This window comes from Bubalus kerabau, chromosome X, assembly GCF_029407905.1.
Source record: "Bubalus kerabau isolate K-KA32 ecotype Philippines breed swamp buffalo chromosome X, PCC_UOA_SB_1v2, whole genome shotgun sequence".
In the NCBI taxonomy this organism is placed as follows: Eukaryota; Metazoa; Chordata; class Mammalia; order Artiodactyla; family Bovidae; genus Bubalus; species Bubalus kerabau.
The window spans coordinates 67,474,207-67,531,728 of record NC_073647.1 but is presented as its reverse complement, the minus strand read 5'-3'; the positions used below and the strand labels follow the sequence as shown (position 1 = coordinate 67,531,728).

Below are 57,522 nucleotides of genomic sequence, written 5' to 3'. Positions count from 1 at the left end.
ATTTACTGTTAATTTGGTAATACTCTTTTTTATTAATGTAAAGAGTTTCTCTTTTATTCTTCTTTTTAAAATTTAAGTGTAGTTGATTAAGAATATTGTGTTAGTGAGAACAATGTGATTGAATATGTCTCATTAATTTTGTAATGATGGTTGAACATTTTGGAATATAGCAGTTTAGGGCTTGGTTCCAATGAATGTCATAGCTGGAATTAAGAATATTGTGTACAGCAAAGTGATTCAGTTACACATATGCACATATATCTACATTTTTTCAGATTTCTTTCCATTATGGGTTATTAAAATATATTGAATATAGCTATACAGTAGGCCCTTGTTATTTACCTACTTTATATATAGTAATGTGTACTTGTTAATCCCAACTCCTGATTTATCTCTCCCTCCCCTTTTTCCCCTTTGGTAACCATAAGCTTGTTTTATATGTTTGTGAGTCTGTTTCTGTTTTGTAAGTTCACTTGTATCATTTTTTTTTAGATTTCATTTATAAGCTATATTATTTGATGTTTCTCTTTCTCTGTCTGACTTATTTCACTCAGTCTGACAATCTCTAGGTCCATCCATATTGCTGCAAATGTCTATTTCATTCTTTTTCCTGGTTGAGTAATATTCCTCTCTGTGTGTGTGTGTGTGTGTGTGTGTGTGTGTGTGTGTGTGTACACACCACATCTTCTTTATCCAGTCACCCGTTGATGGACATTGAACATTTAGATTGCTTCCATGTCTTGGCTATCGTAAATAGTGCTGCTACGAACATTGGAGTGCATATATCTTTTTGAATTACAGTTTTTGTCTTTTCTGGATATATGGTCAGAGTGGGATTGCTGGATCATATGGTAACTCTAGTTTTTTAAGGAAACTCCATATTGAATAACACTCTTTTAAAACATTTTCTTATAGAAAATTTCCAATATACACAAAAGTAGAGAATCAATTTCATGTATTATTTACTCAACTTCAACAATCAACATTCAATAGCACTTTAAAGTGAGTTTCTATTTTATCGCTGTCCACATACATGAGGATATTCATTGATTTATTATAGTGGCAATCCTTGGTGTTCAGCTGGATGTGGTGACTCCTTGCAGAAATGCTGCCATTTTCTACCCTACATGCATGTGGACAGATGAACAAAGCTTAGAGAACTGTGTCACTCTAGAGTCTAAAATCTTTGTGAGTTAAACTAGGCCAGGAGGTGACAATATACTTGAATCATTTCATATTGGCCCCCACAGAATCACTTTTAGTAAACTGCTCTGCTTTGTGATATTAGGGACCTATACTAAGGAGTGTTTCTAAAAAGCAGTCTTATGCAACAGTGACTATGTTTACTATGGGTATGTTTTTGTGGGTGTCATTCACTATACTATACTATATTTACCTAGAAAGCAACAGTGGAGACATTCCACAATCTCTGAATCAAAAATAGCTGAGCCTTATTTGAATGGTGGGGTAATGCAAATTCATTATGATTACTGATGTTGCTGTGTTTTGGATGCTTTTTTTCTGGAGCACATTCAAGCACTTTAGTAATTTAATCAATTTTTGAGTTGTTGAAACCATTCCAGAGCAACCTCTTGCTTCGTTGGGTTCTCTTTCTTTCTCTCTTTCCCCTCTGGAGCTGGCTGCACAGGGTGGTCGGGATTGAAAGACGAAGAAAAAAACAGTTCTAGGTCTGTTTTTTTTTTTTTTTTAATTTTTTTCTCCAGCCTCAATTTCAAACTCCAGAATACAGAAATAAAAGACTGGGCTCAGATGTGGTTTTGGAGTGAGTTAATACATGGATTCAAGTATGGTGAATTAACATCTCTCAACCAGACCTTGGCAGATATGATATTCCAACCCTGAGATGAACTCCAGGTGTTTTTTTTTGTTTTGTTTTGTTTTGTTTTTGCCGTTTTTAATATATCATCCTTGAAGGTACTCTATCTGGAAAACACTTCAAAAAATAGATATAAATTTGAATTAAAATGGCTTCATGCCCAGAGTTTTTATTTTCACAGTTTGGGAAGGCTTTTACATTGTTCATTACTCTCTTTCCCATAATAAGAGCTAAGGGGAGCTAATTCCCAGGGCTGTTCTCCACATTCTGGGGTCTGCAATTGTTTCAAGGAGTATAAAAAATATTAAAAAGATTTTAATGCAATTAAAATTTTAAAGGCATATGCCATACATTTTAAGGAAAACATGAGATAAACTAAAATAAAAGAAGCAATAATTTTCGGTTCTAAAATATCTGGAAATTACTGCTTTAAACAGTTACCAAAGGCGTGGATTCTGCCCCATTTCCTCCGCTTCTGCCTTCCTGGGCTTATGGATGGGTACACTGATGTCCCCAGGAATAGGTTTTGCTCTGACCCCCTATGTTGATAGTCATGGCCCCTCCTCCATAATGTTTCTGCACCCCATTCTCACAGCCTGAGTATTCACCTTGTACCCCAGATATAATAGGACTGTCCCAATTTTGGATCACTACAACAGCAACTTATAACCCTGGTTCCCTCCTAGGAGTATGGCTCAGAATTGCTGTTACCAGTTGGTTCACCATTCCTGTTCAATGGTGACAGGCCTAGCAACCACTGGCAAATCTGCCTAAACCTCTCTAGATTCTATTTCTGCACTCTGTTCACCCTACTGGCTTAAAAAGAAATCCCCTGCCCCACCAGATAATCTGGTAACATGAATAACAACCTGGAACTATAATAACAGCAAGCACATAGAACTTCTACTGTGGGTCAGCATTATTCTTAGTGCTCTGCAGCTTATGAACTCATGCAAGCTTCATAACAACCCAAAGGTCAGTACTATTAATATAAATGATAAAGATGAAGAAACTGAAGCATGGTACAGGTTAAGTACATTGCCCAAAGTTATAAGCTGATAAATGGTGGAACTAAAACTTTTTGAACCACTTTATTGAGGGATGATTGACATACAAAAAGCAGTAGATATTTAATATATTACAACTTGATGTGTTTGGAAATAAGTATACCTTGTGAAACCATCATCACTCTCAAAGCCATAAACTTAGCCATCACATCCAAAAGTTTCCTCTGCCCATTGTGTTTTGCTTTGTTTTTCCTTTTGCCATAAGTGAAAGTGAACGTTGCTCAGTTGTGTCTGACTCTATACAGTCCATGGAATTCTCCAAGCCAGAATACTGGAGTAGGTAGCTATTCTCTTCTCCAGGGGATCTTCCCAGCCCAGGGATCAAACCCAGGTATCCTGCACTGCAGGCAGATTCTCTACCAGCTGAGCCACTAGAGAAGCTTTGCCATAAGAACACAACTTAGGAAAATTTTAGCTACACAATCCAGTTAAAAGGTCCTGTTAATCACAGGCCCTGTGTTGAAAGTAGGTCTCCAGAACCTATTTATTTTGCATAACTGAAACAGTGACAGACTTTATTTTCTTGGGCTCCAAAATCACTGCAGATGGTGACTGCAACCATGAAATTAAAAGACACTTGCTCCTTGGAAGGAAAGCTATGACCAACCTGGACAGCATATTAAAAAGCAGAGATATTACTTTGCTGACAAAGGTCTGTATAGTCAAAGCTATGGTTTTTCTAGTAGTCATGTATGAATGTGAGAGTTGGACTATAAAGAAAGCCAAGAGCCAAAGAATTGCCACTTTTGAACTGTGGTGTTGGAGAAGATTCTTGAGAATTCCTTGGACTGCAAGGAGAGCAAGCCAGTCAATCCTCAAGGAAATCAGTCTTGAATATTCATTGGAAGGACTGATGCTAAAGCTGAAGCTCCAATACTTTGGCCACCTGATGTGAAGAACTGACTCATTGGAAAAGACCCTGATGCTGGGAAAGATTGAAAGCAGGAGGAGAAGGGGACGACAGAGGATGAGATGGTTGGATGGCATCACTGACTCAATGGACATTAGTTTGAGCAGGCTCCAGGAGTTGGTGATGGACAGAGAAGCCTGGCGTGCTGCAGTCTATAGGGTCACAAAGAGTCGGACAGGACTGAGTGACTGAACTGAACTGAAACTCTGTAGCCTTGACCAATGCCTCCCCATTTCTCTTCCCCACCCCCAGCCCCTGGCAAGACTTAAACCTAGGCAGTCAGATTCCAGACTCTTTGTACTTAACCACTGCTCTGTGGCTCTCCCAGCACAAGGACATATCCTGTCATAGGGGATCAGGGCTTTGAAATTAAGAAAAACATTATATATATATATATATATATAAGCACATACATGTGGAATCTAGAGAAATGGCATGTGCATGAATGTGTGCTCAGTGACTTCACTCGTGTCTGACTCTTTGTGACCCTATGGACTATAGCCATGGCTCCTCGGTCCATGGGATTCTCCAGGCAAGAACACTGGAGTGGGTTGCCATGCCCTTTTCCTGGGGATCTTCCTGACTCAGGGATCAAAACCAAGTCTCCTGTGTCTCCTGCATTGCAGGTGGATTCTTTACCACTGAGCCAACTGGGAAGAAAAATGTTATAGGTGATCTTATTTGCAAAGCAAAAATAGAGACACAGACATAGAGAACAAATATAAGGATACCAAGGGAGGGGTGTGGGATGGATTTTGGGATATATATATATATATATATATATATATATACACACACACACACTATTGATACTATGTATAAAATAGATAACCAATGACAACATACTATATACCACAGGGAACTCTACTCAGTGCTCTGTGGTGACCTAAAGGGGAAAGGAATCTAAAAAAGAGGGGATAGGTGCATACATATAGCTGATACACTTTTCTGTACAGCGAGAAATAAAGCGACTATACTCCAATAAAAATTAATTTAAAATAAATAAATGGATCAGTTCAGTTCAGTTGCTCAGTCATGTCTGACTCTTTGCGACCCCATGAATCGCAGCACGCCAGGCCTCCCTGTCCATCACCAACTCCCGGAGTTCACTCAGACTCACGTCCATCGAGTCAGTGATGCCATCCAGCCATCTCATCCTCTGTCAGCCTCCTCTCCTCCATAGGTATATTAAGAAACATTTTATAAAACAAAATTGTCCTGTTTGTCCTGAGGAGAAAGTGAGATTAGTGAGAACAGGATGTGAGGGTCCAAAAAGGCTCATCAGAACTTGGAACACCCAGTTCTCACTATGAGGAAGAACCTCAAGGCATAAATGTCACTGTGCAAATTATGTAGCCAGTAAGTGCAAAACAAGTTTTATAAAAAAATAAACAGCTAAAAAATATGTACTATGTAGAACACTAGCACACGATTTAAGGGGATACCAATATGTTTCAGTTCAGTTCAGTCCGTCAGTCACGTCTGACTCTCCACGACCCCATGAATCGCAGCACTCTAGGCCTCCCTGTCCGTCACCATGTTTAAAGACTATTAAATACATTAGGGTGGATGCCTGGGGTGGGAGGGGGATCTGGGAGTAGAAATCATGGAAGAAGGAAAAAAAAAAAAAAAGAAAGACAGGGAGAGAGAGAGAGAGGCCTTGCCTGGAATGATGACAAAAATTTACTAAGAACTGAGGACTATGATCAACTCAATTCTCAGCCACCTGAGGTCCAATTAAACAAATAAATAGTTGCCCTGCAATAGAATCCTTTACTTTTGAAGATGCTTGTCATTTTTCTGGTTGTCTATATAGAGTGTCTGATACATGTCAAGGGTAAGTAAAATCTAGTCGGTGACTGTATAGGAATGAACTTTAGTGTAGCCTTTGCTTTACTGGGAAATTACTAGGCTGTTCTTTGTTTCTTCTTTTCTTTGGAGTTTGACTTGAAAATAAACTCATACCCCAGGCTGTCAGTGTACAAGAGGTTACTCTTCAACAATTTATGGAGATGTAATTCACAAGCAACTGACCCATTTAAAGTGTACAATTCAATTAGTGATTAGTGTGTTGGCAGGGCTGTGCAATCATCACCATAATTTTAGAACATTGGCATCACTCCCAAAAGAAACCCGATATCCATTAGCAGTCACTTTCTATTCTTTCATCCTCACCCTTCCAGCCTCAGGCAACCACTAATCTACTTTCTGTCTCTAAGAATTTGTCTATTCTGGATAGTTCACATAAATAGTAACCTACAATATGTGATCGTTCATGATTGGGTTCTTTCCCTTAGCATAATATTTTTGAGGTTCATCTGTGTTATAGCATATATCAGTACTTTGTTCTTATTTGGCCAATAACATATCTTCCAATTGTTGAGTAATATATCCAATTACCAAATATATATTCCATTGTATGGATATACCACATTTTATTTATTCTTCAGTTAATGGATATTTGGGTTTATTTCCACTTTTGGGTAAGTATGCTGCAATAAACATTACTGTACAAGTTTTTGTGAGAAAATATGTTTTTAATTCTTAGGAGTATATACCTACCAGTAGAATTGCTGAATCATGTGCTAATTCTATGTTTAACTTTTTGAAAGACTGCCAGATTGTTTTCTGCAGTGGCTGCAATATTCTATATACCCAACAGCAAGGTATCAAAGTTCTAATTTCTCCACATCTTTGCCACAAAGTGTTATAATTTGATTTGTTGATTATAGCTATCTTAGTGGGTATGAAATGGTATCTCATTTTGGTTTGATTTGCATTTCCCTGATGACTAATGATGAGCATTTTTAATATGCTTATTGTATATTTATCAGCCATTTTCACATCTTTGAAAAAATAGCTATTCAATCCTTTGCCCTTTTTAAAATTGGGGAGTTGTCTTTTTATTATGGAGTTTTAAGAGTATTATATAAAGTATAGGAGCTACAAATCCTTTATCACATACATAGTTTTCAAATATTTTCTTCCATCCTGAGTTGTGTTTTCACTTTCTTGATGGTAGTTTTGAAGGAAAAATTCTTTGATTTTGAAGAGTCTAATTTATTTTTCCTTTGAGGCTCTTGATTTTGTTATTATTATCTAAGAAATCCTTGCATAACCCAAGTCTCAGATTTTCACCTGTGTTTCCTCCTAAGAATTTTATCACTTTTAAAATTAATTTTTATTGGGAAATATTGGCTTCACAATGTTGTTAGTTTGTGTTGTAAAGCAAAATGAATCAGCTCTACATATCTATATATCTATATCTATATATCCCCTCTTTTTTGGATTTCCTTCCCAATTAGGTCATCACAGAGCATTGAGTAGAGTTCCCTGTACTATAAAGTAGGTTCTTATTAGTTATTTATTTTATATATAGTAGTGAATATACATCAATTCCAATCTACCAGTTCATCACCCCTCCCCCTCCTTCAGTATCCATCCGTGCATTCTCTATGTCAGTGTTGTTTTAACTCTTATGTTTAGGTCTATGAACTATATTGAATAACATTAAGTCCCCTATATACGAATCTTCAAGTTGCAAACTTTCAAAGATGCAAACATGCGCTCCATCACCATCAGGCATGAGTAAAATTGGAGCTGGCCTTCCATCTCCTATTGATGATCCTCCACCTCTACCACCTCCCAACCTCTTCTACCTGCTCTAGTCAGTAACTTTTTCTGCCTGTTCACTTGATGCAAGCTAGTCCCTGTTTGCCAGCTGTTGTTCTGTACCACTATACTTGCAAGGAACTATACTGTAAGATTAAAAGGTTTTCTTTATTTTTTGTGTGTTTGTTTATATGTATTATTTGTGTGGAAGTATTGCAAACTTTTCAAAATGTGGTGCTGGAGGAGACTCTTGAGAGTCCCTTGGGCTACAAGGAGATCAAGCCAGTCAATCCTAAAGAAAATCAACCCTGAATATTCATTGGAAGGACTGATGCTGAAGCTGAAGCTCCAATACTTTGGCCACCTGATGTGAAGAGCTGACTCATTGGAAAAGACCCTGATGCTGGGAAATATTGCAGGCAAGAGGAGAAGTGGGTGACAGAGGATGAGATAGTTGGATGGCATCATCAACTCAATGAACATGAGTTTGAGCAAGCTCCCAGGAAAAGTGAAGGACAGGGAAGCCTGGAGTGCTGCAGTCCAGGGGGTCACAAAGAGTCAGACACAGCTGAGCAAATGAACAACATGGTAAACCTATTACAGTACAGTACCATATAGCCGATTATGTTAGTTGAGTACCTGGGCTAACACTGTTGGACTTAATGAACAAATTGGACTTTTGAATGTGCTCTCAGAATGGAACTCATTCATATGTACAGGACTTACTGTAATTTTTGCATATTGTGTGAGGCACAACTCCATTCTTTTCTATGTGGATATCCAGTTGTCTTTTGTTGACTATGATGGCTACTCCATTTCTCCTAAGGGATTCCTGTCCACAGTAGTAGATATAATGGTCATCTGAGTTAAATTCACCCATTCCATTCCATCTTAGTTTGATGATTCCTGGAATGTAGATGTTCACTCTTGCCATCTCCTGTTTGACCACTTCCAATTTGCCTTGATTCATGGACCTAACATTCCAGGTTCCTATGCAATATTGCTCTTTACAGCATCAAACCTTGCTTCCATCACCAGTCCCATCCACAACTGGGTGTTGTTTTTGCTTTGGCTCCATCCCTTCATTCTTTCTGGAGTTATTTCTCCACTGATCTCCAGTAGCATATTGGGCACCTACTGACCTGGGGAGTTCATCTTTCAGTGTCCTATCTTTTTGCTTTTTCATACTGTTCATGGGGGACAGCATATTAAGACATTACTCTGTCAACAAAGGTCCGTCTAGTCAAGGCTATGGTTTTTCCAGTGGTCATGTATGGGTGTGAGAGTTGGACTATAAAGAAAGCTGAGAGCTGAAGAATTGATGCTTTTGAACTGTGATGTTGGAGAAGACTCTTGAGAGTCCCTTGGACTGCAAAGAGATCCAACCAGTCCATCCGAAAGGAGATCAGTCCTGGGTGTTCATCTGTAGGACTGATGTTGAAGCTGAAACTCCAATACTTTGGCCACCTGATGCAAAGAGCTGACTCATTAGAAAAGACCCTGATGCTGGGAAAGATTGAGGGCAGGAGGAGAAGGGGATGACAGAGGATGAGATGGTTGAATGGCATCACCAACTCAATGGACATGGGTTTGGGTGGACTCTGGGAGTTGGTGATGGACAGGGAGGCCTGGCGTGCAGCAGTTCATGGGGTTGCAAAGAGTTGGACATGACTGAGCAACTGAACTGAATTGATCCAGTTGTCACAGCACTATTTGTTGGAAAGACCATTTTTCCCCCTTGAATTATCCTGACACCTCTGCTGAAAGCCAACTGACTGAAAATGTAAGGATTTATTTCTGGGCTTTTAATTCTATGCCATTGATCTATATATCTATTGTTATGTCATTACCACACTGTCCTGATTACTATAGCTTTGTAATAAATTTTGAATTTTGGAAGTGTGAGTCATCAAAATTTTTTCTCCTTTTCCAAGACTGTTTTAGTTGTTCTGCATCCTGTGTGCTTCCATATCAATTGCAGCATCAACTTGACAATTTTTGCAAAGAAGCCAGCTGGGACTTTGCTGGGGATTGTGTTGATTCTGTAGATCACTTTGGGAGTATTGCTATCTTTGCAATATTAAGTCTTTCAATTCATGAATACAGGATGTCTTTAATTTCTTCCAATGATGTTATGTATTTTTCAGTGTACAAATCTTGGACTTTTTAAAATCTAATTTGTTTCTGAGCATTTTTTTTGATATTATTATAAATAAAATTATCTTCATTTCCTTTTTTGATTGTTCACTGCTAGTATACAGAAATACAACTGATTTTTGTGTGTTGATCTTGTAACTTGGAACTTTGTTGGACTTTATTAATTCATAATTTTGGGGGGTTTCCTTAAAATTTTAAATAGTAACAGTATGTCATCTGTGAATAGAGATAATATTAATTCTTCTTTTCCAATGTAGAAGACTTTTATTTCTTGTTCTTGCCTAATTGCCTTGGTTAGAACTTCCATCACCATAAAATAAAAGTGGAGAGTGGACATCTTGTCTTGTTTCTGATCACAGGGGCAAAGCGTTCGGTCATTCCCCTACAGGCATGATGCTAACTGTAAATATTTCACAGGTGCCTTTTATCAGGTTGAGGAAGCTCCCTGATATTCTGAGTTTGCTAAGTGTTGTGTCTGTGTGTATTTTATCACAAGAGAGTGCTCCATTTTGTCATCTATTAAAGTGATCATGTGTTTTTACTTTATTCTATTAACATATTACAATGTTTTATGTATGTTACCATCCTAGTATTTCTGAGATAAATCCCAATTGGTCATGGCATATAATCGTTTTTACATGCTGCTTGATTCAGTTTGCTGGTGTTTGTTTCTATATTTATAAGGGTTAAATGGTCTGTATTTTCTTTTCTCATAATGTCTTTATCTGACTTTGGTATTGAGGTAATAATACTGACTTCATAGAATGAGTTGGGAAGTGTCCATTCCTCCTCTATTTTGTGGATTGTTTGTGAATGATTGTGTAAATCTTTTTTTAAAGTTTAGTGGAATTCATTACTACAGCCATCTGGTCTTGGGCTTTTCTTTGTGGAAAGCTTTTTTAAAATTACTAATTCAATCTCTTTACCTGTTATAGATTTACTCAGATTTTCTATTTCTTCTTGAGTCAGTTTTAGCACTGTGTGCCTTTCTAGAAATGTGTCCATCACATCTAAGTTATTCACCAGGAGTTGTTCATAATTTCCTCCGTAATTTTTTTAAAAATTTCTATAAGATTATGCTTTGTTCTTGATTTTAATGAATTGAGCCTTTGCTCTTTTATTCTTGGTCAGTTCATCTAAAGTTTGGTAAGCTTTTTTGATCTTTTCAAAGAACAAGCTTTTTTGTTTCATTGATTTTGCTCTTTTTCTATTCTCAATTTAACTTATTTGCACTCTAGTCTGGGTTATTTCCTTCTTTCTCCTTGTTTTGTTTTTTATTTACTCTTTCTTGTTTCTTAAGGTGAAAGCTAAGCTATTGATTTGAGACCTTTCTTCTTTTAATGTAGGTGTTCCCTCTAAGCACTGCTTTTATTGCATTCCCAAGTTTAGGCATGTTGTACTTTCATTTTTCACTCATCTTCAAGTATTTCTTAATTTTCCTGTGATATTTCCGTTTATCTATTGATTATTAGGGTGAGTAGTGTTTAATTTCCACATCTTTGTGAATTTCTCAAATTTCCTTCTGTTGTTAATTTCTAATTTCATTCTGCTGTGGTCAGAGAATATTCTTTAGATAATTTCAACCCTTCTAAATTTATTGAGACTTGTGCAACTGTGTGACATATGATCTATCCTGAAAAATGTTCCTTGTGCACTGGAGAAGAATACATTTTGGTTTGAATCATTAGAGATGCTTTGTTAGGTCTACTTGGTCTATAGTGTCATTCTAGTTTTCTTTTTCCTTATTGATAATTTGTCTAGTAGTTCTATTGTTGAAAGTCAAGTATTGAAGTCTCCTGTGATTATTGTTCAATTGTTTATGTCTTCCTTCAATTCTGTCAGTTTTTTGCATCATGTATTTTGGGGTTCTGTTGTTAGATGCATATTTGTGATAAATTCTTGAAGGTTGCTCAGCTCCTATCTATACCAAAGTAATAAAAGAATATATCCAGACTTCAAGAAGAAATTTAACTGGGACTCCTCACAACAGTTTTGCAGATAACATGGAAAACATATTGATTATTGGATGATATAATTAGGTGGGTTTGTAACAAGTTGAGTGATTGTACCATAATAATGCTAATTAGTGGGGGTTTATGTCAACCTGAAAGGCTCTGTCCTTCAGCATGTCCTGTTCGAAATTTTGATTAATGACTAAAGTTAAAAAAAATAAGACTTGCATATTAAATATGTCAATGACAAGAATTGAGAGTGAAAGCAAATATAGTGGCTGCTAGAATTAGGTTAAGAAATCATCTTGACAAATTGTGACCATGGGATGAGTCTAACAAGATGCAATTTAGCAGGGGTAAATGTATTCCCACAGTGTTAAGCACCCTATCTCCTCCAGTGAATTGCATTAATACAAGATAGCAGTACAAGATTGATTAGTACCACATGAGAAAGCCATTTAGGGAGTATAATTAATAATGAGTAGCTACTTGCGCCTAGCCCAGTGCCTGGCAGTAACTGCTTGAGGAAAGGAAAAGGAAAGAAAAGAAGGGAGGAAGGGAAGGAGAAAAAGAAAGCTTGGTACAAATACAAAGAAATATAATGTGATTTTAGGTTGAATTAGCAGCAGTTGGTTATCTCAAGAAAATCCCACTACAATGATATTCCTAGGGGAGGAATAGTTGGAAGGTGGAGGATGCCTTGCCACCCAAATCTTGCCCCATCTTCCCTCTATGTGCCAGGACATAGGCTATCACTAGATCCTGTGCTGGTGAGGAAAGTAGCTGATGGTTGAAATTTACTCTGTGGTGCACCAAGGCACCCAAAATGACACATTTTAAGAGAGGAACAAATTAGAGTTTGCTCTGAGGTCAGAGCTCAGGAACCGAAGGATCACCCTAGTCTCTGCCTTCATGACCCACACCTCCTATCCAGTCTACCTTTTTCCTTTCATTACAACGGAAACTTGAATGATTGCAATAGCTTCCTCTATGCTCTTCCTGTCTCTATTGTAGCCCCCATTCACATTCACCCTCTCACTGGAGTCAGAGGACTCTTTAAAAAGGCAATTCTGGTCTTCAGTAACTTTTATGTTTAAAATTCTACTGAAAGCCTGCACTGTTAGTGATTCCTATACAGTCTTCTTTCTCCTCCTCCTCCTCTCTTGTACGGCTGTCACCCCACCCGCATCCCTCCCAGAATAAGATGCTGTCCTTCTCTGCCTCTCCTACTGTCAAAGTACTCTTCTCTGGAAGAATATTTCTTGAGCTTCCTTCACTGAATTATTTATCTATGCTTCCTGAAGCATGACAAAACATCTCATTAAAAGCCCTTGGGTGGGGATGACACACCCTGGCCCCAACCCACACAGCTAACAGGAGAAAGAGCCAAGAGGAGGAAGAGACATGGTGGCTGGGGTGACAGTTCCCCCCCAAAGGGCTTGTAGACAGAGTCCATGAGACCCGGGGACTCAGGAGGGTGATGGACACAGGCAGGCTCCTGACTCCAGGGTGACCAGCGCGCTAGTCTGGGCCATTATCCTTCTTGAAAGCTTTGGACAAACACAGAAGGCCTGAGCCCACCATGCCTCTCAGCCTAAGACTATCCAAGTGCTGAGCAGTCAAAGAAATAGTCATGACACTGAGGAGAACTCACCCCTGTCTCTGCCATCAGGACTCAGTAAAGTAGGACAAGTTATCCATCCCGATTGTACCTAGAGGGACAGCGCCATGCAGGGAAGAGAGTGGAGTGGGGACAGGAGACCTAATTTCTGGTTCCAGCTCTGCCATTAGCCAGCTGTGTGACCCTGGGCACACCACTTGGCTTTTCTGTGTCTGAGTTTTCACTTGTACAAGGGAGGCAGCACACACGGTGTGGTGATTCAGGGCGTGGGCTCTGGAGCCAGGCTGCCCGGGTTCACATCTCAGCTCTGTACGTGACAGTGACAAACCCATTTAGCCTGACAAAGCCTCAGTCCTCTTGCTTGTAAAATGGGGACAACAAATAGTGCCCGCCTCAAAAGATTGCTGCAAACTGTACAGCAGCCAGCACACAGCCTTGAGAGACACCCAGAGATGGTTGCTACGTGCATCTCATCAGAGATCCTCGTTCTCCAGAGTCTGATCTGTTCAAGTCACTGGGGCCTGGCTCTTTGTTCCAGAGGAAACATGCCATTCTGGTGGTGAGGAGACGTGGTTTGCAGGTGGCCTGGGCCAGTCCTTCAGAGAAAGATGGAGGCACATCACATGTGATGTTCTGCAAACCTTCGTGTGGCCCTCTTCATTTTGAGGAATCCTGGGGAACCCTGCGGTGGAGACCAGCGCTCCCAGGCTTCCAGGACATTTGCCCATGACTCTGCATAGGATAGAGTAAGGACTGTGAAGGAGGAAAAATAATTTCCTCTCTATCCTTCTAGGTTCTTGACTGAGGCCCCTCAGTTCACTTCAGTTCAGTCACTCAGTCATGTCCGACTCTTTGTGATCCCATGGGCTGCAGCATGCCAGGCTTCCCTGTCCATCACCATCTCCCGGAGCTTGCTCAAACTCATGTCTATCAAGTCAGTGATGCCATCCAACCATCTCATCCTCTGTCATTCCCTTCTCCTGCCTTCAATCTTCCCCAGCATCAGGGTGTTTTCCAATGAGTTGGTTCTTCACATCAGGTTCCCTGAGGCCTTTGGCCCTGTAATAAAAGACAGATTAACAGGAGAAAAACATACAGACTCTTAGTAACCTATGTACCTCCTGCATTTACGGGAGAGACCCAGGAAAATTGAGTGACTCCCCAAAATGGTCTAAGCCTCCAACTTATATACCATCGCCAGCTAAAAACAAAAGAAGATGATAAGGGAGTGGGGGAGAGCCAGTGATGTGAGGTTTTCAGGAAAAGCTCAGGGAACAAGGGTAAGATTATCATGCATATTTAACAATTGCTGTCTTCTCCACTGATAAGAGTTTCTTGAGATTAAGCCATCCTTCTCTTCCTGATCCTGGAAGGGAGACTCCCTTACAAATGGAGATTTCCCTTATAAATGTAAATGTTTCTTACAATATAGTAACTTCTACTAGGTTTCCAGAGCTTTCCTAGCTCTGCTGTTCCTTAAAAATAACCAGCCTAAAATAATTCTTATGCCAAAGAGATATATTTTGAGGTCGGTGAATTCTGCCCTTGCTCTGTGCCCACCCCCGGGGAGCCACAGCCAGGGAGGCCAGGGCCAGGGCAAGAGGTCAGCAAATCCAGGCCTCTCCTGCCCTGGCCTCTGGGTACTCAGACAACCAACCAGAAATGTGCAGCTTCCCTTGACTTCTTACCCCAGACCAGGCTGCCTTGGCTTTGGTTTGCTTTCCATTTGGGGAGTCACCTATGATTCTGCCAAGATTTGGGAACCTACAGAGAAAGGGCCTGTGCTTCAAGCCATTAATGGTGACATGAGCAACCTGGGCAATAGAGCAGCCAGGACTGGCCCCACAGAGGTTTGCCACTCAGCACTGTTGTCCAAGCTGGGGCTGCCACCAGTGCCTCCCCATTCATCCACCCATCCATCCATCCTTCCACCCACCCATCCATGCACCCACCCATCCTTCCATCCACCCAACCATCCATCCATGTACTCATTCATCCTTCTATCCACCCACCCCTCATCCACCCACCCACCCATTCACCCATCTATCCATCTAGGTACCCATATATCCTTCCATCCACCTTCCCACCCACCCACCTATCCACCCATCCATCCACCCATCTATCCATCCATCTCTAAATATTTAGCTGCCATTTATCCTGTGCCTGGCCCTGTACCAGGTGCTGTGGGAACTCAGCAATGAGAACAACACAGGCCTGGACCTAAGGGAGCTTACAGTCTATTCAGGGGAGGGGAGGGGCTTTATGAGGAGCCACACACATGGATGTGAGATTACAGATTGTGAGAAACAGAAAGAAATAGACAGGTGTTCTGAATGCCTGTAAGAGTAGGAAGCCAGGGAAAAAGCCCAAAGAGGTGATGCTTAGGCCTGACTCCAAGGGAGAGAAGGCACCAGGCAGGCAATGATTGAGGGGAGAGGATGAAGGAGGGCCGAGTTGTGTCCCTGCCCTGGGCCAGGGTGTTTCCAAGTCCTTTGCCTTGGTGGGTCAGGCTCTGGGTTCTGGACGCCTACTGGCTTTCATTTGACAAACAAACTCTTCGACTGCCATCACTGAGGCTTTTCAACAATGAGCCCTCAGACCATGGGCCTCAGAGTCCGAGAGAAAACTTGATATAGGTACGGGCCTGGGCTGCACAGCCCACAGAGACCTGAATTTAGCGGGTCATGGTGAGTTCAAGTATTTGCATTTTCAATAAGGTCTTTAGGTGGTTCTGTTATAGGTGGTCTGCTGTTCTGTGGGCCATTCTTGGCCATTCTCTGTCTATAAATGTAATTGGCATGTCTATAACACAAATTTGAGTTTTGCATCTGTTTGTTTAAAAACCTTTCATTTGTTGCCTATTACTTTCAAAACGCATCCACATTCCTTAGTAAGGATAAATGGCTTTTTGTTCTTTTGCTTCTGCCTCAACTTCTGCTCCTGCTGCTTCCCATTTACCCTCCTCATCCCCACACCTTTAATAGTGCCTGGTACAGGGGAGACACAGGACAAAAATTTACTCATTACCATGAAGATGAGGAATTTAAAACATATCATATCTTGCTTAGGGACCTGGGGATATTTCAAGTAAAAAAAAAAATAGAGCTGTTTTCAAATACTGGAAGTCTATTCCAAGTAAAACACTTGTTTCCTTTTTTTTTAATTTAGAGAAGAGACATTTTTATTTTGGACTACTGTATTTCAGATTTGGAATATGCAAGTCGAATTCTCTTCCTGTACACTGCATGTATGTGGGATATATACACAAAGACCTGTAAAATACTTGTTTTGAATAGCCCTAGGACCAATCAATAGGAGAAGGCAATGGCACCCCACTCCAGTACTCTTGCCTGGAAAATCCCATGGACGGAGGAGCCTGGAAGGCTGCAGTCCACGGGGTCGCTGAGGGTCGGACACGACTGAGCGACTTCACTTTCACTTTTCACTTTCATGCATTGGAGAAGTAAATGGCAACCCACTCCAGTGCTCTTGCCTGGAGAATCCCAGGGACCGGGGAGCCTGGTGGCCTGCCATCTATGGGGTCACACAGAGTCAGACATGACTGAAGTGACTTAGCCGTAGCAGCAGCAGGACCAATCAGTGGAAGTCATAAGAAGTCAGATTTTGACTCCATGTAAGGAAGCTTGCACCATCTTTGCAAAGATTAATCACCTGCATTGTAAAAAGGTTACATTTCCTGCCCCCTGCAGTTTTCCTGCATTGATTCTATGGCCACTTGGCAGGTATTTGGTGAAATTAAGAAAAAATAACCTACCACTCTTGAAATAGGATTCTATGGGGTAATAAAGCTAAACAGGAGAAGGAAAGAAAATAAACTCCCCATTTCAGGTAAGTAGAGCATTATGGTTTACATTACAATACACACCATACCCATATACATTATATATGGAGTACCTGTTTTTCATACTACAGAATAGACCAAACGAAATTAATATCTCTTATTTTTTTATTTGTTGTTCCAATAAATAATTTAGCCTCTTACAATGTCTATGGGTCACCATTACAAACATTAGTTCTCATAATATTGAAGTGTGGAAATGCCAGGTAACAAAAATCTCTGCCAAAATGTAAGATATTCAGCTTTTGTTATTGTAACAAAAGAAATATTCTAGAAAAAACAGTAAAGACATGCATCATGAAGAGACAATAATTCTTCAGCTCAATTTATTATGTTCCAATTTTTTTTTATTGTGACAAACTAAAAAATAACACTACAAATCAGAAAGCTAGATCAGAAAGCTCACTTGGCTGCTGCTGCTGCTGCTGCTAAGTCACTTCAGTCGTGTCCAACTCTGTGCAACCCCATAGATGGCAGCCCACCAGGCTCCCCCGTCCCTGGGATTCTCCAGGCAAGAACACTGGAGTGGGTTGTCACTTGGCTGAGATACAGCTAATAACAAAAGCTAACACCGGTACACAATTAACAGCAGTTTTTACGATTGATTGTCCATAACTTTTTCTTATTGTACCTACATAAAATAAAGGAGGAGAACGTGGGACTGAAGGACAGGATTTTCTTTTTAAACTCTCCATCAGGTATCTCTTTCCTTGCTCTGTTTATTAGGAACTTCGATTTTAGTCATTTGTGTAATTTTTAGTCAGACTTTAAAAGACTTGGGATGCTAACAAAACCCAACAGCTCTGATTTCAACAACAATTTTCAGCAGCTTTTGTTTGTTCAGTAAGGCAGACACTGTGGGGAGGCACACCTTCTCAGTAGTTCCTAGGGTTGCTTCCTTGGGAGGAAGAGTAAGGCATGACTGACTCAATATTTCTTCCAGAAAAGAGCTGCTTGCTATTTTTTTGACTTCTTCTTCCACTATCTGAAGACTGAATCTTGCTCTGCTTAGAAACTTACCTTCGTTTCCTTGAAACGTACCTACCTTTCCTTTCTTTGCCCCTCTGGCTTCATTTCCTCCCTGTCTCTATCTCTTCTGCATCTTTCAAACTACATCAGATGAATAAGTTCGGGGGATCTACTGTGTGTCGTGGTCATGCTCAGTCGCTTCAGTCATGTCCAACTCTTTGTGACCCCAGGGACTGTAGCCTGCCAGACTCCAGACCAGTAATGCTGAAGAAGCTGAAGTTGAATGGTTCTATGAAGACCTACAAGACCTTCTAGAACTAACACCCAAAAAAGATGTCCTTTTCATTACAGGGGACTGAAATGCAATAGTAGGAAGTCAAGAGATACCTGGAGTAACAGGCAAATTTGGCCTTAAAGTGCAGCATGAAGCAGGGCAAAGGCTAACAGAGTTTTGCAAAGAGACTGCACTGGTCATAGCAAACACCCTCTTCCAACAACACAAGAGAAGACCCTATACATGGAAATCACCAGATGGTCAACACCAAAACAAATTGATTATATTCTTTGCAGCCAAAGATGGAGAAGCTCTATACAGTCTGCAAAATCAAGACCAGGAGCTGACTGTGGCTCAGCTCATGAACTCCTTATTGCCAAATTAAGACTTATGTGGAAGAAAGAAGGGAAAACCATTAGTCCATTCAGGTATGACCTAAATCAAATCCCTTACAATGATATGGTGGAAGTGACAAATAGATTCAAGGGATTAGATCTGATAGACAAAAAGCCTGAAGAACTATGGACAGGGGTTCATGACATTGTACAGGAGACAGGGATCAAGACCATCCCCAAGAAAAAGAAATGCAAAAAAGCAAAATGGCTATCTGAGGAAGCCTTGCAAATAGCTGTGAAAAGAAGAGAAGCAGAAAGCAAAGGAGAAAAGGAAAGATATACCCATTTGAATGCAGAGTTCCAAAGAATAGCAAGGAGATATAAGAAAGCCTTCCTCAGAAATCAATGCAAAGAAATAGAGGAAAACAACAGAATGGGAAAGACTAGAGATCTCTTCCAGAAAATTAGAGATACCAAGGGAACATTTCATGCAAAGATGGGCTCGATAAAGGACAGAAATGGTAGGGACCTAACAGAAGCAGAAGATATTAAGAAGAGGTGGCAAGAATACACAGAAGAACTGTACAAAAAAGATGTTCATGACCCAGATAATCATGATGGTGTGATCACTCACCTAGAGCCAGACATCCTGGAATGTGAAGTCAAGTTGGCCTTAGGCAGCATCACTACGAACAAAGCTAGTGGAGGTGATGGAATTCCAGTTGAGCTATTTCAAATCCTGAAAGATGATGCTGTGAAAGTGCTGCACTCAATATGCCAGCAAATTTGGAAAACTCAGCAGTGGCCACAGGACTGGAAAAGGTCAGTTTTCATTCCAATCCCAAAGAAAGGCAATGCCAAAGAATGCTCAAACTACCACACAATTGCACTCATCTCACACGCTAGTAAAGTAATGCTCAAAATTCTCCAAGCCAGGCTTCAGCAATACATGAACCGTGAACTTCCAGATGTTCAAACTGGTTTTAGAAAAGGCAGAGGAACCAGAGATCAAATTGCCAACATCCACTGGATCATGGAAAAAGCAAGGGAGTTCCAGAAAAGCATCTATTTCTGCTGTATTGACTATGCCAAAGCCTTTGACTGTGTGGATCACAATAAACTGTGGAAAATCCTGAAAGAGATGGGAATACCAGACCACCTGACCTGCCTCTTATGAAACCTATATGCAGGTCAGGAAGCAACATTTAGAACTGGACATGGAACAACAGACTGGTTCCAAATAGGAAAAGGAACCAGTATGTCAAGGCTGTATGTTGTCACCCTGGTTTATTAACTTATATGCAGAGTACATCATGACAAATGCTGGGTTGGATGAAGCACAAGCTGGAATCAAGATTGCCAGGAGAAATATCAATAACCTCAGATATGCAGATGACATCATCCTTATGGCAGAAAGTGAAGAAGAACTAAAGAGCCTCTTGATGAAAGTGAAAGAGGAGAGTGAAAAAGTTGCCTTAAAGCTCAACATTCAGAAAACTAAGATCATGGCATCCAGTCCCATCACTTCATGGCAAATAGATGGGGAAACAGTGGAAACAGTGACAGACTTTATTTTTCTGGGCTCCAAAATCACTGCAGATGGTGACTGCAGCCATGAAATTAAAAGACGCTTACTCCTTGGAAGGAAGGTTATGACCAATCTAGACAGCATATTAAAAAGCAGAGACATTACTTTGCCAACAAAGGTCCATCTAATCAAGGCTATGGTTTTTCCAGTGGTCATGAATGGATGTGAGAGTTGGACTGTGAAGAAAGCTAAGTGCTGAAGAATTGATGTTTTTGAACTGTGGTGTTGCAGAAGACTCTTGAGAATCCCTCGGACTGCAAGATCCAACCAGTCCATCCTAAAAGAGATCAGTCCTGAGTGCTCATTGGAAGGACTGATATTGAAGCTGAAACTCCAATACTTTGGCCACCTGATGCAAAGAGCTGACTCATGTGAAAAGACCCTGATGCTGGGAAAGATTAAGGACAGGAGGAGAAGGGGACGACAGAGAATGAGATGGTTGGATGGCATCACCGACTCGATGAACATGGGTTTGGGTCGACTCTGGGAGTTGGTGATGGACAGGGAGGCCTGGCATGCTTCGGTTCATGGGGTCACAAAGAGTTAGACACAACTGAGTGACTGAACTGAACTGAACTAGGAAGCTTGTTTGTCTTAAAGAGCGTCTTTACGTCTATTGAATACTGCAATCCTTTGCCAATTCTATCAGAAGAACCCATGTTGTGATGTTTTTTAAAAACCATTTTTAACCTCTGAGCACATTTAAAATTCATTGTAAATACTGCAGTAATAGTCATGAGAAGAGAAAAAAATCTACTCTGGAATGTGTTTCTGTTCTTAATATGAAATAAATATAGATGGGGGAATTGTTGATTAATATCTTCAAGGAAAGAAAGAATTTCTCATCTACTCTGTGCCAAGAACATTGCTAGGTCCTTGTGAATATTGTTTCTGGTAATCCTCAAAACAACATGGTAAGGAAGACATTTTCTTGCTACATAAGCTGAAGAAAATGAAGATCAGCAAGTTTACAGGAAGTGGCAGGACTGGGATTTGAATTCAGAAGATCAAAACCTATGTGATTGCAACACTGTGAATGACTAAATGCTCCTGAATTTTACACTTTAACATGGTTTATTTTATGTGATTCTTACCTGAAAAGACAAAAACAAATTTAAAATCAGAAAAAAATATATATGTTTAGAGTTTGTATCAATGTAACTAAATCACAATATGGTCAACTGGAAAATGCTTAGCACTCAGCTCTGACTGGCCAGCTCTGTGACCACGAGCAAGTTATTTCACCACTCCAGGTTCCAGTTTTCCTCATCTATAAAATAAAGAGAAGGTGGACTAGCTGGATGATTTCTAGGCGTCCCTTCGGCTCTTAACAGTCTGCAGTCTTGTGGGTCATCTACGGCTGAATACTGGTCTTTATTGCCCCCTTGTGGGTGAAAGCTGAACTGTCACTGTTTCTGTATTCGTATAAGATTTCAGAATAATATTCATTTAAATAACAGCAAAAAACACAAATGGAACCAGCCTCTGACATCATGCAGATAAAGAAGTTGAATATTTTGCTATCAATTTTTTGTCATTATGACACAAGATTAGACTCATAATCTTTCTAAACAAAAATAAGTGCATAGTTTTAAATGTGGTCAAGAACAAAGAACAGATCAAGTAGCATTTCTCTCTCCTCCACCACCCTGCTAACCCTTTCAATAATCTTTCAACATTTAAAAAGATATTATAAACAAAATTAAAAAGGAAGAGGTATGGGAGAGGACTGCCGAAAACCAGTAATACAGATATGATGAAAGGTTAATGCATATAATATATATATAAAGAGATTCTAGAAATCAATAAGAAACAAAAATGACTGTTCCCCAAATGTTCTAAGGATTAGAATGGGCTGTTCACTCGAGAAAAAATAAAAATAGTCAATAAATACATGAACAACTATTTATTCTCAAAGATTGAAAGAAATGCAAATCAAAACATGAGATTATTTTTCATTCATCAAATTAGGCATATGTGGTTCGCAAAGATAATATTCCATGAAAAAATTGAGTGTTTATAGAAATAGGCCTTCTTTTATTTTACTGTTATTGATGTAATTTGGGACAACTTTTCTTCTAGATGACAATTTGATAATGCATATTAAAAATCATAAAAATATTCATTCTCATTGACCTAGAATTTTACTTATAGGAAATAATAGAAATGTGAATTGATTAATATTAGGGACATGCACTGCTGCTTTACTTTGTAAAAAGGAGACCACTGGAAAACAACCTAAATGTCTAGCAATAAGTGTCTGAAATATCGTTTGTTTTTTTTTTTTTTTTCAGAAGCAAAGGAAAACTTTATTCTTCAGTCAAAGAATGGAGAGAAATAAGCTCCAGGTTTAGAGAACCAACTCTTTCCTGATTACATGTATTATGGCAAATCCTTCAATAGACTATTATGCAAGCATTAAATATAATCCCTAGAAGAATATATAATGACCTAGTGAAAAATGTCACGTTAGGTAAGTGAAAAACATTACAATCAGCTTGTGCAGTATAATATCAATTTTCTTTATTACATAAATATATTAAAACACACACATACACACTAAAAAGTAATATTTAAAAATCTGATTACCTCAGAGTAATAAGATGAAAGGAAACTTTCATTTTCTTTATCTTGCTTTTCGGTTTCTTTTTTCCTTCAGGTTTTTTTGGTTGCTGTTTGTTTTTTACCATGGGTGTGTATGACTTTCATAATCAGAAAAAAAATAAAAACAAATTTTTAGTGTCAGCTGGTGACACTGTTTTCCTGTTGGAAACAAATGAAAAAAGAGACAATTCAAAGGATACCAACACTCATTCTTCCAACTCTATGCTGAACAATATATTACAGGACACACCCTTGGCCATGATGTTTCTAAGTCAGCCAAGAACAATGAAAGAGAAAAGAGAAGAGATGAGCCTCCTTCTTGCTTCCTCATGAATGAACCACAGGAAGGCATGATTTATATTTTAACTGTAATCAATACAGCTAGCATTTCTTTCATCAAGGTGGAGTTTCTCAATTCCTTTTCATCAATCAAATAAAAGAAGCACAGTTTGGCATGTCTGGCTAAAATTCAGGAGTAATGAAATTCATTACACATTGACCCATAATTCATAAAGTATGAAAAGAATTGACAGATTGCTCAAAAATACACATATTTGCACTCACAAAGCCCACCATTTAAAAGGGTACTTAAATATGGCTGAACCAAAATTCTCAGTGTTGCCTTGGAGAAGACAAAGTGATTTATGAAGACACATGGATCACTGTAGCAATTCCTATACAACTAAAGGTGACAATTCCTTCACATCTCGAGCTGTGAAGACACTTGTTCTAGCTGGGAAAGCATGAAATAACCCTTCACCCCCTTAAAAAAAAGAAAACCATAATAACTCTCCTACAAACATCACCACCGCCATGAGTGAAATAAAAGCTAGATTCTTGCTTACCAGTTTTTGCAAACATACCACTAAGGAGACATTTAATAATTTAATAGCTTTATTTTCATTCTTTATACCTAGTTTCTATCATTATCCTTTCCTTTTCTTAAAGGGAAAGGAGTAAAAATGAGGGCTTTATTGGTGATGTTAAATTGAAGAAATTAAAAAGACAGCCAAAAACAAAAGGTCACTCTGAAAGGTGATGGATATATTAATTAGCTTGACTGTGGTGATTATTTCATAGTGTATATGTACATTGAATCATCAATTTGAACACCTTAAGTATATACAACTTTTTATTTGTCAATTATACCTCAATAAATCTGGGAGGAAAGAGATCAGATTGTAAAAAAAAATGCACATATATGAATATTTAATTAAAAAATTGTATCACAGTTTACCTGCCCTAAAGATCAAATATAAGAAAAGCACTCTGTGGTAATGAATCCTATATCTCTGTAGCAAAGTGATAAAAAAGTGAAATGATTATGTGGATTACGGAGGTTAAGGTATATATCTACATTGCCATTCAAGAGATGGGACTGGAGCAGCTGGTTCAATCTCTGGGTCAGGAAGATCCCCTGGAGTAGGAAATGGCTACCCACTCCAGTATTCTTGCCTAGAGAATTTCATGGACAGAGGAGCTTATGGGCTATAGTCTATGGGGTTGCAAAGAGTCGGACACAACTTAGCTACTAAACAACAATAGAACAACTTCAGGTAATTCAAATGAAAGTAGAGATGTCACTTCCAGCCTTAAATTACTCATATTGGTGCTTCAATTTTCCCAGTGTGTTTTAAATATTCAGTTATAGAATTGAGGAGAAATCATCTATTCCACATTTCCTGGAAGAACTATAGCCAAACTATTTCCACAGTGGATAAGAATCTGCCTGCCAATGCATGGGACATGGGTTCTATCCCTGGTCAGAGAAGATTCCAACATGCTGCAGAGCAACTAAGCCCAAGTGCTGCAACTTCTGAGCCCATCCTCTAGGGCCCATGAACTGCAACTACTGAGTCTGTGTGTCATAACTATGAAGCTCATGGGCCTAGAGGCTGTGCCACAACAAGAGAAGTCACCGTAGTGAGAAACTCACACATCATAAGGAAGAGTAGCCCCACTTGCCACAACTGGAGAAGGCTCACGTGCAGCAATGAAGAGCCAGTGTGACCAAAATTAAATAAGTAAAAATTAAAACAAAAGAAAACCTGCAAAGACAGAAAACTAGTTTTTAAAGTATCAGTTTTGGATGAGCAAATCCTTTAGAAGAGCTTAGATATATGACAAGATTCAATGCTTTCTGGATGGTGGTATTGGAGAAGACTCTTGAGAGTCTCTTAGACTGCAAGAAGATCCAACCAGACAATCCTAAAGGAAATCAGTTCTGAATATTCATTGGAGGGATTGATGCTGAAGCTGAAACTCCAATACTTTGGACACCTGATGCGAAGAACTGACTCATTGGAAAAGACCCTGATGCTGGGAAAGATTGAAGGTGGGAGGAGAAGGGGATGACAGAAGATAAGATGATGGGATGGCATCACTAATGTGATGGACATGAGTTTGAGTAGGCTCTGGGAGTTGGCGATGGACAGGGAAGCCTGGTGTGCTGCAGTCCCTGGGGTTGCAAAGAGGTGGACACGATTCAGCAACTGAACTGAACTGAGATCTATGACCTTCTAGCTTAAAAGTGACATCATTCTAGCCCAATCAAAAGGATTTCAGATGCTTGTAGTTGAGCTTGGTCTGATAATTTATTATATAATTTTCCTTCGTGAGGGAAACAGTACATGTGGCAAAAAAATCAGTTTGTCTTTCCCTTTGTGATTTTGACTGCTGAGAGTTCCAATAGGCAAAATAGAGGGCGGGAGAGAAGAGGACTAAATCTGTGACAGATGGAATGATGTGGAAATGATGTGCTGTGGAGAGACTTGTGCTGATGTACTGGATATCCAAATCACTCGATCAATGCTAATCCAAGTCTCTTTAAAGTCCAATATGTGAGAGGCAATAGAATATTGAACAAAATTATCCTTTGCTTTCAGATTTGTTTTGTCTATATTTTCATATTTTCCTAAGATCTGGACAGTAGGCCAGTCAAGAAAATAAAGGGAACGTGTAAGCTCTGTTTCTATTTTGTGATGGCTTACTTTTGTTCTAAATGATGAAGAAATAAAGTGGAGAGTCAAGATCCAATTTCTAGTCTCAATACTCTTTATGTATTAAAAACTGGCATAAAATAAAAGGAAATTTCCCATCTTAATCTTTCGAGTTTGCTTCCCAATCAGTAGAACAGTGTCTGTCTGATCAATAGGTAGTGGCTGCTTGAAGTACCACGTGAAAAAATGATCCAGGGCCACATGTAGGACAGCCTGAAAGAGTGACTTGATAGATGAATATGCTCTGTCACACTCACCAGTTGCTTGAAAAGGGAAAGGGAAAAAAGAAGCACACACATTGTATACTGGTTATTCAAAATGCACTTTTTATTCACTTTAACACAGATGATTTTTTTTTACAGTTGAAACAAAATATCTGATACACAATTTTGAGTTTTTAGCAGCACCTGCAACAAGAGGATTGTGGAATACCTCAGGGTACAATAGAGATGGCTGAGGCAGGCACAAATTAACCTGAAATTCATCAATCCACTGAAGATATATGAAAACTGAGGCCCCCTGAATGTTAGCCCAAAACATGAAAATAAATTAAGAGATATTCTGTATGATGTTTTAATGGACAGTTGAAAACAGTATAGTTTCAATTAGAAACATCTTGTTCCAAAAAATCCAGTGTTCATGAAAAAAACACCTACTGAAAACATTGCACTGCACATTCTAGAGTACACAATTTTCTATATGCACAGTTCCTGGTACTCACAGATTTCAGCCTTTGGTGTTTTTTTTTTTTAATCTTAACCAAACTCTATGTCAGCACCCCACTAAGTATTACTCACCAAAATGCCACCACTTTTTGTCACTTAATATTAAGTGTTTTTGTTAATATATTATGTAGTGATTTGGTAGAAAAAAACTGGTATGGCTAAGAGAAAAGGGGCTTCAACTGACCTGCCAATAAAATTAACACTTGTCTTGGATGGACAGGAGGCCTATGAATGGGATACCCAAGTAATTTTTATTTTTTTGCTTAAATGATCACGTGCCATTTTCATAGTGACAAGTACTTTTGTGAGTGGATGGAGGTCTTTATGAAGGCCTGAGATCTACAAATAGAAACTATTATAAGCTGAGTGCAAGTAGAAAGAGAAGGCCCCAGGTCTCATGCACTTAAAAACAATTAGCAATTAACAGTTCTGATGTACAGATTTTCACTCTAACATGATTGTAGCAAAATGATCATAGTACTTGGAAACCAGTGTGGCTGGCTATAGGCATAGGCAGGATAGGGACCAATACTTAAGAGCTGTGGGGTCCCAGTTCTGGCTTCGACTTTTGGCATCAAAGTTAGTTAGACAATGGGGTCAGGACCATATTTAAATTGGAAATATTGAGTATGACTGGATTAAAATATCATCTTCCACTTATCAATGTTGCCAAAAAGTCCCAGAGCTCTTAAAGCACATAAGGTCCCACTTGTAAGGCTGATTCCATATGTGGCTACATTGGAGAGTTCTAGGCTATATTCCTGTGAAAGCTCCGGCCCCCTTCCCGACCTAGGTCTTTTTTGTGGTCATTTTTAACTGTCCCTCACTACCTTGGGTCACTATTTTATCATTGATGTTGTAAAAGTACAGATTAAAAGCTACGCAGGACAAATAAATCAACTGACAAGAACTAGACTGCATATTCATAATAAAGTATATAGTTGGCAGTCATGGTAATCAAACTCTGACAAACTATTTTTGTATTTTAATATGGTATCCTCAGGATGTTTATATTGGGCATGTAATGATTACTTGGAGTTCAAGAATTTTTCCTGACATAGTGCAAAAGCAAAAGAAAGAGCTATGTAGTTGCTGTTAAAGGCTGATCCCAGAATAGTCTGAGAAATTTTAAAGTCCCTTTCCATAGTCGTAGCTGTTGTCTTAAGATATATCTAACTATAACATGGCACTTAAATGTAGTTTGTAGCTCATAGATTCCTAGAACTTAGAGCTGAAAGAGACCTTAAACCAAACATCTAGCTATGGTATTTTAACAGATGGTCATCTAGCATCTTGAATATTTTCACTGGAAGAGGGTTCACTATTAAGGCAGACCATTCCACTGCTGGACAACTCTAATTATGAGTTCATTCTAATGCTGGGTTAAAGCATATTCTCTTGTTACTTTCAACATCCTAGTTTGGCCAGCTGAACATGCAGTGCAACATACAATAAATCAGTTCCTTCTTCTACAATAAATATTCGAGTTAAGGTACCTTATGAGAAAAGCCCAGTATCCTCCAATCTGTTCTGAAGGCTTCTCTGAGAGCACAGTATGGTAGACCAAAGGACCATCACAATTATGAGCAGAGTGCACTGGATTCAAAGCCGTATACTAAGCAGCATTGCTAGATAAGAGGTTGTCAGAGAAGCAACACCCCTGTGCAGCGGAAATAAAATCAGACCAGCCATCTATTTGCAAGGGTGGTTGGCATAATGAAGCATAATCCATTCATGAGGACCCTGTTACTTCAAATAAAACGAGTATAATAAATTTCCAGAGTCATTAGTGTACCTCTTACCGAGATGGCATTTTTTTAAAGCTCAGATGGGAGCAAACCATACACAAGTGTTTAAACAAGGCAGTGCACATCATTATATTTTGCACTCTTAATCTTTACCACCTCTTTATAATTCATTCAAGCTTAGGACATCCTAGTTTGCATTATTATGTTTATTGTAGTACATCTCAGAGTCTTATTTTTTTCCCCTTTGGCAGACATGTCAGAAACTGCTTGGCAAGTGTCAATGGTGACATTTGTTAGTTGATTAATGGAACGCTTTAAGGGATAGCTGTAGCTCTTTAACTCCTTCATGCGGCTGGTTCTAAGATTAAACTGTGATTTGAAAAATATTTAAATCTGTCAGGACTAAAGTTTTCTGAAATGTCCTGATACACACAAGAAGGAAATAGCAGAAATTACACAAAATACAGTTGGCTTGATAAAGCTTTTTTTTTTTTTTTTTTTTTTTAAAATCACTCTACAACTTCAACTTGAAAGGCTCTGGTTCACATCAGAAACTTATCTCTTATCCTTTTATATGTGTGTGCACTAATAGAGGGGCACAGTGATTCTCACACTACTGACTGATCAATTTGGGGCACATTTTAAAACGGCTTCCTACTTTTAACAGCATGAAGATCCTGCTTTGGAACCACTGTTCAAGTCAATAGTGTGACCTAACATGCAATGCTCCAGTTGTTCCTCTACAGCCAATACCTGCCTGACAGCTTCTTCAAAGGCCACTGTCACATTAGTATCATCTTTGGCACTTGTTTCTAGATAAGGGTAATCTCCATTCTCCATGCACCAGGACTGCGCCTCCTCAGTAGTCACTTGCCTATCCTCTTTGTCTACTTTGTTCCCCAGAACTACAAAGGGGAAGTGCTCAGGGTCTTTCACATCTGCGTAGTAGATGAATTCTTTCTGCCAATTACCCAGGTTCTCAAAGCTCTGCCGGTCATCCACGCTGAAGGTCAAGAGACAGCAGTCTGCTCCCCTGTAGAAGGGTGTCCTAAGGCTCTTGAAACGTTCCTGCCCTGCAGTGTCCCAGATCTGGAGAGTTACAAAACGTCCATCTACCTCCAAATCTCGATTTAAGAACTCTACCCCTATGGTGTGAAAAGCCTGGGAGTCAAATTTATTGGTTACATAACGGTTCATGAGTGAGCTTTTCCCAACTCCACCGTCACCCAAGAGAATGACCTTTAAGAGCAGGGATTTCCCACTCATTGTTGCAGCACCAGATGGAGAAGAGTTTATAACCAAGAGATCCTGAAAATAAAAGAAAAAGTAGGAGGGAAAACAGTTAAACCTGAAACTGAAATCAACTTCATAGTAAATCAACTTCTTCTGAATTATGAGGCCTTCTTATTTACCTTCTCTCTTATTTCATGTTCATTAAATGATATAGTATAGCAGAAGGAATAAAATTCTTTTTTGTATAAGGGAGAAAACAGGTCTTGTTTTTCTGAAGTCTCTTGCCTGTGTCAGGAAAAATGGCTGAATGCCATGGATAAATGGACTAGCAGATGGTGCTATAATCTGGTTCAGTTCTGACCCTATTCTAGGGGAGAAAGCCTAGAACAGGAATGCTACTCAAATGTGTAACATCTTAGCTTCTGGTTTGGACAATTCCAAACAAGAGGCAAAGAGTATGAAATTGATTAGAGGGGTCTGAAGTCTGTTCCTGACGGACCCAAGAACAACTGAGGAGAGAAAGCTGTGTAGGCTGGAATCTTGATTTTGTTAGCAGAGGTTTTGGTTAGGATTACATTGGACCCCAGAACTTGGAAAAGAGAAAAAGACTAGCTTTCTTCAGGCATTTGCCCCATTATATTAATACTTGCATTGTTATGGATACCCTCACAAGTAAAGGATCTTCCATAATCTTTTCTTCATGGAACAATGGCACTCAAGTTGATGATTGTTGACTGGTATTATTATAAACAGCTATCATTAAGGAAGAGAATCTTGGATAGCTTATTAAATTCTGGATTTAGGTTCTAATTCCATAATGACACCAATGAAAACATACTGTAAACTCTAAAGAGCTAATGATTATACAGTATCTTTATTGTTACCTCCACTTGTCTATACATGGACTATCTAGAACACATCTTAAAAAGATCAAATGTTTACTGAACAACTACCTTGTACTAGAGTCTGTTAGGTTCTTTCAAATTAGGTCCATTGTGGAAACTCAACAATGACGATGTTTGCTGCTGCTGCTAAGTCGCTTCAGTCGTGTCCGACTCAGTGCGACCCCATAGACGGCAGCCCACCAGGCTCCCCCGTCTTTGGGATTCTCTGGGCAAGAACACTGGAGTGGGTTGCCATTTCCTTCTCCAATGCATGAAAGTGAAAAGTGAAGTCACTCAGTGGTGTCCGACTCTTCACGACCCCATGGACTGCAGCCTACCAGGATCCTCCGTCCATGGGATTTTCCAGGCAAGAGTATGGAGTAGGGTGCCATCACCTTCTCCGTGACGATGTTTATTGGGTGTTATTTATAAAGGTGACCCAAATAGATGAAAACTAACCACTCATCAAAAGAGCACTTATTATAAATCATATTTACACTTAGGTGATGATAATATTGCATATATATACTGCATATAGAATTTGTAGTGACAAATAAAATAATTAGCATACAAAAAATTTTGAAACAACACTAGGAAATGAACACATGCAAAGGAGCACACACATTTGCAATGTAACTTGAAAACCTCAGTAGTCATTAGAGTTATGTTGCTTTGTAGGTGTACTATGTATTTTTCTAAATATTCATTTTAAGAGATCCAATAAAAACATATGAAACAGATACCTACCCAATTGAGAATAAAATGTAAACCTACCCAGTTGGGTCTTTGTCTCAATTTTAGTCTTTTTCTTGTTGTTGTTATATTCTCTCTTTTTATGATTCTAAAAAACAGATTGGGAAACATTATTTTTAAAAATTTATTTAAAAATAAAGTTAAGGCTATCTATATAGAAATACACTCAAGTCAGGAAAAAGATCAATCTCAATTTACCTACAGAGGATGCTTTTCATAAATATACTTAAGAGTTCAAATGGCTAAAAATGTTTATCATGGACAAAATAATTTTATTGGATGAACGTTAACTCTGTCCTAACTTGAATGTACTTTATATGGACTGCAAGGAGATCAAATCATTCAATCCTAAAGGATATCAATCCTGAACATTCATTGGAAGGACTAATGCTGAAGCTCCAATGCTTTGGCCACCTGAATCGAAGAGCCGACTCATTAGGAAAGACCCTGATGCTGGGAAAAATTGAGGGCAGGAGGAGAAGGGGACAACAGAAGACAAGACAATTGGATGGCATCACTGGCTCAGTGGACATGAGTTTGAGCAAGCCCTGGGAGATGGTGAGGGACAGAGAAGCCAGGTGTGCTGCAGTCCATGGGGTCGCAAAGAGTTGGACATGACTGAACGACTGAACAACAACAAAAAATGTTTTACATTGTCTCTCTATTGAACTCTCCATTCAAAGTAAAAGTAAATCAAAGAAAGTAGATGATATTAAGGAAAGGGAAAGTACAGAGGAGTTTAAGATATGTTGAAATTCTAAGTCAGACATGAAATTCCTTCCCTTTGTACCTACCAATGTGCCGATCTCCAAAAAAGCGATTAATGTACTCATCAATCTGCCTAGAGGGTGTCTCTGCAATTGATTCCAGAAGATCAGAGAGGAAAAAAATATGTTTGGGGACTCCTTGTTTACCATATGTAGTCTTGGCTAATTTACTAAATTTTGGTCGTCTGTCTTAAACACAGGTTTTAGCATTTAACTGGCTTTATTAAATTCAAATACAACTTCATTTAAAATTATAATTAATTATGGCAAACATCTTATTTCCGCAACATCAAGAGTACTGATCTAAAAAGAAAAAAACAGTTCCTAGTTTGTTGAGTGTTCTAACTGAGGAATTAAGAAGCCTTTAAGAAATCTCCACTGCTTAGCAACCTCATGTTAATTTTTATATTGGTCTGTAGGATAACTTTACAGAGCAGAACTCTGGAACTCTCACTTGAAGGAAGTACTTAGGCACAATACTGACAGTATTAAGGGCCCATGCCAAGTGAGCATCCTTAAGTTCCTAGCAAACAGGTGTTCACATCATTAAACAACTCACTAACTCTACATTTCCAGCTGCTGCAGATAAACTCAAATGATGAGTCAAGGACTGAGTGAATATGGAAACCAAACACTCAGCTCCAGGAATAATGATGAAGTATTAATAACTATCTGAGATAGTGCTGCAATTGCTTGTGCATCCCCTATTTGGTTGTTTGCACACATAACTTCTGGGTGCATAGGCTCTACAGCAGGGAAGAGCAACGTGGTTCAGTATCAAGTGCACCGGGCTGGTAGCAATCAGGACACAAGAGTTTTCATTACTACTTTCCTACTCATTTCTTTTATGAACTTGGGCAGGTCACTTAATCTTGCTGTGTTTCTTCCTATATAAAAAGAGAACTGATAATACCTACCCTACTTAACTCACAGGATTTGGGAGGAAATGAATAGCTTAAGAAATTTGCAAAGATTTGTAAGCATTTATTGAAATTTTTGGCTTGAGATTTTCATTCCTCTTGCTCTTCACCTCCTTTCGTTCATTGGTGGGGGCCTTGTGACTCCATATTATCTCTTCTCAGAAAGGGCCTGCCAGTGGGAGGATAACACTCCTTCCCTTTCTCTTTTTTTCATATCTGAGAATGTCCTGTTCCCCAAAAGTTTTGATTATCTGCATATACCACAGAATCTTAGCACTGGAGGGACCTTACGGGTCTTCTGGCCCAATACTGCAACTGATGCTTGAGAAAACATTTGAGTGCCTGTTGTGTGCTCTGTTCTTACTAAGGTGATCCTCCACTTTCCTCTGTTGTCTCCAACTCCCCTTTATTTGCTGGAGGTAAAACTGAATACAGTTTAGGCTTATCTCCTTGCCTTCAGTCACTAAATCCTGCTCATTTTTCCTTGTGATATACTTCTCAGTCTTTTACTACTATCTTCGTTTTGGTCCACATCTCTTTGTATCTAATCTATTGTGAAAGCTTCTTAGCTCTTGTCTCCCTGCCTCTAGATTCTCCTTACCTAATCCATATACTTTGCAAAGCTTCCATCACTTGAGCACCCACTGGGTGTAGACCCTGTTGGAAATCAAACATGTTTGAGGCAAGGTCTTACCCTCAAGGAGTTTATAATTTGACATATAAGCTTCAGACCTTCTAGTTGACAGTTGAAATAATATTATACTGCCTTATATTGTTAAAAAATCTTTTTTTCCTGCATAACCAAATTCTAAATTTCTGGATCCTAGGGCCCTTGTTTGTATATGTCTTTGAAGTCCCTTTATGTGGCAGCAGAGGGATAATGGATAAGTATGTGTTTATTATTTAGGTAAATACTCCCAGAACTAATGCCTCTGAATTGATGCAAAGATACAATAGATTCACAGATCTGTAAGACATCCAAATATTATTAGTTATAAGGTGACTAAAGAGCAGAAGTCATGGACTTACCTGGATCAGTTTCTAGATGGGACTTAACAGGAATTCCACCTGTTGAAAGTCAGTGGAAATGCTCCAGTTTTCCTCCCTCTCCCCTCACATTTCAAATATATAAATTTCTCAATTTTCAACAAAAACAAGAGCAGATTAATTATCCCACTTTATATTTTCAGGGGGTGCTGGCATCATCATCATCTTTTGAGTGTGATACCCTTTAGTACATACTTTAAAAGAGCTAGCACAGTATAAAAGTAAATCAAATGATTTTTTTCTTCAGGATATGCCACATATCCTTAAAAGAAGGTAGCATTAAGTAGGCAAGGAAATTCTTGGATAACCCTGAGTGCATTTAGTAGGAAAGTCAAATCCCTTATACATCCCTTAAGGGTCCCTTATTAGTTTAGGATTTGGACTAAAATGTTTATTCTAATTTTGGCCCTATTCAGAGAAAGATCTGCCTTTAAATGACTCAGACATCCCAGAGATACCATTCCCCTTTCCTACTTCACTCCCCAAAACAGATTAACAAATATTCTCTAAGGATAGTTTAACCACTTTTTTCCCCCAAACAGGGTCTCGGTCTTGGACAGTAAGGTGAACTAGGAATTGACATAAGTGATACTCCCTAGCTTTCTTTGTTCTCCCCCTCTTTTGTTACCTTCTGAACCTGTTGTACCTGCACCCACACAGGCTTGTTACAATTATTGTATTTAGTTGAGGATGCTTGTGGGTGGGGATGGAGGTGTGTGAGGAGGCAGTACAATGGTAAGAAAGAGGTTGAACCTTTGAAAATAGTACATTTCAGTGTGATGATGGAGAGAAAAATAGAAAAGTAAATTGGAAACATCAGTTCAGCTGCCATGAGTAGGATGATGCTCATATCCATAATGCAGATTGTTTGGGAGCAAGTTTTGAGAGAGATGTGTACCACAGGGCTGAGGGTAGGGGGAAGAGAAGCTGAGGAGGGGTGGCTGTGGTAGCAATCTGCACCGGGGGAGGAGCCATAGTTAGAGCTGTGGGGAATGCCCACCTCATGGTGACACATCGGTTGAGACTATTCAACTCGCTGTGGATTCCTGGCACAATATTTGGAAATACTACACTGGCGAATTGAGTGGGGCTTTCCTTAATCTACATAAAAATCAATGCAAATAGGAAATGACTGGATCTTTGAGACCCTCTACTTGAAATGGTATAGATTGTTTCCAATACAACCTGATGCTTGGGGTTGGGAATGGGGGATGGTTCCGCAGCAGGGAAACCCTCTGACGCACTGGATTCATTTTGCAGACTAAACAAGTTATCAGCTACATCCTTACTCTGAGTCCAAATGCCACAGCTGTCATTGCCACCGAAAAGCTATTTTTACATTTATGCCCATATTTATATCTTACATGCAACTAGAAGGGTCCAAGGTGGAATTTCACCTCTAACCTCTCCTCACAACGACGGCTCTGGGGGCTATGAGCCCGAAGGCAAACTAGAAAGCAATTTGGCACCGTCCCCAGGCCACTTCTTCCTGAGTAGACAGCCTGGAGAAGAATAGGTAAGGTTTGGGTGACATTAAGTAAGCAAGGTACAGGGAAAAGAAGCTTCCTTAGGAGGCTGGGAATGCTGGCATCTCCGTGACAGGGGTCCTGTTAGCATCGAAGACCCAGAAAGTGAAGATGTCACCCATAGGTCCAACTACCACGGACCCAGATCGTCTCACTTCATCCCCAGCTCTGAGAACCCTCAGCTGTGGCGCATGCGCACTGAGCCACACCCGCTCCCCACGGAGCCCTGCGCCTCTGCCCGGCTTTGGCAGCTGCTCTGGATTACTCAGCAACGCCCCCCTCCACCATCACCTACCCCCGCCCCTGCAACTCCGACGCCGGCGGCGCCCAGGCCCCTTTCACAAGGTGCAAGTGCCCCCGGGGATCATCCAGACTTCCCTTTCTCCCTCTGCCCCCAGGGGCCCCATCTCCCCGCCTCCCGGGTCCTCGAGCCGCTCAGCCACTCTCGCTGCACCCTCACTGGCATCTTACCCAACACAATGGGAGCGAGGCGGGAGAGGGCCGCGGGGGCCAGGCCGGTGAGCCCTCCGTGCCGGCAATCCGGTTCCGCGGCGACACCGTCACCGCGGGAGGAGGCTCCTGCCGCCTCCTCGTCCTCAACGGGGCGGCAAGTGCAGCTTGGACCTCGGTGGCCTGACAGCTGCCGCTCGCGCCCGCCGCTGCCGCCGCGCAGCGTCTCGCGCCCGCGCCCGCCAGAGGAGGGGGCGGGGCCCGCGCCGCCTCCTATCGCCCCTTTCCCGGCGTGGAGGACCCGGGGTAGCCGCCTCCCGCCCTCGCGGGTAGGGAGCACTCTCTGGCTCGCTCACACTTCTTTCAGGCTCAGTGGCCAACCCTGGTTTCCCTTTGTCCTCCTTCCCTCCCATCGCGGATCAGTAGGCACAGCGACAATGGACCCACAAACATTGCTCTGCCACTTAGCTCATCCATAGCCACAGCCCCATTTCTGGCAATTACCTTCGACCTACTGCACAACTTGGCGACTAAACCATCACCTACCTCATTTACCCTACCTTCAAACCCACTGCTTTTCTCAAGAGGATAGCACATACACTTAATTATTCTTGTTTAAAATATTTCAGGGAAATACATAATCACGACACATTACTAGGCCCTGTAGCTGGCTACTGCTCATGAAATTCTCATGGCAATCCAAAAGGAAAGGTTCTCATCTGTAGCTCAGGCATAGAAAGCACACTGCCCTTTACCCTTACAGGTTACCATTCTGGAGGGCCACCCTGAGAGTTCCACCTGAGGTTCCTGAGAGTTCCACCTGAGGTTCCCAGAAACGTTACTGGGGTAGAATGCAGTGTTCCAATTGGGCCTATCCACCTACCCAATCACTTCTTTTTGTCTCCTGTGCCCCTCTGGTGTTGTGCTGTACTGTGCTTAGTCGCTCAGTTGTGTCTGACTCCTTGCGACTCCATAGACTGTAACCTGCCAGGCTCTTCTGTCCATGAGGATTCTTCAGGCAAGTTTACTGGAGTGAGTTGCCATGCCCTCCTCCAGGGGATCTTCCTGACTCAGGGATCCAACCCAGGTCTCCCACATTGCAGGTGGATTCTTTATTGACTGAGCCATCAGGGATGCCCGTTCCCCTCTGGTACCTCCAACTAATTTGTGATTTTTTTTTTCACCTGAAATCAAAGGAGTATGGAGCTTCTGGGGTCATTTAGCCTGCATTCCATCTTTGTCAAGCAGATTCATCTCTGAAGCTTCCCTGTTGCCTGATAATCTGTCCCTAATGTGGCAGTACACCTCATTCTCCATGTGCTCCCTCAGAGCCTTCAGGCACCCTCCCTCTAGGAAGGCCACACTCTCTCTACCTCTTCCCAAGTTAACCACTCAGTCGAGCCCATAGACCCCAGCTTAAATATCCCTTCCTCAGGGTAACCTTTCTCAACCCCAGAATAGAAAAAGTACTCCAATTTATTCTCTTGTAGTCTCCAGTATAGCCTGCTGTACTTTTCTTTGTAATACTTTGCAGTTTATGATGAGATTTTTTTAACTTTAAAATTTTAATTGGCATATAGTTGATATACAATATTGTATAAGTTACAGGTGTACAACATAGTGATTCACAATTTTATACTCCATTTATAGTTATTATAAAATATTCGTTAAATTCCCCATGTTGTACAATATATTCTTGTAGCTTATTTTATACGTAATAGTTGCATCTCTTAGTCCCTTACCCCTATCTTGGCGCTTCCCCCTTCCCTCTCCCCACTGGTAACCAATACTATGTTCTCTTTATCTGTGTGTCTGTTTCTTTTATTATATTCACTGGTTTGTTTTATTTTTTATATTCCACATATAAGTGATGTCATACGGTGTTTGTCTGTCTCTGTCTGACATTTCACTTAGCATAATACCCTCCAAGTCCATCCATGTGTGGGTGCTCAGTTGTTTGAGTCGTGTCCAACTCTTTGCAAACCTACGGACTATAGCCCACCAGGTTCCTTGGTCCACGGGATTTTCCAGGCAAGAATACTAGACTTGGTTGTCATGCCCTTCTCCAAGGGTGCATGCATCTTTTCAAATTAGTGTTTTCATTTTTTTCGGATATATGCCCAGGAGTGGAATTGCTAGGTCATATGATAGTTATATTTTTAGTTTTTTGAGAAACCTCCATACTGTTTTCCACAGTGGCTGCACCAATTTACATTCCCACCAACAACAGATGAGGGTTCCCTTTTCTCCACATCTTTGCCAATATTTCTCATTTGTATTCTTTTTGATGATAGCCATTCTGTCAGGTATGACCTATATCAAATCCCTTATGATTATACAGTGGAAGTGAGAAATAGATTTAAGGGTCTAGATCTGATAGAGTGCCTGATGAACTATGGACGGAGGTTCATGACATTGTACAGGAGACAGGGATCAAGAGCATCCCCATGGAAAAGAAATGCAAAAAAGCAAAATGGCTGTCTGGGGAGGCCTTACAAATAGCTGTGAAAAGAAGAGAAGCGAAAAGCAAAGGAGAAAAGGAAAGATATAAGCATCTGAATGCAGAGTTCCAAAGAATAGCAAGGAGCTATAAGAAAGCCTTCCTCAGCGATCAATGCCAAGAAATAGAGGAAAACAACAGAATGGGAAAGACCAGAGATCTCTTCAAGAAAATTAGAGATACCAAGGGAACATTTCATGCAAAGATGGGCTCAGTAAAAGACATAAATGGTATGGACCTAACAGAAGCAGAAGATATTAAGAAGAGGTGGCAAGAATACACAGAAGAACTGTACAAAAAAGATCTTCACGGCCAAGATAATCACAGTGGTGTGATCACTCACCTAGAGCCAGACATCCTGGAATGTGAAGTCAAGTTGGCCTTAGGAAGCATCACTACGAACAAAGCTAGTGGAGGTGATGGAATTCCAGTTGAGCTATTTCAAATCCTGAAAGACGATGCTGTGAAAGTGCTGCACTCAATATGCCAGCTAATTTGGAAAACGCAGCAGTGGCCACAGGACTGGAAAAGTTCAGTTTTTATTCCAATCCCAAAGAAAGGCAATGCCAAAGAATGCTCAAACTACCACACAATTGCACTCATCTCACATGCTAGTAAAGTAATGCTCAAAATTCTCCAAGCCAGGCTTCAGCAATACGTGAACCGTGAACTTCGTGATGTTCAAGCTGGTTTTAGAAAAGGCAGAGGAACCAGAGATCAAATTGCCAACATCCGCTGGATCATGGAAAAAGCAAGAGAGTTCCAGAAAAACATCTATTTCTGCTTTATTGACTATACCAAAGCCTTTGACTGTGTGGATCACAATAAACTGTGGAAAATTCTGAAAGAGATGGGAATACCAGACCACCTGACCTGCCTCTTATGAAACCTATATGCAGGTCAGGAAGCAATAGCTAGACCTGGACATAAAACAACAGACTGGTTCCAAATAAGGAAAGGAGTACGTCAAGGCTGTATATTGTCACTCTGCTTATTTAACTTATATGCAGAGTACATCTTGGGAAACGCTGGGCTGGAAGAAACACAAGCTGGAATCAAGATTGCAGGGAGAAATATCAATAACCTCAGATATGCAGATGACACCACCCTTATGGCAGAAAGTGAAGAGGAACTAAAAAGCCTCTTGATGAAAGTGAAAGAGGAGAGTGAAAAAGTTGGCTTAAAACTCAACATTCAGAAAACTAAGATCATGGCATCTGGTCTCATCACTTCATGGCAAATAGATGGGGAAACAGTGGAAACAGTGACGGACTTTATTTTTCTGGGCTCCAAAATCACTGCAGATGATGATTGCAGCCATGAAATTAAAAGACACTTACTCCTTGGAAGGAAAGTTATGACCAACCTAGATAGCATATTCAAAAGCAGAGACATTAGTTTGTCAACAAAGGTCTGTCTAGTCAAGGCTATGGTTTTTCCAGTGGTCATGTATGGATGTGAGAGTTGGACTGTGAAGAAAGCTGAGCGCCGAAGAATTGATGCTTTTGAACTGTGGTGTTGGAGAAGACTCTTGAGAGTCCCTTGGACTGCAAGGAGATCCAACCAGTCCATTCTGAAGGAGATCAGCCCTGGGATTTCTTTGGAAGGAATGATGCTAAAGCTGAAACTCCAGTACTTTGGCCACCTCATGCAAAGAGTTGACTCATTGGAAAAGACTCTGATGCTGGGATGGATTGGGGGCAGGAGGAGAAGGGGATGACAGAGGATGAGATGGCTGGATGGCATCACCAACTCAATGGACGTGAGTTTGAGTGAACTCCAGGAGTTGGTGATGGACAGGGAGGCCTGGCGTGCTGCAATTCATGGGGTCACAAAGAGTTGGACACAACTGAGTGACTGAACTAAACTGATTCTGATAGGTGTGACGTGATATCTCATTGTGGTTCTAATTTGTATTTCTTTGATAATTAATGATATTGAGCATCTTTTCATGTACTTGTTGGTCACCTAAATGTCCTCTTTGTAAAAATGTTTATTCATGACTTCTGGCCATTTTTGGATTGGGTTACTTGATTTTTTTCTGTTGGGTTGTATGAGCTGTTTATACATTTTGGATATTAACCCTTTATCAGTCATTTCATTTGCAAATGTTGTCTCTCATTCAGTAGGTTGTCTTTATGAGGAGATATTTAAGTGTATAATTATTTATTTGATAGCTGCCTTCCTCCACTGGGCTTCCCTTGTAGCTCAGTCAGTAAAGAATCTGCCTGCAGTACAGGAGACCCAGGTTCGATCCCTGGGTTGGGAAGATCCCCTGGAGAAGGAAATGGCAGCCCACTCCAGTATCCTTGCCTGGAAAATATCATGGAAGAGGAGCCTTGTGGGCTGCAGTCCATGGGGTCGCAAAGAGTTGGGCACGACTGAGCGACTAACACTTCCTCCACTAAACTATATTGCACTATAAAGTCAAGAACTATGGCTATGTAGATTCACCATCATATCTGCAGAGCCTAGGGCAATGCTTGTTATATAGGACATGCTCAGAAAATATTTGTTGAATATGAATGTTGTTTCATCAATAGTTATTGTTAAAAAGAAAATGAATGTACTAACTGAATTCCTTGTGCTCCTACTTAAATCAGTCCTGGTCCCTATACAAGCACACTGAAACACTCTTCTGTTGAAGAAGTGCTCACAGTCCTTTAAAGCAATTGCTTTATTCACACATTCTTATCTGTAATATTAATGAAAGAGAACTTTTCAGCATAGGCCCCAATGTATGTATATGTATTTATAGATTTTATACATGTACTACTGTTCATATCTACTTTATATATTCATTATAATACATATACAATGAAAATATTCCAACACAAAATTGAAAAGAATAACAAAAAAATTGTTGGTGTTCCAATGCTTTCTTTCTGCACTGTATTGAACTGTTCGGTGAACTGCTCAAAATAACAGTCCTTCGTATTTGAGGCAATGGCACCCCACCCCAGTACTCTTGCCTGGAAAATCCCATGGATGGAGGAGCCTGGTAGGCTGCAGTCCATGGGGTCGCTAAGAATCGGATACGACTGAGTGACTTCACTTTCACTTTTCACTTTGATGCATTGGAGAAGGCGATGGCACCCCACTCCAGTACTCTTGCCTGGAAAATCCCAGAGACGGGGGAGCCTGGTGGGCTGCCATCTGTGGGGTTGCACAGAGTCGGGCACGACTGAAGCGACTTAGCAGCAGCAGCAGCAGCAGCAGCATATTTGAGTCTCTCATCTTTATGGGAATCTAGTTTATCTTTGTTCTTTTCTCACAGATGCTATTTTCCAACAGTTTAATTATCTCTGAAAATCCCACCCCCCAACCTATTTGCAAATTTTACAGGCCTTTTAATTTCTAGACTTGGACACCCAGTTCTGTAGTCAGAAGCTCATAACTGCTGAAGACATTACATATTTGCAGAATGTTGGAATCCTTAGAGGGTAATTAATTAATCCTTAGGCTTAAGCAAAATCCTATGTTAGCCTAAAGTCTCCTAAACAAATCCAATATTAAAAGAGTCTCTAGAGACTATTTGAAAAGCAACTACCATCCACATAGTGTAGAAGAAACATGATTACCACTAATCATGAGGGAACAGCACAAAGCAGATAGCTCAAAGTTTCAAAGTTCCAGCTGTGGGTTTTGGGACTCTCAGACTGGACTATTCCAAATGATCCATCATTGAGATCTGTCAAACTATGCCCTCCATCAGTGATGCTTCCATGCATAATGAAATAATATAATCCTATCTTTGTAGCATAGTTACACACACATACACACACACACATACACAACTTTTCTATCAAAACTACAATCATACTGTAGTCGGTAGATTGAAGACTAAAGCAAAATTGTCTCTAAATACTGAAGAAAAGGTTACCTTTGGAGAGTGACACACACATGCAAAAATCAGCATTCAGTGTATGAAATCTATTTCATCCAAAAGAGCCCAATCATGATTCAGTTTTAAATACATTGATATGGGCTTAAAGAAGACATAATTTGAATGTGATTAGTATAACAGAAAAGCCTGATGTTGTGTCCATAAGGTGCTTATGAAGAAAAGAGTTTCATGAAGGGGTCAAATCATACTATTTCTCTTCCTGGAGAGTCACAATGCATATTAGAACACTAAAGGGTGTTGAAATCTTATGAAATCAATGAAGAAAGCATTTTTTGAAAACAAAACTTCTGAGACCACAAATCCATTTTGTTTATTGAACAACTGTTAACAGGACTAATATACTTCAAAATCCAAGTTGGCAACTACTGTATTAATTGTACAAAGTTGTAATGTGGTAACAAAACATTAGTAGTAATAAGAGTGTAGTCGTTGAGTTGTGTCTGACTCTTTGTGACCCCATGAACTGTAGCCTGCCAGGCTTCTCTGTCCTTGGGACTCTCCAGGCAAGAATACTAGGGTGGGTTGCCATTCCCTTCTCCAGGGGATCTTACCGACCCAGGGATTGAACCCATGTCTCCTGCATTGCAGGCAGATTCTTTACCATCTGAGCTACCAGGGTTGCCCTAACAGAACATTGGTTTGCCTTAAATATGGATGATAGTATATATCATCTTGCTTGGCCACCTAGATTGATTTATAGTGGCTTCCTGGATACTTGTGCTATGAAAGATTCTAAGGTGCATATAGCTCAGTATAAAAGAGTGATTAGTTAGTGGTGACTACCATAGATGAGGCAATGTGTTTGCCATCCTTGGCCTAGAGTATTTACATGGCAGCTATACATTCCAGATTTCCAGATACATCCAATTTTGAGCATTTTCTTCTGTTGTTCCCATATTTGCAATACTTATGGGACCATCTGATGTTTTATTCAGAAAATATAGTAACATAGACTGTAAAAGGAAACTGGGAAATAAGAATTTGTCAATATTTACCTATCATTTGTCCAAAAGCAAGTCACTGGATCTGGTGACACAGTAAAATTTTTATCACTTGGCATGTGAATAATCTTGCAGAATTGGGATGTTTTGCCAGGTTTTCCATAGCCTGAAGGAAGGATCTGTGAAGATAATCTAATTATTGAAAACATTAGTATGAACTCAGTATTATTATTTTTTAAATGTATGTATTTTCAAGCTCTGCTCACTAAAAACATTTCAAAACAATGTAAATGCTAAAGAGCACCACTAGTGCCCAGATTGAGATTATAAATATCATTTACCAATGAAAGGAATCAGGGTTTCTTAGAGAAATGGCTGATTCTAGGTCTGCGGCAAGATATATCCAATGAACTTGGAATATCTTGCCACACCAGATAGCAAAGAAGTTATGGAGGCTGTGAGATAATAGAAAATATGTTTTGGCCTCTGTTCCTAGTTCCTGGCACAGAACGCCTAAAGCCATTGTAAATTCTTGAGTGATAAGAATGCTATCTTTCGTTCTAATATTTGGTCTTTGACCCTGGTTCCTGAATAGGCTCCTAAATCCCTTAGAATTTCTTGAGTGATTGGAGTATCTTTTGTTCTAATGAGGCAACTCTGGGTGGGTTCTTGTATAGCTCCTGGATGGGGGCTGATCTCCAGAAAGACCAAGCTATAACTAGAAGCTTGGAATATCAGCCCCATCCTCCACTTCTCTAGAGATGGGAGAGGGACTAGAAATGGAGTTAATAACTGATCATGCTTATGTAAAGAAGCATCCATAAAAATACCCCAAATTACGGGGTTTGGCAGTTTTCCAGGTTGATGAACACATTCACATATGGGAGAGTAATGCACTCCAGCTCCACAGGGACAGAGCTCCTCCATTCAGGAGCCTCCCAGACCTTGCCTTATGTATCTCTTCTTCTGACTGTTCACTGTATCTTTTTTTATCATATCCTCAAATTTAAACTGGTAAACTTAAGTGTTCCCCTGAGTTCTACGAGCTGCTCTAACAAATAATAAAATTCAATGAGGAGGAGGTCATGGGAACCTCTGTTTTATAGCTGATTGGTCAGAAACAGACAACAGTTTGGACTTATGATTGGCTTTTTCCCTATACAGGCACACTACTAAGGTTGTGCCAAAAGGACTTAGGAGCCAAACCGAAGAGAGTCTCACTGGCCAAGATGAAGCAATTTGAGCATCAGTAAACACAATAATTGGCTTCCGGGTGGTATAGTGGTAAATAATCCACCTGCCAATTCAGAATATGCAAGAGATGCAGGTTTGATCCCTGGGTTGGGTAGATCCCCTGGAGTAGGAAATGACAATCCATTCCAGTATTCTTGCCTTGGAAATCCCATGGACAGAGGAGCCTGGCAGGCTACAGTTCATGAGGTTGCAAAGAGTCAGTCAGACACGACTGACCATGCATGGTACAGCAGTAAACAATAACTACAGTGGATTGTAATGTATCAAATGTGTTTACATGAATGAATTCAGGACGATGCTTAAAAATGTAACTGGTCAAAAAATGTCAACAAAAAACTGGTCAACTTGGAGAAAGTTATGAAACCAGCTCATTATTTTAAAACTGGTAAACAAAATAAAGAATCTAATGTTTAACCTGCCTTTCTAATATACATTCTTTCTCTGTGAAATCAAATAGTTCATTAGAAAGTGTTTCAGTAGAAGATTTCCACCTAATAAATTAAGAAAGAATAATAGAATTTTACAATGGCTAATGAATTAATGGATCTAGGCAGTAATCATCAGTGTCTGCTAATATTAAGAGTAATATCCAAATATCTGACTCAATGGAAAGACAAAGCAGTGTCTATGAAGCATTTTTGCTAAAAAATAAAATTTGATCAAGCCTTTAGATATAATTATGAATTTTTAGGAAAAAGGACAAAGATGTTAAATAACATCACAAGAATGTAAGCAAGAACGTGTAAAACAAGTTTAGAGTCAGGATGTTGGAAAGGGGAACTCTACAGAAAACAGGATGGTTTCTTCAACAAATAAATTGCAAGACAGAATATGAAAATTGTATTTAGGAGTAATTTTAAAAATAAGTGCAAAACTTATACTTCTAAAAACAACAAATGTTGAAAGAAATTAAAAAGATCTAAATAAATGGAAAGACCTCCAATGTTTGTGGATCAGAAGACATAATATTATTAAGATGGTTATACTCTCCAAATTGACTACAAATTCAGTGCAATCCCTATCAGAATTCCTGCTGGTGTTCTGTAGCTATTTACAAGCAGTTCCTAAAATCCATATGAAAATTTTGTAAGTTTACAATTTATTCACTGGCTATCATGAGTTTGGTTCTGGAACCTGGAAAACTAAGGGTACTACCCACATCTTGCCTGTTCACTGTAGCCGTTTTACCTTTTGAAGTTCCCCTTATATAGAAAACTCACTTCCCCCTGCTATCTTCAGAATTCAATATATAGACTCTTGGTTTTGGCAGGGCTATTAGATAGACTGATTGAATCCACTGATTCCCAAACTTAGCTGCACATCAACATCACTTCATCAACATCACTTAGAGGAATTAACAAAAGTGTTGATTTCAAGTCCCTGACTTTGAAAGCTCTGCAGTGGGGCCCTCAAATGTATGTTTTTAATAAGTTCCCTGTGTGATTATGATAAGCTGGCCCACACACAAGTATTTAGGAACCGTGAACATTTTCCAGCCTCTCACCTATATGACTTTACAACCAACTCAATCCATTATTTAGACAGTTTACTTTGCTAGAAAGTTCTTTCTTATAAAGTGATGGGATTGGCAACCTGTGTGTGTGTGTGTGTGTGTGTGTGTGTGTGCATGCTAAATCACTTCAGTCGTGTCTGACTCTTTGCAGCCCTATGGATTGTTGGCCACCAGTCGCCTCTGTCCATGGAATTCTCCAGGCAAGAATACCAGAGTGGGTAGCCATACCCTCCTCCAGGGGATATTCCCGACCCAATAATTGAAGTCATATCTTTTACAGCTCCTGCATTGGCAGAAGGGTTTTTGTTTTGTTTTGTTTTTTACCACTAACGCCACCTGGGAAGCCCCTGAAACCTCTAACTCTCCTTATTTGGGTACTAGTTCTGACCTCAGAGATGTCAGTAGGTTTCTTAGAAGTGTCTTCTAATTGAAGGGAAAGTAAAATCAGAAATATAAGTTCCCCCTTTGATGATGGTGAGTCAGATCAGATCAGATCAGTCACTCAGTCATGTCTGACTCTTTGCGACCCCATGAATCGCAGCATGCCAGGCCTCCCTGTCCATCACCAACTCCCGGAGTTCACTGAGACTCATGTCTATCAAGTCAGTGATGCCATCCAGCCATCTCATCCTCTGTCGTCCCCTTCTCCTCTTGCCCCCAATCCCTCCCAGCATCAGAGTCTTTTCCAATGAGTCAACTCTTCACATGAGGTGGCCAAAGTACTGGAGTTTCAGCTTTAGCATCGTTCCTTCCAAAGAAATCCCAGGGCTGATCTCCTTCAGAATGGACTGGTTGGATCTCCTTGCAGTCCAAGGGACTCTCAAGAGTCTTCTCCAACACCACAGTTCAAAAGCATCAATTCTTTGGTGCTCAACCTTCTTCACAGTCCAACTCTCACATCCATACATGACCACAAGAAAAACCATAGCCTTGACTAGATGGACCTTTGTTGGCAAAGTAATGCCTCTGCTTTTGAATATGCTATCTAGGTTGGTCATAACTTTCCTTCCAAGGAGTAAGCGTCTTTTAATTTCATGGCTGCAGTCACCATCTGTAGTGATTTTGGAGCCCAGAAAAATAAAGTCTGACACTGTTTCCACTGTTTCCCCATCTATTTCCCAGGAAGTGGTGGGACCAGATGCCATGATCTTCGTTTTCTGAATGTTGAGCTTTAAGCCAACACTTTCACTCTCCTCTTTCACTTTCATCAAGAGGCTTTTTAGTTCCTCTTCACTTTCTGCCATAAGGGTGGTGTCATCTGCATATCTGAGGTTATTGATATTTCTCCCTGCAATCTTGATTCCAGCTTGTGTTTCTTCCAGTCCAGCGTTTCTCATGATGTACTCTGCATATAAGTTAAATAAACAGGGTGACAATATACAGCCTTGACGAACTCCTTTTCCTATTTGGAACCAGTCTGTTGTTCCATGTCCAGTTCTAACTGTTGCTTCCTGACCTGCATATAGGTTTCATAAGAGGCAGGTCAGGTGGTCTGGTATTCCCATCTCTTTCAGAATTTTCCACAGTTTATTGTGATCCACACAGTCAAAGTCTTTGGCATAGTCAATAAAGCAGAAATAGATGTTTTTCTGGAACTCTCTTGCTTTTTCCATGATCCAGCGGATGTTGGCAATTTGATCTCTGGTTCCTCTGCCTTTTCTAAAACCAGCTTGAACATCAGGAAGTTCACGGTTCACATATTAGTAGCTTCTAAAAATAAGTTGCTTGTCAGCAAAAGAAAAAAAATTCAAGGTGGATACAATGTTCAGCATCTCTGTGCAAAAGCTTATTATTCTCTAAAATATCCAAACTTTCTTTTTAAAAAGATATATTGTGTTCTTGGATTAGAGGATTAATATTGTGAAAATGACTGTACTACCCAAAGCAATCTATAGATTCAATGCAATCCCTATCAAACTACCAATGGAATTTTTCACAGAACTAGAACAAGTAACTTCCAAATTTGTATGGATACACAAAATACCCCATATAGCCAAAGCACTCTTGAGAAAGAAGAATGGAGCTGGAGGAATCAACCTTCCTGATTTCGGACTATAATACAATACTACAGTCGGGACTGGCACAAAAATAGAAATATAGTCCAATGGAATAAGATAAAAAGCTCAGAGATAAATCCATGCACCTATAGGAACCTTATCTTTGACAAAGGAGGCAAATATAAACAATGGAGAAAAGACACTCTCTTCAGTAAATGGTGCTGGGAAAACTGGGTAGCAACGTGTAAAGAATGAAATTAGAACACTTTCTAACTCCATATGCAAAAAAAAGCTCAAAATGGATTAAAGACCTAAATGTAAGACCAGAAACTATAAAACTTTTAGAGGAAAACATCAGCAGAGCATTCTTTGACATAAACCACAGCAAGAACCTCTGTGAGCCACATCCTAAAGTAATGGAAATAAAAACAAAAATAAACAAATGGGACCTAATTAGACTTAAAAGCTTTTGCACAATGAAGGAAACTATAAGCAAGGTGAAAAGACAGCTCTCAGAATGAGAGAAAATAATAGCAATTGAAGCAACTGACAAAGCACTAATCTCCAAAATACACAAGCAGCTCATGAAGCTCAATACCAGAAAAACAAACAACCCAATCAAAAAGTGGGCAGAAGACTTAGACAGACATTTCTCTAAAGATGACCTACAGATGGCTAATCAACAAATGAAAAGAGCTCAACATCTCTCATTATTAGGGAAATGCAAATCAAAACTACAATGGTGTATCATCTTACACCAGTCAGAATTAGTCAGTTCAGTTGCTCAGTCCTGACTCTGCAACCCCATGGACTGCAGCAAGCCAGGCTTCCTTGTCCATCACCAATGCCTGGAGCTTACTCAAACTCACGTTCATTGAGTTGGTGATGCCATCCAATCATCTCATCTTCTGTTGTCCCCTTCACCTCCTGCCTTCAATCTTTCTCAGCATCAGGGTCTTTTCCAGTGAACTGGTTCTTAGCATCAGGTGGCCAAAGTATTGGAGCTTCAGCTTCAACATCAGTCCTTCTGATGAATATTCAGGACTGATTTCCTTTAGGATGGACTGGTTGGATCTCCTTGCAGTCCAGGGGATTCTCAAGAATCTCCTGCAACACCACAGTTCAAAAGCATCAATTCTTCGGTGCTAAGCTTTCTTTCTGATCCAACTATCACATCCATATGTGACTACTGATAAAACCATAGCTTTGGCTAGATGGACTTTTGCTGGCAAAGTAGTGTCTCTGCTTTTTAATATGCTGTCTAGGTTAGTCATAGCTTTTCTTCCAAGGAGAAGCGTCTTTTATTTTCATAGCTGCAGTCACCATTCACAGTGATTTTGGAGCCCCCCAAAATAAAGTCTCTCACTGTTTCCATTGCTTCCCCATCTATTTGCCATGAAGTGATGGGACCAGATGCCATGATCCTAGCTCTTTGAATGTCGAGTTTTAAGCCAATTTTTTTCACTCTCCTCTTTCACTTTTATCAAGAGGCTCTTCAGTTCTTCATTTTCTGCCATAAGGGTGGTGTCATCTGCATATCTGAGGTTATTGACATTTCTCCTGCCAATCTCGATTCCAGCTTGTGCTTCATCCAGCCTGGCATTTCGCATGATGTACTCTGCAGCAAGCAGGGTAACAATATACAGCCTTGACATACACCTTTCCTGATTTGGAACCAGTCTGCTGTTCCATGTCCAGTTCTAACTGTTGCTTTCTGATCTGCATATAGGTTTCTCAAGAGGCAGGTCAGGTGGTCTGGTATTCCCATCTCTTTCAGAATTTTCCACAGTTTATTGTGATCCACACAGTCAAAGGCTTTGGTATAGTCAATAAAGCAGAAGTAGATGTTTTTCTGGAACTCCATTGTTTTTTCGGTGATCCAATGGATGTTGACAATTTGATTTCTGGTTCCTCTGCCTTTTCTAAAACCAGCTTGAACGTCTGGAAGTTCACAGTTCACGTACTGTTGAAGCCTTGCCTGGACAATTTTGGGCATTACTTAGCTAGTGTGTGAGATGAGTGCAATTGTGCGGTAGTTTGAGCATTCTTTGGCATTGCCTTTCTTTGGTATTGGAATAAAAACTCACCTTTTCCAGTCCTGTGGCCACTGCTGAGTTTTCCCAATTTGCTGGCATGTTGAGCACTTTCACAGCATCATCTTTTAGGACTTGAAATAGTTCAGCTGAAATTCTATCACCTCCACTAACTTTGTTCGTAGTGATGCTTCCTAAGGCCCACTTGACTTGGCATGTCAGAATGTCCTGCTCTAGGTGAGTGATCACACCATTGTGGTTATCTGGGTCATAAAGATCTTTTTTGTATAGTTCTTCTGTGTATTCTTGCCACCTCTTCTTAATATCTTCTGCTTCTGTTAGGTCCATACCGTTTCTGTCCTTTATTGTGTTCACCTTTGCATGAAATGTTTCCTTGGTATCTCTAGTTTTCTTGAAGAGATCTTTTTGGCCATCATCAAAAAGTTTATGAATAATAAATGCTGGAGAGGGTGTGGAGAAAAGGGCACCCTCTTGTACTGTTGGTGGTAATGCAAATTGATATAGCACTATGGAAATTCCTTTAAAAACTAGGAATAAAACTACTATTGTTTTTGTTCAACCATCCAGTCATGTCTGTCTCTTTGCTACCCCATGGACTGCAGCAGGCCTCCTTGTCCCTCACCATCTCCAGGAGTTTCATGTTCATTGCATTGGTGATGCCGTCTAGTCATCTTGTCCTCTGACACCCTCTTCTCCTTCTGTTCTCAACCTTTTCCAGCATCAGAACTTTTCCAATGAGTCATCTGTTTGCATCAGATGACCAAAATACTGGAGCTTCAACTTCAGTGTCAGTTTTTCCAGTGAATATTCAGGGTTTATCTCTGTTGGATCATCAAAAAAGCAAGCGAGTTCCAGAAAAACATCTACTTCTGCTTTATTGACTATGCCAAAGCCCTTGACTGTGTGAATCACAACAAACTGTGGAAAATTCTTCAAGAGATGGGAATACCAGACCACCTGACCTGCCTCTTGAGAAATCTATATGCATATCAGGAAGCAGCAGTTAGAACTGGATGTGGAACAAGAAACTGGTTCCAAATCAGGAAAGGAGTAGGTCAAGGCTATATATTGTCACCCTGATTATTTAACTTATATGCAGAGTACATCATGCGAAATGCCAGGCTGGATGAAGCACAAGCTGGAATCAAGATTAGTGGGAGAAATGTCAATAACCTCAGATATGGAGATGACACCACCTTCATGGCAGAAAGTGAAGAACTGAAGAGCCTCTTAATGAAAGTGAAAGAGGAAAGTGAAAAAGCTGGCTTAAAACTCAACATTCAGAAAACGAAGATCATGGCATCCGGTCCCATTACTTCATGGTAAATAGATGGGGGAAACAATGGAAACAGTGAGAGACTTTATTTTGGGGGGCTCCAAAATCACTGTGAATGGTGACTGCAGCCATGAAAATAAAAGATGCTTGCTCCTTTGAAGACAAGCTATGACCAACCTGGACAGCATATTAAAAAGCAGATACATTACCTTGCCAGCAAAGGTCCATCTAGTCAAAGCTATGGTTTTATCAGTAGTCACATATGGATGTGAGAGTTGGACTATAAAGAAAGCTGAGTGGCGAAGAATTGATGCTTTTGAACTGTGGTGTTCGAGAAGACTCTTGAGAGTCCCTTGGACAGGAAGGAGAGCCAACCAGTCCATCCTAAAGGAAATCAGTCCTGAATATTCATTGGAAGGACTGATGCTGAAGCTGAAGCTCCAATACTTTGGCCACCTGATGGGAAGAACTGACTCATTTGAAAATACCCTGATTCTGGGAAAGATTGAAGGTGGGAGGAGAAGGGGACGACAGAGGATGAGATGGTTGGATGGCATCACCAATTCTATGGACATGAGTTTGAGCAAGCGCTGAGAGTTGGTGATGGACAGGGAGGCCTGCCATGCTGCAGTCCGTGGGGTTGCAAAGAGGCAGACAGGACTGAGCAACTGAACTATACTGAACTGATCTCCCTTAAGACTGGCTGGTTTGATCTGAGGAGAGAATGGTATACCACCCTAGTATATGTGCCATGAGAACCTCTTGAACTGTATAAAAGGCCCAAAACTACCTTATGACCCAACAATCCCACTACACAGCATATACTCTGAGGAAACCATAATTAAAAAAGACATATGTACCCCAATGTTCATTGCAGCACTATTTACAAAAGCTTGGACATGGAAGCAGCCTAGATGTCCATTGACAGAAGAATGAATAAAGAAGTTGTGATATATATACACAATGGACTATTACTCACCTATTAAAAGTGATATATTTGAGTTGGTTCTAATGATGTGGATGAACCTAGAGCCTATTATACGGAGTGAAGTAAATCAGAAAGAGAAAGTCAAATATTGTATATTAATGCATATATATGCAATCTAGAAAGATGGTACTGATGAACCTATCTACAGGGAAGCAATGCAGATGCAGACATTCCTATAAAAGTATGGTGACTAGACAGGAAATAAATGCAAATATGCTTTGTCTACATTTGTAATGTTAACAGTCATTTCTGAAAATGGTTGATCTGTTTTGTTGTATCAGTGTATATTATGTTTCATTTTTGGACATTTCTCCCATTTGTCAGAGTCACAAAAAATTCTTACTATGTATTTTAAGAGGCTCAGTTCAGTTCAGTTCAGTCGCTCAGTCATATCCGACTCTTTGCGACCCCATGAATTGCAGCACGCCAGGCCTCCCTGTCCATCACCACTAGCCTCATTTAATTTGATTTCATTTGCAAATCTTGTGAACATGTTCTTGATTACATAATTCAGGTAATTAATTCATCCATCTATTCTGCAAATATACTTGCTTACTCTGTATCTAGCCTTGCTCTAGAATGTAGGAGTCTGGCAGTGAGCAAAAACAGTCATAATATCTGGTCTCATGAATTACAATGTAGTAGATAAAAATCTAAATGCTATAGTCATGTTGAAAGATGTGCTGGCAGTTTCTTACAAAACTAAACATACCTTTACCATCTTATCCAGCAATTATACTCCTTGGCATTTATCCAAAGGAGTGGAAAACTTATCTCCACACAAAAACCTGAACACTAATGTTTATAGCAGCTTTGTTGACAATTCCTAAGACTTAGAAGCAACCAAGATGTCCTTCAGTGCATGAATGTATAAATAAACTGTGTACATTCAAACAATGGAATATTATTCAATGTTAAAAAGAAATGGGCTATCAAACCATGAAAAAACATGGAGGAACCTTAAATACACATTACTATGTGAAAGTAGTCAATCTGAAAGGCTACATACTGTATTAGATCAGATCAGGTCAGATCAGTCACTCAGTCGTGTCCAACTCTTTGCGACCCCATGAATCATAGCACTCCAGGCCTCCCTGTCCATCACCAACTCCCGGAGTTCACTGAGACTCACGTCCATTGAGTCAGTGATGCCATCCAGCCATCTCATCCTCTGTCGGCCCCTTCTCCTCCTGCCTTCAATCCCTCCCAGCATCAGAGTCTTTTCCAATGAGTCAAGTTCCAACTATATGATATTCTGGAAAAGGAAAAGTATGGAGAACATTAAAAGGGTCACTGGTTGCCATGATTTTTGGGGGGCAGTGAAAAATACTTTGTATAATACCATAATGATGGATACATGCCATTATACAGTTGTCCAAACTGATAGACTGAAAGGCTCCAAGAGTGAACTCTAAGGTAAACTATGAACTTTGAATGATTATGATGTGTCAAAGTATGTTAATCAATTGTAACAAATGTACCTCTCTGTTGTGAGATGTTTATAATGGGAAAGGCTATGCATGTGGGACAGAGGGTATACCTCTGTGCCTTCCCTAGTTTTTCTTGTGAACTTTGAATTATTTAAAAATAAAATCTTAGTTAAAAAGTTTAAATATCTACATGCTATGATATGTATAGGATATCAACAGCATCAACAACATCCATTATTAGAGAGAGAAAGCTAGGACTGTCATATCTTGGATAGCTATGGAAATGCTTTAGAGGAGAATGGGCTCTATTTACATGGAAAGTAATTCAGTATAAAAATTTGCCATTTTCTGGAAAAAACAAAGTTTTAATTCCCCATCAAGAAAAATATCTTCCATCTTATGTCAGTACAATAATCCACTCAAACATTCAGTTCCTACAGTAGAAAATACTATGTGTAGATCCTTCCCTACAGATTAACATCAATATCTATAGTACATCAAGAGAGGAATGGATAAAGATGTGGTATATATACAAAATGGAATATTATTCAGCCATAAAAGGATGAAATAATGCCATTTCCAACAACATGAATGGACCTAGAGATTGTCATACTGAGTGAAATAAATCAGAGAAGGAGACATATCGCATACTATCACTTATATGTGGACTAAAAAAAAAAAGCTACAAATGAAAAGCGAAAAAGCGAAAGCGAAGTTGCTCAGTCATGTCCAACTCTTTGCAACCCCATGGACTGTAGCCTACCAGGCTCCTCCCTCCATGGGATTCTCCAGGCAAGAGTACTGGAGTGGGTTGCTATACTGAGTGAAGTAAATCAGAGAAGGAGACATATCACATACTATCACTTATATGTGGACTAAAAACAAAAAAAAGCTACAAATGAACCTATCTACAAAACAGAAATAGTTACAGGTGTAGAAAATAAACTTATGGTTACTGGGATGGGTAAGAGGGGGAGGGATAAATTGGAAGACTGATATTGACACACACATTACTATAACATAAAATAGATAACCAATAAGAACTTACAGTGTAGCACAGGGAACTTCACTTGGTACTCTGTAATGGCCTATATGGGAAAAGAAAGTGAAAGTCACTCAGTTGTGTCAGACACTTTGCAACCCAGGCCAAAGAGTTGAATTCTCCAGGCCAGAATACTGGAGTAGGTAGTCCTTCCTAATCTTCCCAACCCAGGAATAAATCCAGGTCTCCTGCATTGCAGGTGGATTCTTTACCAGCTGAGCCACAAGAGAAGCCCAAGAATACTGGGGTGGGCAGCCTATCCCTTCTCCAGCAGATCTTCCAGACCCAGGAATCGAACCAGGGTCTCCTGCATTGCAGGTGGATTCTTTACCAACTGAGCTATTAGGGAAAGTGCCTATATGGGAAAAGAATCTTTAAAAAAGTGGACATATGTATATATTTAAGGGATTCACTTTGCTTTACACCTGAAATTAACACAACATTGTAACAAATCAACTATACCTCAATAATTTTTTTTTTAAACTGTATACTACATTAAAGCACAGACTGCAAGGAATGTCAAGGGATTCTTGGCTATATATTGTTGCAGCCTGGTGGAGCAGAGACCAGAACCTGCCCCATGACTCGAGGGTGCAGCAAACTGCACCCTCGTGATTGTCCTAGTAAGCATGCCAAACGGACATTCTTGGGGAGGGACGTGCTCTCTGCTCCTCTTCACTGCCTACCCCTGTGTCTGTCTCCATGGAAACAAAACAAGATATTCCTGATCAACAGCAGAGCCTGGCTAATCACACTCCCCAGTATAGCTATTCCCCAATGATCTCATGTGACTTCTGCTAATAAAAGTGGAGGCTGAAAGGAGCCATTTTGTCTTCCTGCCATGGAGAGCAGGAGGGCCCCCTGACTCCCTGCTTGCCAAATTATACGTGCTCGTCTTTTCATTATGTGCTCACCCCCATTTCAGGTGTTTCTCACCCGCTGTGCTGGACACTGCAATATATAATGGAAGCTAGAGTAGTATGGGTGAAATGTGCTTCTATAATTAATTGGAGGAAGCAGTTGACATCATGGAAAAAGCATGAGACCAGTTGTTAGCATGCCTGGGTCTTGATGCTGGTTGACTCTTATAGGATGTAGATGACCTCTGCTAACCTCTCAATCCTCCGTTTCTCCATTTATAAAACAAGGGTGACATTACCTACCCTGCCATCATCATAAAGTTGCTAAATGAGATAATGTCCATGAAGCATTTTGGAAAATGAAAAGCAGTATCCAAATAAATAAATTTCATACATTAATTAATTATTGAGGTGTTAAAAAATCAATTTATTTATTTTAATTGGAGGCTAATTACTTTACAATATTGTAGTGGTTTTTGCCATACATTGACATGAATCAGCCATGGGTGTACATGTTATTGAGTTTTAACCTGCACAGGGTAGGAAGAGGTTATCCTCTCTACAGTTCTGTAATTCTTTCATAAGAGAATTTTAGAGCATTGATAACTACAGTTTGTATATTCCTTTAAAGTTTCAGAAGCTATTTTTAAAAAAATCATGCCTCCTGAAAAAAAACATGCCACCATAGGATGAAAAGAAGAATGGAGTTTTTGTGTTTTTTAGATGAATTTCAGTCAAGGGTAAAATAAACTGATGAAAGACCTCACCTCTTGAAATAGCTCTTGGTGCTGCTAAGTAGCATCAGACGTGTCAAACTCGTTGCAACCCCATGGACTGTAGCCTGCCAAGCTCCTCTGTCCATGGGATTCTAAAGGCAAGAATACTGGATTGCTGGGATGACCCAGAGGGATAGTACGGGGAGGGAGGAAGGAGGAGGGTTCAGGATGGGGAACACGTGTATACCTGTGGCAGATTCATGTTGATATATGGCAAAACCAATACAATATTGTAAAGTGAAAAAATAAAATAGAAAAAATAGTGGAAAAAAAAAAGAATACTGGATTGGGTTGCCATGCCCTCCTCCAGGGGATCTTCCCAACCCAGGGATGTGACCCTAGTCTCTTATGTCTCCTGCATTGGCAAGCAAGTTCTTTACCACTAGCGCTACCTGAGAAGCCTGAAACAGCTCTAACTGCAACTAAAGCAGTTTGTAGAAAAGGTATATGCTGTGATCTTCTAACTATTATTTCACATTGCTGTTGAATTACAATGCATTTCTTTGAAGCATTTTTAGGGCCTACATAAAGAGAAAGATCACATGAGTATTTTTTAAATTAAAAACAAAGTTAAAACAATATCACTAATTATGGGTGGACATCTGGGTAATACAGAAAGTACTGCAGGTAAGTCAGTTCATGGAAAAACTCAGTCATTAAAAAAAAAAGAAAAGTCTCAATGTTTAGAGGGGACAATAAATAACTCAACTACATTTATCTTCATGATTATATATTTTTAGTACTCGGAGTTATGATCTCTGTGTTCTTCCTATTCACTTCAGTTCAGTTCAGTCACTCAGTTGTGTTCGACTCTTTGCGACCCCATGAATCGTGGCACGCCAGGCCTCCTTGTTCATCAACAACTCCCGGAGTTCACCCAAACTCATGTGCATCAAGTCGGTGATGCCATCCAGCCATCTCATCTTCTGCCGTCCCCTTTTCCTCCTGCTCCCAATCCCTCCCACCATCAGAGTCTTTTCCAGTGAGTCAACTCTTTACATCAGGTGGCCAAAGTATTGGAGTTTCAGCTTCAGCATCAGTTCTTCCAAAGAACACCCAGGGCTGATCTCCTTCAGAATGGACTGGTTGGATCTCCTTGCAGTCCAAGGGACTCTCGAGAGTCTTCTCCAACACCACAGTTCAAAAG

The 57,522-nt window shown here is 40.0% G+C and overlaps 1 protein-coding gene across 7 annotated transcripts; it reads right to left on the bottom strand.

Annotated features, from left to right (window-relative positions):
* Positions 1 to 26,090: 26,090 nt before the first annotated feature.
* Positions 26,091 to 36,052, bottom strand: RAB9B (RAB9B, member RAS oncogene family). 7 transcript variants are annotated; one of them, XM_055564295.1, is made up of 5 exons: positions 35,859 to 36,052; positions 35,226 to 35,363; positions 33,844 to 33,882; positions 31,149 to 31,215; positions 26,091 to 29,565 (listed from the first exon to the last, which is right to left on the bottom strand). In XM_055564295.1, the coding sequence occupies exon 5, from the start codon at positions 29,521 to 29,523 to the stop codon at positions 28,918 to 28,920; it is 606 nt and encodes a 201-aa protein (XP_055420270.1). In that variant the 5' UTR covers positions 29,524 to 29,565; positions 31,149 to 31,215; positions 33,844 to 33,882; positions 35,226 to 35,363; positions 35,859 to 36,052; the 3' UTR covers positions 26,091 to 28,917. The 7 variants fall into 7 exon arrangements, with proteins under 7 accessions (XP_055420270.1, XP_055420268.1, XP_055420269.1 ...); XM_055564293.1 differs by lacking the exon at positions 33,844 to 33,882 and having other exon boundaries at positions 31,122 to 31,215; XM_055564294.1 differs by lacking the exon at positions 33,844 to 33,882.
* Between the last annotated feature and the right edge of the window lie 21,470 nt (positions 36,053 to 57,522).

Excerpts from the sequence above, each read along its gene's own strand:
- RAB9B (XM_055564295.1), bottom strand. The coding sequence starts at position 29,523 with ATGAGTGGGAAATCCCTGCTCTTAAAGGTCATTCTCTTGGGTGACGGT.